The sequence below is a fragment of the Callorhinus ursinus genome, unplaced genomic scaffold (genome assembly GCF_003265705.2).
Source record: "Callorhinus ursinus isolate GAN/ISIS: 27379988/994484 unplaced genomic scaffold, GSC_fseal_2.0 scaffold6, whole genome shotgun sequence".
NCBI lineage: Eukaryota > Metazoa > Chordata > Mammalia > Carnivora > Otariidae > Callorhinus > Callorhinus ursinus.
This window is the reverse complement of record NW_027397068.1, coordinates 46813011-46885099: the sequence shown is the minus strand read 5'-3', so window position 1 is coordinate 46885099 and position 72089 is coordinate 46813011. Positions and strand designations below refer to the sequence as shown.

The 72089-nt window shown below is 37.7% G+C and overlaps 1 protein-coding gene across 1 annotated transcript; it reads left to right on the top strand.

The window, feature by feature from the left end:
- The first annotated feature begins 35249 nt into the window (after positions 1–35249).
- On the top strand, positions 35250–64767 carry TMEM244 (transmembrane protein 244). Its single transcript, XM_025859551.1, is given in 5 exon segments — positions 35250–35405; positions 57632–57717; positions 59249–59322; positions 62803–62928; positions 64709–64767. Coding segments are annotated over 5 exon segments (501 nt in total).
- The last annotated feature ends 7322 nt before the right edge of the window (positions 64768–72089 follow it).

Below are 72089 nucleotides of genomic sequence, written 5' to 3'. Positions count from 1 at the left end.
TCTACTATTTCTCTTTTGAAGGTAACCTAACTGTATTGGGTTGAATGGTGGCTCTCAAAATCTGTCTATCCAGAGCCTCAGAATGTGACCTTATTTGGAAGTATGGTCTTTGCAGATGTAATAAATTCAGAATCTCAAGAGGAAATCATCCTGGATTTAGGGTAGACCCAAAACTGAATGTCTTTTGTCCTTAGAAAAAGAGGAGAGGACACATGGAGACACAGACAGGAGCATGTCATGTGAAGTAGGAGGCTTGCAAGGATAGGAGTGATGCAGCTGCAAGCCAAGGAATGCCAAGGACTGCCAGCAACCACCAGCAGCTGGGAGAGAGGTAGGGGACAGACTCTCCAGTGGCGCTCCCAGGAGGAATCAATCCTGCCAACACATTGGTTTCAGACTTCTGGTCTCCAAAATATGAGAGATTAAATTTCTATTGCTTTAAGCCACCCATTTTGTGGCAATTTGTTATGGCAACCCTAAGAAAACTAGTATGTGTTAATTTTTCTGATTGCTTTAAGAATTGTTTTTCCTTGTTTTTTGGTGCTCTACAGCTTCACCAGGATATATCTAACGAGGGGCTTCTTTTAATTTATCCCACTTGGAATTCATTGGGTTCCTTGAACATTCAGGATTCCCATTTTTTTATTTGGTTTTGGCCTGGAGGTTCTTTACCCCTTTATTGTCTTTGTAGTGTTTTAAAGACATTTTTAAAAATAATTTTTTCCAGAAGTTTTGACTGTTTTTAGTGGGAGAGTTGTATAATTAGCCCAGCTTGGCTTTTTACCAGGAAAAGATGTATGGCAGAGTAATCTTCTAATAACCAAATCAGATCATGTCAATATTCTGCTTATTATTCTCTAATGTCTATTTATTATCCTTAGGCTCAAATCCCAAATCTCATATCTGACCCTGGGGATCATGGGTGTGTCCAGCTCTTTGTTCTCCTAGAACATTCTCTCTCCACGATGTTGCTGAGATTGTTCCCACTGTAGGGAGTAATTTCTCTCTTCTCTGGTATTATTTTCCCAGCTAAATCTTTGTCATATTTCATTTTTTAGCATTAGGATTCCAGGAGATGCAAAAGGCTTTATCAAAGGAATTACGAATAACTGGTAGAGTTACTATTTCAGGGCAGAAAAGTTTTATCTGTATCTCTCACATCATACTATGCAAATATAATTATTTCTACCTCATTCAGTGAAGTTCTTTTCAATATATATTTATTGAAAACCTCTATATAACAAGTACTGTGCAGGAATTGGGGGTTCAAAAATGAATATGACATCCTTTCACCTCAAGGACTTCACAATTTGGTGGGGAAAACAGATAATGAGAAAATGATTTTAATATCTTTTTGTTAGATAAAGGTCTGAAGAGAGAGTTACGGATACCCAGAACAGGGGAACTTAGTCAAGCCTGAGATTTCAGAGAAGGCTTTCTCAATATCTTGCCACCTGGTTTTGTGTGGTTCAGTGTCCCTACAATCTAGAGAAGAGTTTGCTCTGATTAAACAGCATTGCAGGAAAGGTCATTTTAGAACTAAAGATGGCTTTCTCCTTTGGCAAGACCATGACCATGATCATTTAGCCAAGAACTTTCTTTTTACACACAGTAACTAATGAGTTGTCCATTCTGTCTCAAAAGAGCAACTTGTAAAATAATGATATTAAGTCTATTGGCTCGGAAGTGGACTTTGATAAACTTATAAAGCAAAGCCCCCTTCATCTATCTCAGGAAAGAAGACTCTCTTGACAAAAAAAGCAGTAATCTTCAAATTGGGGTTGTGTACACCAGGGAGCACCTGGAAACTTTCGAAGGCCTATACAAACTCCTGTGATTTTAAGGAAATCAATTTCCAGATCTTCAACTTTATACATATGCTCCCTTAAAACTGCTAAAATGTTTTTCCGTGCTTTCCCATTTTCCAAGCTCCTTTTATAATCCCCCATGACCCACCTATCCTGAACTGAATTGGACTGTATTATACTTTCGTTGGTTGAAAAAAACTTCAACCATAAAAAAGAAAGAGGACAATTTCAAATATTGGTGGTGGTGCTGAGAAGGTGAATAATTCAAATGATTGGTTAGCAAATCCTTCTAAATGAGAGGTTCGCTTTTAGTTTTTTAAAAATCAGATTTCAATGAGAATCTGAGTCTTTTTTTTTTTTTAAAGATTTTATTCATTTGACACAGAGAGAGAGCACAAGCAGGCGGAATGGCAGGCAGAGGCAGAGGGAGAAGCAGGCTCCCCGCAGAGCAGGGGGAGCCCGATGTGGGACTCGATCCCAGGACCCTGGGATCATGACCTGAGCCGAAGGCAGTCGCTTAACCGACTGAGCCACCCAGGAGCCCGAGAATCTGAGTTCTTAACCAATAGATCATTATAAACTATTTTTTGATGAAAGATCACTATGGATTTTTGTTATGTAACTCAAAAGGCATTCAAAGAACTGAATAACAGGGCCATAACAAATTCTTTTCCAGTTCCATCTGCTTATTCAGGCAAACTGTGTTTCTCAGTGCTTACATCTATAACAATGAAAACTGGAAATATATTTTTTATTTTAATAATAAGTAATATTCATACATAGATACCGTCTCATTTATCTCATTAAAAGATGTATTTCCAAAAACTTTATGTTTAATGCATATTTATCAAGGTTTATAATAAATGCTGTTTGGATCAATTGTACACTAAAAATCATAATAACGGCTCATTCCAGGTGGAATTTTTAACAAAGCTTCTGGTCACAGAATTTTAAAATTTAAGTTATAGGCATAAAGTGTTAGAGAATAATACAAGATTTTCAAGCACAAATAATGCATCATAAATATATATGTTGAAATCCTCAAGAATTAGAAATACGTTTTGAAAGAGAAAAAAGAAAGATATAAATGTGCCTGACTGGCTCCATCAGTAGAGTATGTGACTCTTTTGTTTTAAGAACTGAATGATTTTGTTTATTTATTTATTTATTTATTTATTTATTTATTTATGGATTTATGGTTTCAAGTTTTTATTTAAATTCCAGTTGGTTAACATATAGTGTAAAATTTGTTTTGGGAGCAGAATTTTGTGACTCATCACTTACATACAACACCCAGTGCTCATCACAGGGGTCTTCCTTAATACCCATCCTCCATTTAGCCCATCCCCCACCTACCCTCTTTCCAGCAACCCTCAGTTTGTTCCCTATAGTTAAGTGTTATGGTTCCCCTCTCTCTCTTTTTTTCCCATATGTTCATCTGTTTTATTTCTTAAATTCCACTTATAAGTGAAATCATATGGTATTTGTCTTTCTCTGCCTGACTTAGTTTGTTTAGCATAATACACTCTAGCTACAACCCTGTTGTTGCAAATGGTAATATTTCATTCTTTTTTATGGTTGAGTAATATTCTGTTATATATATATCTTTGTTTAAATATAAACATAAAATATTCTGTTATATACATATATGCATATAGATAGTATATAAATTCCACTTTATATATATATGTAAATATATATGCATTATATATATATAAATATATATAAATATATACACACATGCACACACCCCACATATTCCTTATCCATTCATTATGGTGGACATTTGGGCTCTTTCCATAATTTGGCTATTGCTAATAATGCTGCTATAAACATTGGGGTGCATGTGTCCCTTCAAGTCAGTGTTTTTGTATCCTTTGGTAAATACTTGGTAGTGCAATTGTTGAATTGTAGGGTAGTCCTATTTTTAACTTTTTGAGGAACCTCCATACTGTTTTCCAGAGTGGCGAGCATGTGACTCTTGATTGCCAGGTTGTGAGTTTGAACCCCATGTCTGGTGTGGAGTCTACTTTAAAAAAAAAAAGAAAAGAAATAAAGTAATTTAAGAAAAATAAAATAAAATGTCTTATATTTTAAGAAAGAGCTTGTTTATATTTTTTTACATTTATATGGGTAGATGAAATTGCTTTGATAAAAAATTATATTGAATAAAATTAAAAGAACAAAGTAACTGTTTTATTTTAAAATGCCAATGTTCTCAATATATGGATATTCTTTGCATTTTTTAAAAAACTTATAATATCCAATATAATAAAACAATTTTAAAATATTTGAAAGGATAATGTACAGTATGGTGATTATAGTTAATAATACTGTATTGTATATTTTAAAGTTACTAGGAGAGTAGATCTTAGAAGTTCTCATCACAAAGAATTGTAACTATGTATGGCAATGGATGTTACCTAGACTTATTGTGGTGATCATTTCATCATATATACAAATATCAAATCATTATGCACTATACATGAAACTAATAAAATGCTGTCTATTATATCTCAATTTTTAAAAATGAAATAAAAACACAAATAGAATGAAAATTTTTAAAAAGATAGGAGAAAACATTTGAGGGTGATCAATATGCTCAGTCTCTTTTTTATTTGTTGGTTTGGTTTTTTTATAAAGCTTTTATTTTAACTCCAGTATGGTTAACATAATATGCTCAGTTTCTTAAGAGTGTTGCTGAATCTTGTGAAGAAAGTACAGAACAGTTTAGTTCTTGAAGTCACATGATGAATCTTACATGGATTCACACTACATCAACTCAAAGATGCCTACTCATTGTGCACAGGAGGACCTGGTTATGACATAGTAATTTCAGATTAGTTTGTCAACTGCAATCCATAAGTGTTAAACGTAGAATTTTTTTTATTTCATCAAAAAATAGTTTAAATTCAACTCTATCATAGTCCCACCCTTATTTGTAGGGGAGAGGTTTCAAGACCCCCAGCAGATGCCTGAAACCACAGATAGTACTGAACTCTATATATAGTATGTTTATTCTCATACATATACCTATCTATGATAAAACTAATTTGTAAAGTAGGCACAGTAAGAGATTAACAATAATAACTAATAATAAAGTAGAACAATCACAACAACATACTGTAATATAAGTTATGTGAATGTGGTCTCTTTCACTGTCTCTCGAAATACCGTAGTGGACAGTCCTCACCCTTCTTTTGATGACGCGAGATGATAAAAGGCCCACGTGAGGACCTGGAGGGAGATGAATGACATAGATATAGTGAGGTAGTGTTGGGCATCTATTGACCTTCCAGCGGTTCATCAGAATGATGTAGGCATTGTGACACAGCATTAGGCTTCTATTGACCTTCTGACGATTCGTCAGATGGGAGATCATCTGGTCCTGGACAGCGGTTGACCGGGTGACTGAATCTGCTGGAAGCAAACTGTAGATAAGGGGCAGAGGAACTACCATAACTCTACAGGATAAATTGTTGGATTTGGCTTCTGACGAAACACAAATTCTAAATATACTGCATCATTTGCTTCATTTTTGATTGAAGTTAAAAATAAATATCCTGAAATTGCCTCAATATCTCTTCTTCCATTCCCATCCACACAGGTCTGTGAGACTTGGGACTCTACTTTGAGTGTTATTAAAACAAAAGTAGGTTAGATGAGCTAACAAATAAGGAGCAAGCTTATTTGTTATATTAGAAACTGTGTGTAGTCTAAAGTATGTATATAAGTGTTTAATTTGGGAAATTGCTTTTCATTCATCTTTGTTAATTTACAAGTATGGAATGATAAGAATCAGGAGTAAAATAATGATTTTCCATATTAGCCATTGATATGCATATTTTCACTGAGCAATGTGGCTAGTTTTTGTAATTTATAAAAATGTTCCATTTGTTTTAATGATATTAATTAAAATGTAATTTTATATTTATTGAATCTATTAGTAAAAGTTGGAATTCTATTTTGTATGACTTTTTAAATTTGCTAATTTCATTACATTTTCTAATAACTCATTTTTATTATACTTTCTAAAAATATAATTCTGTGACTGGGGAAAAACACACCCAAAAATTAGTCCTTAGCCACAAATGAATGGATAATCACTGGATTAAGAGGTCTTTCTGAGTCTCAGTTTCCTCTTCTATAAAATAAGAATGTCAATACTTTAGGGGTACCTGGGTGGCTCAGCCAGTTAAGCATCCAACTCTTGGTTTCGCCTCGGGTCATGATCTTAGGGTCGTGAGATTGAGCCCCACATCAGGCTCCATGCTCAGCACAGAGTCTGGGCTTGTCTCTCTCCCTCTGCCTCTGCTCAACCCCTTCTGCCTCTACCCCCAAACCCCCCACTCACATGTGCTCTGTCTTTCTAAAATAAATAAATAAAATCTTAAAAAAAAGGAATGTCAAAACTTTAGAAAGATATTGTATGATTAAATAAAATCATGAGTAAAACATTCCTAGAGTATGTCATTCAATAAATGAGAGCTCTTATTGCATATACATTTAGACTATTTTAATAAAGATATCTATTCACTCTGATGCAATGTATTATTTTCTATTCTTTATATGTATTGGCTCATTCAATCCCCCACAAGGCCTATGAGATGAAAAATATTATCAGCTCCCTTTTATAGGTGAAGAAACTGAAGCCCAAAATCATTGTAATAGACAGTTTTCAGTAGGTAATTCTGCGATTAAAAAAAAACAAAAAACAAAAAACAAAGTAACCTCAAAATTCCAATAGCTTATAACAATGCATACTTATTTTTTGCACATATTATATTTTGGTCCTTGCATGTCATTTTCTCTAGCTCTTCTTTACGACTCTTCTCATTCCAGACCCTAGGCTGAAGAAGTAGCTAACTCTTAGTAGGTACACACCATTTTCTTGGTAGAGGGAAAGAGCAAGAAAGATGATGGGAACCTATAACAATTCTTAAAGCCGGCTGCTTGCTAGGTATGGTATACACTGTGTTTCCTCACATACCACTGACCAGAGCACACACATGGTCATGCCTAACAGCAATAGGATAAGAAACATATCATCCTCTCATAAGAAGAGAAAATTATTATTTGAGAAGAATAATGCAATCCACCATAGTTATACAACTTGTCAGTAGTTTCAAACATGGCAATCTAGCACCAGAGTCTGCCTTCTTCACCATAACATCCTATTTTCCCCATTTCCAAGATGGTTGAATCAAATGGTGAAAGGAAAATCCCAATAGTACTCTTCTCCTACATGCAACATGGTATAAAAACTGAAAACTATATAGAATCCCTGAAACCAAACAAGAGGCCCTAGGACAAGTTCAAGGTCACTCAGGGCTATAGTGTTTCATCATCAATGTATCTTCAACCACAGGGAGAGGACTTACTTGGAAAGCATAGATGAGATAAATAATAAATGTCCATGTACCAGTTCTACATTAAGGACAAATGTTAGATGTAAGGCTAAATGTCTGCTATTCTCATTCTCTTAAGAAAAAATTGTTCTCACTTAATTTTTCACCAAGAATATTTGTTACTCTTTGCACCATATGCTTGTTTCCAGTGATGATATTATTAACAATACATAAAAGATACTGTATTAACTATATAAATATTCACTGTCTAGCATAATATGCATATATGATAGTGTATTTATAATTTTCTCTTTTGTATAATTCTATGTGTAGATTGTTTGCCACCTAGTGGCAGTTGTTTTCAACTCAAACATTAATATTCATGACCAATTTTAATTAGTTTGATAATGTGTTTTTTTTTTAAGGAAAGATTCCAAAGTCATAAAATGTTTAAAAATGTTGACAATCACATTATTCTGCTCTAGCAAACTTAAAAAAAATACCTTGCAAATTTGGTTCATATTTAATCCTTGACAATGACAGATGAGGCAGTATATTCAGAAGTCATTTCCTGTTACGAGAAGAATGTAGAGAATGATAAAACGAACATTTCAATTTTTAGCAAATAATACTAGGATGTGCTTTGGATATGGTGGCTTTCTGTTTTTCATTCAGTATTGCTTAGCAAAATATACACACACAGTTGCAACCTTCATTGATTTATCATATGCACATTTGGGCCTGTGTGACTCAAAGAATTTCATGGTTGTTCCTATTTGACTATTTAATACAGTCAAAAATCTCATCAAGTCCTGGGCAGCAGGGTTGGAGTAATTCTCACAAAATTGCAAATAAAGGTGAGGTATTAATTAGACTTGCAAAAATTAGAATCTGGCTAATGAAAAATTTTGGCTAGAATGTGGTATCAGAGGCGCCTGGGTGGCTCAGTCAGAAGTGCATGCGACTCTAGATCTCTGGGCCATTAGTTAGGGCCCCATGTTGGGGGGAGAGATTACTAAAAAAATAAATAAGTAAAAACTTAAATAAAAGAGAATGTGGTATCATATAAAACCTCATGCATTACTGGTAGGAATGTAGACAAGTGCAGTCATTCAGGCTCCAGCAATATGACAACACTTAAGAATATGCTTATCCTATGACCCAGTATATACCTCCTCCTTGGTATACACTCCAAAATCTCACACGGGTCCTTTAAGGGACATACAAGATGATCATCACAGTCCTGTTTGCAGAGGTAGGAAGCTGGAAGATTTTGAGATGTCTATCACTGGGGAAGTGAATAGAGCAAAATGAATGAATTTTCCCCGTGAACTACTATGCAGCAGTTAAAAATAACAGCTATGTGTATTCAGCAACATAGCGAATCTTAAAAACATAGTGCACAGTGGAAAAGTTAAAACAGAAAGAAATTATGTGACATAATGCCATTCTGTAAATTAAAATACTGAATATAGGGGTACCTGGTGGTTCAGTCAGTTAAGCATCTGCCTTGGGCTCAGGTCATGATCCCAGGGTCCTGGGATCAAGCCCCACGTCGGGCTCCCTGCTCCGTGGGAAGCCTGCTTCTCCCTCTCCTGCTCCCCCTGCTTGTGTTCCCTCTCTCCCTGTCTCTCTCTCTCTGTTAAAATAAATAAACAAAATCTTTAAAAAAATAAAATACTGAATATAAAACAATCCACATTTTACACAAATGTAAAATCCCCCAATTTGTATTTAATGTATTTAAATACATCAGAATGGTTGGATGAGGGAGATGGAATTGGGGGATGGATATAAAAAGGAACAAGTGAAAGAACAAATTAATAACCAACCTCATGAGAAAGGGCCTTGTGAGGACCCATGATGATGATGTCCTTTAAACTGAGGACTCACTGCTGATGAAGGTCAGCTCAGTCTCTGAACACAAGGCCCAAATAATAATGATGATTGTGCCAAATTTAAGAATCGAATGTAAAAGTGATTTTTTAAAAAAGCAAAAATTTCTCTCCAAGCAAAAGAAATATTTCTCCCAGCGAGAGGAGGTAACTTATGTTAGCTGGATGAGTTTTGTTTGGAGCTCATTGTAAACGTCCTGAAGTTATTTATATTTCAGTTTCACTGGGCATTGAGATTTTTAATATAGTTATTAAATGGACAAAGTTTTGAGCTTAAGTGTAACAGCCTGATACAAATACTTGGTGGAGTGTAAGTGGGAAGAGAATAAAAGAGAACAATGATAAAAACAGATATTTAAGGAGAGAAGTAGTTTAGATCAGCATTTCTCAAATTTGGGAAGTTCCTTCTCCCATGGAACACCAATGCTGGGCTTGTTCCCTAGAAAAAGATGGTACTGTCAAGACCCATCAACTCTTCAGTTTGCAGACACAGGAAACACAAACACGTTATAGCCTCAGAGATTTCCTGCGCTAAGCAAATGAACCTGTTGACTTCACCTAACTTCGTGTTTCTCTGACTTACTTGACTAGGGTCATCTTTGTATCTGTAAAAGAAAGCCATTAACATCTGCCAAGTTTGCCTTCCACAAGCATTTGGGAAAACACCAGTTCAGGCGACTCCCTATCACCATTACTCTATTTTAATCTGCATTTTCTATCTCACCAGAGTCTTTGCAATGCCTATAACCTATCCTGATTTCTTTAAAAATACCCATACACATGGTAAAAGTAGTAGATGCTTATTAAAGTATTTTAAACAATAAAGAAGTAGATTTTATTTCAAAAATGAAATATCATGCATCCTGAACTGTACCTCACTTTTTCCATTCAGTAATAGATCTCAGACCCCTCTCCCTCATCAGTATATTCACATTACATATCTTGTTTTTTTTTTTTTAAAGCCATGTAGTATTCCAGAGTAGGGATATACATAAGGCCTGAGAACAGGTTTTCTTACTAGGATGGGGGAACAGGGCAAACCCAGCCCACAAAGCTAGCTTATTAGGGTAGGGACCAAAGCTGTACCAGGCTAAGAGACATGTGGATCTGGCCAGTGTGAGGAAGTCAAGAGGCAGTTTAAAACACAAGTGGGGTAATGCTATGGAAAAGGAAAGAAAATGAGAAGCCATGGATATTAGGAAAAGATCAGGGAGGAAAATCATATGTGTGTGGAAGCAAAACAATATTAAATACAATTTTGACCATTTGCCATATGCCAGACACTAGGCTAAATGCTTTACATATATTTTTTCTTTAATTTTCACCACACACACACACACACACACACACACACACACACACACACATCCTGTGAGATAAGTATTAATATCTCCATTACAGCGATGCAAAAGGCAAAGATTAGACAATTCAAGCAAACCAGCAGAGGCCACAGCTCTAGCAAATGGCAGGCAGAGTTGACTGCCCCCTCCATCTGACTGGAACAACAGGCCCCCCGCTGATCACCACGTAGCTCAGGGCCCAGGGCACATATGAGGTGAAAAAGGCTATGTGATAATTCTTCCTTGGGGGGGTCTGGCTACATGGCTTGGGATAAGCTATTCTTCCATGTTGACATATTTTCAGTAGCATGGCAATGGGGTTGGGAGGGGCGTCAATATCAAGATGGGAAAGATGCCTCCATGCCCTGGTTTCTCTCCCTGCAGGTGAGGCTTGTTTTCTAATCTCTGTCCTGCTAAAGCCCACCAAAGAAAGCCACAAAGCCATGTGGCCTGAAACCCTTTTAAAACTTACATTCTTTTAGTATCTTCTCTATACTTCCTGAACAGCCTTCTCATCCTTTCTCAAAAAATAATCACTAACCCTGCCCACTGATACCATTTTCAGAAAGGACTTTCTGTTCTTCACTTTCCCACCATTGCAGTTCTCTCTGCGGCACCATCACCCCACCCCAAACGTGTTTCATCTCATTAAACTGTGAGTGCCTGGAGCAGAAAGTGACTTCATGTCCGCATGGGTGGTGCTTCCCCTTGCCCTGGCTGGCACAGCACCTGGCATGGGAAAGGAGCTCAGAAATGTTTGTTGAATGGATGCTAAGACATTTGACCACATTCAAGGGGGAAGAGGAGACAGGTGTGTAAGATGTGCTTCCTTGGTTTCCATGGTGATAACATGAACGGGAAGGCAAAATAATGTGAACGGATATAATGCCAAGATGATTCTCCAGGAAAGCAGCTGGAAGATATACAGCTTACTTGACAAAAATCTTAGCTATAAAGTAAAAGTCCAACCATATGTATATGTATATAAATATATGTAAATATATGTGTATATATGTATAACATATAATGCATATACATATAATCCTATATATGTAATATCCATATATAAATACCTATATAAAATACACTTTATACACTTCTAAGAAAGTTAATCATCTGTGTCGAAAAATCCAGCTGTTGCTGGCACATGCAGTTATAGTCATTGACATATCATGATTTTATTTTATGAAACACTTCATCATAAATTAGTCCTTTCCATATTGAGGGAGGATTTCCAGAACAAAAAGTTCTCACAATAGAGATGTTGGTGAGTCACCCCGTTTGGGTGACTCATGCTCTTTTGGTTTTATAACCTTTTTAGTAATATGATAATAGTAATACTTAATTTGTATGAGCCTCTACAGACCTCTGAAGATCACATAGGCAGCACGAAGCAAATAGAAGCTTTAGAATTTTAATTCCAGCTATGCTACTCCTGAGGTGTGTGCATTTGGGCAAGCTCTAAACTTTTATCTTTCTATGTGTAAAGTATCTAACTTAAACAGCTATTTTGCAGATTAAAGGGAGTAATCAACCAAAGAACCTAACTCATATTATGTTCTCAAAAATGTCAGATATATTTTTATCTTTCTGCCTCTCTTCCTGATGATGATAAAAGTGTCAGGCAGTAGGCACAATAGGTATTAACATTCAATGAAGTTAAACCATAAATTTATATATTTTAGCCTATTTATATGGATTAGCAAAGCAAAGTTAAGTTGCCCACCTAGGTGGTATGTGTTAAAAGCAAGACTTGAATTCATGTTCATTGTCAAGGGTTTGAAGTGCTGTCTCTGCTGACATCCAAGCTTCCCTGTGAGTCGAGGGTAGGAGAGGATGAGAGCAAGAGACATAGAATTGCATTGTGAGAAAGAGCTTCTCACGGTACCTTTGTCGGGTAGATCATTGTGTGTAGGTAAAAGTGAGGCACAGGGAAGTTGAGTAAACTTGCCCAAGGTTATAACAAAGCTAGAAAGCATGAGTGGACAAAATTGGAAAACTAGTATTTTATACCCCAGAAGTCTGCTGTTTCCTGTTATTGTTGTGACTTGTTTGACTTCCTATGGTTTGTATGCTGTAGTGATTTGCAACAATAAAGGGAAGACATATTGAAGGTCTGTTTGAACCAACCTCCAAATATTCCAATTCAACCAACATTTACTGAGTCCAAACTGCAAATGGCAGCTCTAAATATTCCTCCATTCCACTCAATCCTTCCCTTACTCTTCTTGCTGATTACTGAAAATCTACCACTGAAATTAAATCTTCAGATTAATGGTTGGTTCCTTGTTAAAATGCAGAGTTGTGGTTTTTTTTTCCTACCAGTATCAGTTTTTTTTCCCACCATACTAGTAATTTGTGCCTTAAAGTGAATGAGCTTGTCTGATCCTTGCTGCCATTTTATAATGATGAGGAAGGAAATGTCACAGGACAGTAAAAAAATGAAAAAAGAAGGCTGTGTGGACACATGGTGCAGGTCACAGGACACCCTGACTTGATTCTCTGCTCAACGAGGCTCATTTAGTCCCTTAAAACTTTTCAGGATAGGATGTGGTACACATAAGTGGTAGAACATTGTGCAGTTGCTAAAATCCTATTTTTGAAGAAAATTTAATATCATTAATTAAAAATGGGAACAAAAATTGTATTTATTTCATGATCCTAATTTTGTAACACATGTGCACATGTGTGCTTTTGTGTGAGTTTACACACGTGAGTGTGTGTGAATGTGTGTGTGTGAGAGAGAAAGAGATAATATTTTGGCCAAGTCTCTGTGTGTGTGTGCATGTGTGTGCACGCGGCATGTGTGTGAGAGAGAGACAGAGACAGAGACAGAGACAGAGAGACAGTATTTTGGCTGAGTCAGAGGCAAGATGATATGAGCCTGGCAGGTGGCATTCAACCTAACCCCCTGCAGAGGTCCTTTGTGAGCTTGGGGCAAACCAACCTGCTGCCTCTCAAAATCTTCCAGGAGTTGTTGCTGCTGTCTCTTTTATTTCCTGACAAAATAGAAATAGAAGCTCTTCAAAGTATACAGGGGTTGAAAATAAAAGGGCTCTGAGATCATCTACTTCCCGTTCATATCACAGGAGTAAACGCAACATTTCTCACTGTGGTTTCCAGAAATGCTGCATTCTGATGCGAACATGTAACCCACCCCCATCATTTTTTTTAGGTATATGGAATTATACTGTTCTGTGTCATTTCACTTTCTACTTCATGTACTTTAAACAACTTTCCATATCAGTATTTATTTTATTTCAAAAAAATGATATAATGCTCTCTACTCTCTAAGGGCCAAGCCCTCCTCCAAGCTCTTTGCAAACACTGCATTGTTTAATCCTCATTACAACCTGTGAGATGGGGATTGTTCTTGTGTCTGCTTTGTGGATAAGCAAAGTGAGTCATACAGAGATCACAATACTTGTTATAGAAAATCCCAGCTCTAAGTGGTGGGGCCAGAATTCAAACCCAGTATGGTTCCATAATCTGCACTAAGGTTCTGGAAGCTACTCCTGATCACTAAGCTAAGCTGCTGCTTGGCATGAATAGTGTATATAAAACTTGGTTTTATAGATAGATAGATAGATAGATAGATAGATAGATAGATAGATAGATAGATCAATCGATCTCATCCTTCTTAACAATTGAGCAATATTTAATTGTATAAATGAACACAATCTATAAATCTAATCTACATATAAGTAGTTAGGTTGTTTTCGGATTTTTATTATACAAATTGTTACAAAAATAATTTATCATCTATCTCTGTGTAAATGTGCAATATAGTCTCAGCATAAGTGCTTAGCAGTGATGTTGCAAGATCAAAAGGCAAATCCTTTAAATATTTAATAAGCAATGCCAAATTATTTCACAAAAGTTTGCACCAATGTTTCTCTTATTACCAGTTTATGAATTTCCCTTACACCATTTTGCTTGCCAATTTATCAATAGGGGAGGGAGGAAGCTGAGCTTGGTTTCTCACTATTTAAAAAATCAAAGTGAGACTGGGCATATTTTTATATGCTTATTGAACAGTAGTATTTTCTTTTTTTTTTTTTAAGATTTTATTTATTTATTTGAGGGAGAGAGAGAGAGAGAGAGAAACAGCATGAGAGGGGAGAAAGTCAGAGGGAGAAGCAGGCTCCCCGCTGAGCCGGGAGCCCGATGTGGGACTCGATCCCGGGACTCCAGGATCATGACCTGAGCCGAAGGCAGTCGCTTAACCAACTGAGCCACCCAGGCGCCCTGAACAGTAGTATTTTCTAAAAACTACCTTTTATTTTATGACTTTTATCCTTTATCAATTTTTCTAGTGAAGTTTTTTTTTTTTCTTATTGATTACCAAGTGCTTTTTGTTTTTTAAAGTTATTAACCCTTGTCTGTCATATGAAGTGAATATATATTTCCCCAGACTGGAAGAAGTCAGTGTCAGCTAAGTGAGCACTATAGAATCAGTGGTCCAGAAACTTCTAGCAACTGGGCATCAATATAAGCAGTAATACATAATGAGGGAGTAAGTCCTGGTAACCTTAGAGTATAGAGCAAAGCTGACGGCAGGGACTCTGAGTATGCGCAATAACGCATCATGCTGAATCTTCCAGGGAGGGACCTCCAGGTCCCTCCCTGGAAGAGGGACCATGTCATAATGTTCATCTCGGGAAAAACTGAGCTTGCAACTAATCAAGTGCATCGAAGGAGGCTCAGTACACTGAACTTAGAAGGATTTTCTTTTTTTTTTTTTAAGTAGGCTTCACACCCACCATGGAGCTCAATGCAGGGCTTGAATGCACAACCCTGAGATCCAGGCCTGAGCTGAAATCAAGAGTTTGATGCTTAACTGACTGCATCATCCAAGTGCCCCTGAACTTAGAAAGATTTTTAATAAAAATGACACCTGTTCTCAATGACAACACAGAGCAGTGGTGAGGCACACACTTCCAGGTTAGTCTGCTTGGACCCAAACTGGAATGTTAATATAATTAACTCTGAGCCAATTATATAGTCTCTCTGTGTCTCAGTTTCTTCACTCATGGTTGGTGGGAGGAAGGTAGTACCTGCCCCCAAGATGTGAGGATGATGTGATGTTGTATGTGAACTGCCTAGGTCGAGAGCTTGCCCAGAGTGAGTGCTCATCTGCTGCGTATCCTGTGTGGAGACCAAATACTGAGGAGAACTACACCAAAATGTTAGCAGCAGATGTCTCTAGCAGGTGACATGGTGGGAATTTTATTTTCGTTTTTAACTTGTCTGCATTTTCACTGACAAATGTATACTTTTGCCATCTGCATAAAATAATACTTTTAATAACCCATTCCCTCCTTATTTATAAACCTCAGCCAACTAGGATTCCTCTCATGTTCCTCAGATCTATCAATCATAGCTAGCTAGCTAGCTATCCAGCCATGACCTTTTTCCTCAAAGAATTTAAAGCAGCATACAGCAAATATTTAGAGGAAATTAGGAATTATAAATACTAAAGTAAAAAACGGGTCCAGGAGATGAAAAAAAGAACATGATGTGAAAACACACGTAAGCATGTCCTAAAATCCAACAGAGCTGTTCTATTTTGAAAACAACTTTGGCTCTGAGCTTCCAGGAAGACAAAGCAAAAAAAGAAATAAAGATCTCATTTTCTTGAGAGGGGGAGAAATAGGTGCCTGAGGGAGAATAGCTTTCCCTGTGTGAAGAGGCAGTAGGAGAGAAGGCCAGCAATACTTTCAGAAATGGCCTTTCATACTAGTATTTCTTGAAATGGCTCTCAGCAAAAAGAAAGGTAATAATGTGCGTCAGTAAAATAACATGGCCCAAGCACCTGGTTTTAGGATGGTCAGACATGATTAAGAATTAGAATATATAATGAAATGGAGACATCGCTCGTTCTTCAGACAAACCCCTTTATTGCGGGAAGTTCAGAAACGCTTTACTATAAAAAATTGGGATTGAAAGTTAATTTATGGCTTCCAGTCACTTTGCATATTTAGAAAACACTTCAAATTGATGAGGTGCTATCCTCATCAGACTGTTTGATGTTAAAATTTAGTTATTGCTCTGATTTTCCTTACATTGTGTGTTTTAAATCTGAAATTTAAAATAATCCCCAAGTATGTTAGGTATGTTAAAAAGGGAGCTAAAATACACAAAGTCACCCCTTTTTACATTTGGATTGAAGCAAATAACCATAAATTGCAACCAGTTCAATAACTCATCTTAAAAACTGAGCATCATAATATTTTGAAGAAAAAAATCTCTTCTCTAAAAAGTGGGGGCAAGGAGGATTGATTTTTTCAAGAATTGTTTTGTTTGTTTATCTTGTTGATAGAAATCCAAGAAAAACTGCAACTTCCTAAAATATCACAAATTTGGGATAGTGATTGATTTATCTTTGTGTCTCTGGTATGATAGATAGATGATAGATAGATTTCTTTTGCATCTATTTTATTACTTGTCACCCTTTCATGAACTGAAATAATGGAGCTTTTTAATATGCTTTAACATATTTCCTCTTGATATGGAAGACACTTCCACCATTAAAATACTATAGCCTGTGCAAGGCCATATCTGAATTTATGTTGATCGCTTATTTAATTTTGATTTTATCACATGAGAACTAAAGTAATTGAATATGTGGTATTAAATTTTGGATACTAATAAAAATTCTTTTTACAGTAATAAAAATTCTCTTTACATGAAAGCCTTGCTTGTTAGTCCAATTGACCTCTGGGAACAGCTGAAGGTCCTCTCCAGGGTAAATCACGTTGTAATGAGGTTTATCTGCCTCTCTAATAACTAAGCTCCCTAAAAGGAGGACCAAATGGAGACACACAATGATAAATTTCAACACGGTAGTAGATTGCCTCATCTGAATTTTTATTCAACAGAATGACTGATGTGACTCAAAATAACTTTGAAAAACCAAGGTACAAATTTGAGGCTCTCATGACGTTTGCAGCATATTTTAAGAGCTAACTGAATATAATTAAATCATCAATACAAACAGCTCTTTTCGTGTTTTTCTGAAAGCAGGCCCCAAACGAGAAGATAAAGAGGAAATGAAGGCCTTTGTAAGTAGAAAAAAAAGTTATTCAGAAAATGAAGGAGATCGAGCCATGAGACATGAAACAAAATCATTACTGCTAGAAAGACACTGAACTACACTAGGGCTCAAATAGATGCAATAAAAAGATTAATCTCCAGGGCGCCTGGGTGGCTCAGTTGGTTAAGCGACTGCCTTCGGCTCAGGTCATGATCCTGGAGTCCCGGGATCGAGTCCCACATCGGGCTCCCTGCTCGGCGGGGAGTCTGCTTCTCCCTCTGACACTCTTCCCTCTCGTGCTATCTCTCATTCTTTCTCTCTCGAATAAATAAATAAAATCTTTAAAAAAAGAATTAATCTCCAAAGGATTCCTAAACCAAGTGAATGGAAAGTCTTATGTAATAAATTCCTGCCCCATTATGATGAGTATGTATTATTGAGAGCAGACAGGTAGTGGGTGCTTACCAGAGGACAGGCAAGAACTCTGTTATTGAATTCTCAGGTGAACTGTCATGGGCAGGTGCTATTATTATTCATGTTTTACAGACAAGGACACTCACACACAGAGGGGTTAAGCAAATTTCCCCGTTCTGTGGTTGTTAAGTGGCATGCAGCCAGGATTTGAACCTGTAATCAGGCTTCATAGTCAAATACCTTAATCACCACATAGGCTAAGCTGGCTCATATCTACATTCATTAGTGGTCTTTGCTCATTATAAATATAAGTTACTACATGACAATGAAGGAACTGTAGACCAGAAATGGCAAGGGAATTATCCCAAGGCTTTGGGTTAGTTAATAGCCAAGCCAAGAATCCTGGTTTCCCTGTCCAGTGTGCTCCTCAAAACGGTGCTGCCTCCCAGTTATATAGTATATGAAAAAAGCCCAGAAAATAAATTTAGAAAGATAATCTGTGGCAAAATGACTACAGAATAATTAAACATGACCAAATTGATTTAATCATTTCAATTGACATTGCCTGTGTGAGTGCTTCCGCCCTGCCACAGTGCCCCCCACCCCCTGTCTTCTATTCATCAGGGCATTTTAAAAAGTCTTAAGATACTGACCTAAGTTTCTTAGACACATATAATTCTGCCATAGTTCCGAGTTATGGCCATGGAGAGGACACAGTTTTACCTCACTTGTGAATGATGTTATTAGAAGCAAGCTATTGTTTGAATCATAGATTAAGAAGGTAGGAATCTTCTGAGCTATTCATCTGACATCTTTTTATTAATTTTAAATTAACCTAGAAATTAAACTGAGTTATTTTTATTAGAAAAAAATTGGTTTGATAATTATCTGAATAGTCACTAGTCTGTGTTTTATTCTTAGGTCATGTCTTGAGGTGCTTGTATAACCTTCAGAAAGTCCATAAATCTCTCCCAGTCTTAAGATAAAAATTATGAAGCTTAATTTTATCCTGCTTTCTGCTCCTTAGCACTGCCCAACAGTGCTCCTATGTGTAATGTGTTCTCCTAAGATAAAAAGCTTTTGCACGGCAAAGGAAACAGTCGACAAAACCAAGACAACCGACAGAATGGGAGAAGATATTTGCAAATGTCTTATCGGATAAAGGGCTAGTATTCAAAACCTATAAAGAACTTATCAAACTCAACACCCAAAAAACAAATAATCCATTGATAAATGGGCAGAAGACGTGAACAGACATTTCTCCAAAGAAGACATCCAAATGGCCGATAGACACATGAAAAAATATTCCAAATCACTCGGCATCAGGAAAATACAAATCAAAAGCACAATGAGATACCACCTCACACTGGTCAGAATGGCTAAAATTAACAAGTTAGGAAATGACAGATGTTGGTGAGGATGCAGAGAAAGGGGAACCCTCTTACACATTTGGTGGGAATGCGAACTTGTGCAGCCACTCTGGAAAACAGGATGGAGGTGCCTCAAAAAGTTGAAAATAGAGCTACCCTATGACCCAGCAATTGCACCATTAGGTATTTACCCCAAAGATACAAGGGGCACCGGCACCCCAATGTTTATAGCAGCAATGTCCACAATAGCCAAATTATGGAAAGAGCCCAGATGTCCATCAACAGATGAATGGATAAAGCAGATGTGGTATATGTATATACAATGGAATACTATTCAGCCATCAGAAAATGAGATCTTGCCATTTGCAATGATGTGGATGGAGGTAGAGGATATTATGCTAAGCAAAATAAGTCAATCAGAGAAAGACAATTATCATATGATCTCAGTCATATGTGGTACTTAAGAAACAAAACAGAGGACCATAAAAGAAGGAAGGCAAAAATAAAACAAGGCGAAATCAGAGAGGGAGACAAACCATAAGAGACTCTTTTTTTTTTTTTTTGAAGATAAAGCATTTTATTTTATTTTTTTCCTTTAAATTTTTTATTGTTATGTTAATCACCATACATCACATCATTAGTTTTTGATATAGTGTTCCATGATTCACTGTTTGTGCATAACACCCAGTGCTCCATGCAGAACGTGCCCTCTTTAATACCCATCACCAGGCTAACCCACTCCCCCCAGAACCCTCAGTTTGTTTTTCAGAGTCCATCGTCTCTCATGGTTCGTCTCCCCATCCAGTTTCCCCCCGCCTTTATTCTTCCCCTCCTGCTATCTTCTTTTTTTTTCTTAACATATATTGCATTATTTGTTTCAGAGGTACAGATCTGTGATTCAACAGTCTTGCACAATTCACAGGGCTCACCATACCACATACCCTCCCCAACGTCCATCACCCAGCCACCCCATCCCTCCCACCCCCACTCCAGCAACCCTCAGTTTGTTTCCTGAGATTAAGAATTCCTCATATCAGTGAGGTCATATGATACATGTCTTTCTCTGATTGACTTATTTCACTCAGCATAACACCCTCCAGTTCCATCCACGTCGTTGCAAATGGCAAGATCTCATTCCTTTTGATGGCTGCATAATATTCCATTGCATATATATACCACATCTTCTTTATCCATTCATCTGTCGTTGGACATCTTGGCTCTTTCCACAGTTTGGCTATTGTGGACATTGTGCTATAAACATCGGGGTGCACGTACCCCTTCAGATCCCTACATTTGTATCTTTGGGGTAAATACCTGGTAGTGCAATTGCTGGGTAGCTCTATTTTCAACTGTTTGAGGAACCTCCATACTGCTTTCCAGAGTGGCTGCACCAGCTTGCATTCCCACCAACAGTGTAGGAGGGTTCCCCTTTCTCCACATCCCCGCCAACATCTGTCGTTTCCTGACTTGTTAATTTTAGCCATTCTGACTGGCGTGAAGTGGTATCTTAATCATAGGAAACAAACTGAGGGTTGCTGGAGGGGAGGGCTGTGTGTGGATGGTGTAACCAGGTGATGGGCATTAAGGAGGGCACAGGTTATAATGAGCACTGGGTGTTATATACAACTGATGAACCCCTGAACTCTACCTCTGAAACTAATAATACACTATATGTTAATTAATTGAATTTAAATTTTAAAAAGACAAGATGGTATGAAATAAGCAGAGAAAGCTGACAAAGCCTGGTTGCACCCAAGTTGAACTGGACTTTCCCCTCTCCCTCGCAAATTCTAGACCCCAGGTATTGTCCCTGTAAGACCCACTGAGGCACACTTTCAAGAACTGGGTCTGAAGGCTTGAAAAGAGCCTCACCTTGCCTATACTGCTGATTATCAGTTTTATAGTCTTTCTAGAGGAGCACTCAATATTCTGCAGATGTCTGGAAAAAGTGGAAGCTCATGGGCCCAGAAGTTCCACTTTTAGTTACCTACCATATGCAAAGATTTATTCATAAACACAAAAGAATCCATATCACAGCATCATTTAAAATAGTACAAGAGCAACAATTCCAACCACATCCGTATATGGTCAATCCAGTAGTAAGGGATTTGTTAAGGAGAACGAGACTTCCATACTGTGTGGTAATTCATAGACGTCTAAACACAGATTAGTTACTGGAACATGGAAATGTCAATAAAAAGTTTACAGAACTTAGGTTCAGGTACAAACTTCAGTTATGAAATAAATAACTCGTGGGGATGTAATGCACATTCATGATGACTACATGTTAATAGTATTGCATTGCAAATTGGAAAGTTGTTAAGACAGTAGATCTTAAAAGTCCTCATCCAAAGAAAAAATATTTTTTTGTAGCTGTGTGTGTGATGAATGTTAATTAGACTTACTGTAATGATCATTTCACAGTATATACAAATATGTTGTACACCTGAAACTAATATAATATGTCAATTATACCTTAGTAGAAGAAAAGTTACAAAATATGATCTCTGTTGTTAAAAAACAACAACAAAAATGACTATATTAAAACTCTGAAATTTAACCAAGATTACATCTGAGGGGTGAAATTTTGTGTAGATTTTATATTCTTCTTTGTGAATTTCCAAATTCCCCTAATTTTCTAAATGAATTTCTAAATGAATTTGACACATTTCCTTATTTTTTTCCAAGTACTGACTCTGGGTTACCATTGCATTTGGCTTCGATGTCATCTGGATTCCCACCCCAGCCAGGTAATGCTGGCTGGGCAATGTCACCTATCTCTTTCTTTCCTGCTCTCAGTGTGACCTGTTTTGTTTGGATTTGGTTTTGGTTTCTGTTTTTTCATCACTTTTCTGTTGGTAAGGTCAAGGGGAAGTCCTGAGAGAAGACTTTTTTCTTTTCAGTAGTCCCTGAGCATCTTACTCATCTCTGTGAGTTAAGTTATTAATAATTTATTCAAAGCAAAACTTTGGAACAACTGAAAAATAGGAGCAATCTTTCTCAAATTATTTTTACTAACACTATGTATGTCAGGTACATTAAGTCATGGGCCTGACCAGGTCCGTGAATGAACATTTACATAAACATTGACTAAGAAACTGGTGTGTATAATAGTAAGACTTTCTCCAAAATCTCTTTCTTACATAATAAACATGTTCCCCCAAATGAGCAGGCATAAAGAACAAACTGACCTTACAATTGAAAGGAGAAGGGACAAAAAGCTTCTTGTAAAGCAAGTATTTATTTTTAAATTACCTAATAGGTAAATTTAAATCTCATATGTAGTATTAAACACTTAATGTCTTGGAGAAGGGCACTGTAGAGCTTTCTTGGAGGAAATTTTGTTTATCTGAATACCTTCAGTTTTGCGTGGGTTCAGTTTCATGCAATCAGGTTTCACTTCCTGTAATAGATCATTATTTTTTTACCCCATGGTTAAGAAACTATGTGAATTTATACCATAGCAATTCATTCAAGCTAGCCTAGTTTAATTAGTATATCAAGTGTTATCTCACCTGAGATTTTTATGCAAAACTTTATATTTTCCAGGAATGTCATTGTTATCTTCAAACATAAATATCCTGTGTTGGCACAAAACGTTCTATGTAAATTTGTATATATTCAACTATGCTCTGCTGTGTTGTTGGATTCAAGAGCCATTATGGTTGAATTTCACAAGAACACCAGGCTAGAGATATAAATACAGAGCTTGTGGACTTATTTATGGAACACCTGTCTGCAACATGGCAGTCTCTAATGGTGTTTTTGAATGGTTCTTTTCATGAATTTTGAATAGGCCCAACTCTATAACATAGTATCTATTATAAATCCAGGGGTAGTTTGGGCTCATTTATTTCGGGGTAGCTTTCAAATGCTTTGGGTTTGGTAAAACTCCTCCCACCTATCTGGAACTATTCATACGTTAAAGGTAAATGAACCTTCGCTATCTGCATGCTAAGTCAACAATCAAGTTGTCAGGGTATTGTTTTATCATCACAGTTCAATTTCTAAGAAGCTGCAGGACTTATTTCAGGAACCACTGCTGTTGTTTCTTCTCTCCTTTTAAGTTACTGGAAAGACCCACTCCCTAGTGCTAGGCAAAGCAAAACCAGAGAGATTTGGAAAACTTGATTTATTTAAACGTGGATTCCATGAGGCTTTGAGTGGTTCTAAATTTGGTAAAACCTGTTCTCTCATTCTTACTGTTAGCTTTTGTTAGAGTCATCTGGACTTGATTTTCAGAAGGAAGAATGTGAAGTTCAAAATTCAGCTGCATGACTTAATGTCAGCCCAATACTTTGTGGGTATGTGCATGTGCGTGTGGTGTGTGTGTGTGCGTCTGTGTGCATGTATGTGCGTACATGCAAGTATGTGTCTTTAAACAAAAACCAAACTATATGTTAAACCTAGTGATTATTCAAATCTAGTCTTCAGGCTCCAATCCCACCTCCCCACACTGATTGTGGATTTGCACTGGAAGGAATAGTGGAAAACTATTAGGAAATGGATCTAAATGTTCCAAAACTTTTTTTTGGAATTATTTTTTAAGACAGCGATCTATGCAGAGAACCATTCCTTTCTGAAATTTCTTGGTCAAAGCACCAATACCTTTGTTGGCCTAAGTTGCTTTAAAAAAAATCCTTCTTTCATTGCTGCATTTACGGGACTATGTATATAGCAGTTATTCAATAAATTTTAGTAAAATGAATACTTGGTTGAATGAATGGATTAATAATGATTTTGTCTACAAAGATATTTGGAATTTTCTATGATTAGTACAATTTTGTATTCTCATACACAATTTTATGTTTTCATTTTAAAAATAAAATCCTACTTTTTTATTTTAAAATTTAAAAGTATACAAAATAGTTAAAAATTATATTACTAATTGCTACAATTAATTAATTTTTCTTAACTTTAGTCATGGAAAAATCCTTTTTTGTCCTTGGGCATTTTGCAGTCATATTATTTACCCCAAATGTTAATGTTCCATGATATGTGCATTAGCTAGCTTCCAAAATGGCCCCAAATGATCCACACCCCTGGTATTCACAACCTGGTGTCATCCCCTCCCCTAGTGAATCCACGCTGCCTGGGTGTGACCAATAGAGTACAGAAGTGACAGTGGTGAGAGTCAAGGTCGTGAAAGGCATTGTACTTTCCACCCTGATCTCTTGGATTACTCACTCTGGAGGAAGCAAACCACCACACTGTAGGAACACTCAAGCATACCCTTGGACAGGTCTTCATGGAGAAGAGCTGTGGCACCTGATCAGTTTGCCACTCCTGCAGGGTATACCCCTTGGAAGTGGATTCTCAAGCCCCAGTCAAGCCTTCAGATGACCATCACCCCAACCAAAATTTGACTGTAATTACAAGAGAGTCCTAAGTGAGAACTAACCAACAGTGCCCTTCTTGAATTACTGGCCTAGAATTTGTAAGCATAATAATTTGTTATTTTATGGCATGAATTTTTGGGAGTTCTTCATACATGGTCACAGTAAGTAAAGTGGTATCTAACTGTTGATGTATTGGGCAAATTTATAGATTTAACTCTCACTTTTTTAGGACATAAAAGTCCATAGTGATTCTAAGATCAAGTACACACTCAGATCCTCCAACAATCTTCTATCAAATTTATCTTCTTAGGAAAATTTTCTCTGTTGAGTGTATTCAGTTCCGGGCTGTTAACTTCCTTGCCACCTTTGATATTACCTAATACTGAAAGAGGCAAAGCAGCCAGTTCCAAGCCCAACTTCCCGACCTTTTAACTGCATTAGTGGGTTTACTTCTTATTCCTGTCTGAAGACATGCCCCTTTTACAATCAATCCCTGCTGGTGCCCCCTGGGTGTGGTGAACCGCATCTAGCAAGTGAATAAATAAAGGGATTAGTGAATAATAGGTGAAAAATATATGAACCAATGAATATTTGGTGCCTAACATGCATCAGGTACCATGTCGAATGTTTTCAGGTTATGTTCCATGCCTCCACTCTGATCACCCCATTGTGTGTGTGCAGCACTTTTGATAATACTTCACATGATCTTCCCAAGAACCCATTGTACTCCGGAAGAAAGTCATCTCAGGGACAAAGGGAGTTTGTTAGCATTTAGAATCTTCCTGACATGATTTTCTTTTTAAAGATGTAATCAGCTTTTGGTGTGGGGAAAGAAAATCTGAGAACTACCCATTAACCAAGAGCTTCACCTTCCCCCGGAGACACAGGCTTCTGCTCTCAAAGAGCTTCAGTCTTGAGAGGAAATTGATAATCACCAAAAAAGAAAACAAAAGAAAGAAAATTACCACAGAGCAGTGACTTCTACACAGAGATGCAAATAAGATGAGATGCCAGAGCCGTCAGATGGCTGCTTTAAAGGACAGATAGCCCGAGATGTGAAAAAAAAAAAAGGGAGGGGCGGCACACATGAAAGGAAACACAGGCAGAAGGAGCAGAGTATAAAGGCCACAAGGTGGGGAAGAGCTTGGTGTATTGAAGATGAAATGAAGGCCAGTGGGCAGGGAAGAGTCCACAGGGTGGTACAAGATGGGGTCAGAGAGATAGACCAGCCCAGTCGGGGCGGCCTTTGTGCAGTAGAATAAGAAATCAGAATCTTTTTCTAAAAGCGATGAGAAGCCAAGGAGGATTTTAAACCAGTTATTTGACTTCTATTTCTAAAGGATCCTTCCTGCTGCTCTGTGAAAACTGGGGTACTGTTTGGGGCAAAAGTAAGAGCAGGGAGTTGTTAGGAGATTGGTACAGTAGGAGAGGGCTGGGTACGGCCGTGGTCACAGGGAGGGAGGGAAGTTGATATATGCAAGGCTTGCTCTTGCTGATGCACTGCAGGTGGGGGGGCGGCTCATGCTGCCTGCCAAACCTCAGCTGTTCTGGCACTGGAACATTTCTGGCCTGTCCAGCACTGTTGGAATAGTCATTTTAATCATCACTGGCCTACCCCTTATTATTTTATAAAACAATACAAATGGCGAAAGTGAAAATGTTGCTATCAGTGATAAAAAGGATGGGTCTCTTGGATGGGATGCCTTCAGACAAAGATGGATATCATTAGGAATGCGGAAAGCAACAAGTTTTAGTGTCCATCGGTTTGTCAATGAAATCTAAAGAGGCCAACAGGGTACTCGATGTTGGGGAACAGAAGACAATGGAAGATTGTGCAAAATAGGTTATTGTATTGTTGAAAATTGTTTCTAAAAGAAAAGGTACACTTTAAAGTTTTTTTAAAATATCTTTAGTCTGGAAACCTTTGTATCATGTGTAAGTCTATTGTTCAACTTTTGCACATTCTTGATATTATTCATGCTTTCAAATGTACATAGTCCTTTAGCAAATATCACATTTTATTGAAGGACTGTACAAATCTGAATGGAGTTCAATATGTCCATAATACATATTATGTCCTGGGAATTTTTCTATGTGCCTTGGTTATAGAAATAAACAAACTAGGTCAAACACAGTACTTGCCTTCCTAGGGCTTACAATCTAATGTGTATAAAAATAAGTAACCAGGTCCTGGGGCGCCTGGGTGGCTCAGTTGGTTAAGCGACTGCCTTCGGCTCAGGTCATGATCCTGGAGTCCCGGGATCGAGTCCCGCGTCGGGCTCCCTGCTCGGCAGAGAGTCTGCTTCTCCCTCTGACCCTCTTCCCTCTCGTGCTCTCTATCTCTCATTCTCTCTCTCTCAAATAAATAAATAAAATCTTTAAAAAAAAAATAAAAAAAAAATAAGTAACCAGGTCCTCACAATGGAAAGTGACAAGAGTTATCATGGGCAATGTTCAGGGTACCATAGAAACACATACATAGAAGTAGTAACTAAGAAGCTGGGTAACTTGGGGTAGGACTTGGAAACCTCCCTGGAGGAGGTGACCTCCAGGCTGAGGGCCCAATTTAAGTTGCAGATGCTCTGGAGGTTATTTGTAAGCATGGGCTGCCTTGCTAAGGTGTCAGCCAACCATTCATGCAGCACCCACACCTCAATGTTGCATCTTTTTTTTCTCTAACATGGCACATGGAGGAAGACTGGTAAAAAGACAAAAGTTGTGTCTATTTCTTTAAAAAGGCCCTGGGAGTAGTGTGTGGGGGGGAGTCAATTGTGAAGGCCAATGATGGAAGTGAAAATGAAGTAAGCTGGTGTGAGAAATTAATGACTTTGAGCCAGAAAAGTAGAAATTTCTGATATATTGAAAAGTGGTATTTTGGGGTTCACAATGGCTTAGCTCTGTGAGGCAGCTGAGTTTCCCTGCGGGTTCTATATGGAAACAAGTAAAAGCAAATTGTAAAACTGATTCAAAAGTACCAGAAATAGTAAAACTGTGCTCATTAAGTGACAAAGGTAAGTCGTGTGTCTGAAGAGGTACATAGATGTTCACCTGTGTTTTTATTTTGTTTTGTGGGAAAATAGTGTATTATGGTGGAATTCACAAATGTGGACATTCACGAAGGGTTCAGGATCTCCTCTCTGGAAACAGAAAGGTCTCTATCCCCTTTGGATGGATATGACATTTTCTGTAGAGAAAGACTTCTACAAACCCAACATTTGCATCTTGGGTCTCTCTTAACATCTCCTGAGTAAATCCACCCATTTTTGCATTGCCATTGGCCCTTTCAAAGTCCCCTTTCCCTGAGCACCTGGGTGGCTCAGTCGTTAGGTGTCTGCCTTCAGCTCAGGTCATGATCCCAGGGTCCTGGGATCGAGCCCCACATCGGGCTTCCTGCTCCACGGGAAGCCTGCTTCTCCCTCTCCCACTCCCCCTGCTTGTGTTCCCTCTCTCGCTGTGTCTCTCTCTGTCAAATAAATAAATAAAATCTTTAAAAAAAAAGTTCCCTTTTTTGGGAACTTTGCATAGTTCCAGTATATGATATTGCCCAAGTTAAGATGCCAGAAGAATGAACTCTCGCCTATTTCAAATATTATTTATACAACCAGTGTAGTTTACTCAAGTAATAATGTACATACCCAGCAAGATCTGCTCTGTGATTGACTCCCCAGTTCTTCTTGGGTTTCACTTAAAAAGTGCCCTTATTACTAGTTTATTCGTCAGAAAGTGAAGTGCTTGTGATAGATCTTATGATCATAGAAACCTTCATTCTAGGGAGCTCAAGCCCATCTGCAAAGTAAGGAAATCGTGAACCCACTTACCCGGGATCAAGAGCAAATCTGGAATAAGTCTATGTTTCAAATATCCTTGCCTGTGTCTGTGGTAGAAGTTAGAATTTTAGGTCCATGGATTAAATACTACAAGGATGATCATACTTTCTGCTCTCTATCTCTACAAAAGGCTCTCACTGTGCATTGTGTTCCTCTTCTTTACCTCTTTTTTCAGCTAAACACTGAATACTTGGAAAGTGTCTGTTTTTATCTACATAGCCACTTTCTAAGCTATTACATGAAAGTAGTTAATGAATGGGATCTTATATGTCTGTTATGTTATTATTTGATCCACCAGAGAAAGGCACGGGGAAAAAAAATCTTACCCTGAGAACTCTTCTACGGCTGAAAAGTATTTAGCACAATGAAGACAAGAGGACTGAGGGGTTTTTTTAAACATATTTTTCTCATAAATCATTTGTAAATGACTTCATAAATGCTTATAAAGCAACTTGAAGCTTATTTTGACTTGCTAAAGTGCCAAAGTTTGTATAAATCTGGCTGTCTTACCTGATATTAGATGTACCAGAAGGACTTTACAGCAGTCTGAGCCCAAGAGTGTCAGCTTATTGACATGCTGTGTACTAAAAAAAACCCAAAAACCAAAAACCAAAAAAAAAAAAAGCCAGTAATGCATACAGATAAGCACTACCATGTGTTTTTCTTAAAATCATGCTTTAGTTATTGTCGTCGTTGATTTTAATTTCACGTAGGTGAGGGGGATAAATGGCCAGCCAATAAAACATTCTCAGCAGCATCAGGTGTACTACCCTGGTATCTGTGGGCAGGAGCATTTGTAGTTGGCAGAACTACTGTCCCCATTGGATTGTGATTTGCTCTTGAACACCCTGCGCCTAATCCCTCGGAAAGCTGGTGCTTATCTGTAGAACTTGCTCGCCGCTTTACAGTCTTCCATGTCTTCATTAAATTACAATTAGGTCATTTTTATTCCTTTTTTTATGGTAGTGCAGTTTATAAAAATGAAAGAATTTGGCAGAGTTTTGCGTCCACCAAAGCACCTCACATTATTTCCCAAATGTTTTTGGTTGGGTAAAATCTCAAACGCATCTTGCTAAGTGCCCTTTCCTCCATGACTTCCAAATCCATGCAAATTCAGGGAAAATTTAATCCGTATGTTTCTGATTCATTCACTCTTAACTCATCATAATGTTGTTTTCAAAAAACAATTTTATATCCAAGAAACCCTAGGGGCATTTTTTAAATATAATCTGTATTTAGTCCAATTTTTCCCCAGTTGGAGGATGGAAGTTGTGCATTTGCAAGTATGAAGCATTGAATTTGAACTTCCTCCCACCCCCATTTTAACTTCAAATTATTCCTGTAAGAGGTGAGTTCCAGTCAGAAGATGGAGCATGTGAAATGCCTGCACATTTCTGCCAGCAGCCTCCTTGCCAGGACCGAGGCTGAGTCAGCCTGAGCCTGCTGAACAAAGCCAAGGGCGCCCCTTAATCACCCTCAGCGCTCTCAGGTCTCAGGCGAACTTCCCTCCGCTGAGTCACTGTGAAAAAAAAGTTGCACTTGTGGATCCCAATCTGCCATTTTGCAAACAGTGCAAGCTGATGCACATCTGAACTCTTTTGGAACAATGGAGTATCACACTTTGTAATCATTACCTCTGAAATGGCGCGGGGAGGGGAGGGGCGGGCGGTGCTCTCTATAGTCCCCTGCATCTGCCATAATATTGTTTGTTTAGTTCTTTATACATCATTTTAGGGTCATCAAATCACATTACAGAGGACTTCAGATTTCTGCAAAAAGACCAAAATACGTAAAGATGCCGAACACATTAACAAGTAAATAACAAATACATGTTTATGCATTGGCTTCTAGTTGAAGCAATCTGGTTGGCATTTTCTCAAGGGAGTTATTTAAATTTTAAATGGAACAACATCTCATTTAGATTTCTGCAAATATGCTAGGGCACAGAAGTAATTTATATGTACATGAAACTTCACTGGAGCACCTGGGTACTTGACGATAATTAAAATACAAAGTAGACTTATTAACTTTCCTTTCAAACTTTCTGCCTTTTTGCTTCTTCACAGAGAGTGAGAGGACATTTCTCCAGTAGATTGTCAAGCACCTAGAGGTCCTTTTTCCTACTTCCACAAAATGCCTGATTGCAATTTGCTGCCGAATCTCTTTCTGTTGCATCCTTCGAAAGCTATGCTCAGATCTTTCCTTCTGCGCTCCTTGTCTATTTTCAGAACAAGGGTTTTTATTTCTTAAACTTTCAGTCCCTTTTATAACAGCTGCCAGAGACCAACACTTATTTCACTTTAGTGCTCGCAATATAATTAAGGAAACAGATGATAGCGAGTATAAAAATGATGGAAGGTGCTGTAAATCAGGAAGTCCCCACAACATAGTTTCACCAGTGACCTGGGTGTGGATAATTCCCACATTTGCACCCTTGGCCCCGGCTCTCCATCCTCGCCTCCACCATCACTGCCTTTGAGTACATGATTGATTGATTGGTTGACTGGTTGATTTTTTTTTAAGATTTATCTATTTATTTTAGAGCGTGGGAGAGCACACAGCAGGGGGAGGAGCAGAAAGAGAGGGAGGGAATCTCCAGCAGACTCCCCGCGGAGTTCCATCTCAGGACACTGAGATCACGACCTGAGTCAGAATCAAGAGTCCACTGCTAACCCACTGAGCCACCCAGGTGCCCCTGAGTACATGATTTAAAGTAATGGTTCTCAAAACATGGTACCCAGAAATGCAAGCACTGGGCCCATCCCAGACCTACTGAATGGGAAACTCTGAGAGCGGCGTCCTGCATCTGTACTTCAACAAGCCCTTCAGGTGACTCTGACACCCCCTGGAGTGAGCCCGGGCCCTGAAACTTCACGTCTTGACTCCACCAGGTTGCTTCTAATTTCCTATTTCCTTAACCTCACTGTTCTTTTTATTATTATTATTATGTTCAGTTAGCCAGCATATAGTACATCATAAGTTTTTGTTGTAGTGTTCAACGATTCCTTAGTTGCATATAACACCCAGTGCTCATCCCCACACCTGGTCACTCCAGCCTCCCACCCCCTCCCTCCCCTCTGTAACCCTCAGTTTGGTTCCGAGAGTCCACAGTCTCTCATGGTTTGTCTCCCTCTCTGATTTCTTCCCGTTCGGTTTTCCCTCCCTTCCCCTGTGGTCCTCCGAGCTATTCCTTACGTTCCACATATGAGCAACACCTTATGATAATTGTCTTTCTCTGCTTGACTTATTTCACTCAGCATCCTTATCAACAGCATCGCAACCACTTTCGTTTGTTGTCAAAACTGTGAAGCCGTTTTTCCTCTTCTTCGTTTTGCCTTCTTCTTCAGCCCCTCTCACCAAGATGGCCCATTTTGCCACCAAGGTGTGTTTAGAAATCGAATCCTTCTCATGTATTGTAGGTCCACACAAACTCAAATCCCAGGCCTTTTCCTATAAACCAACCATTATCCTCTCCGTAAGTCTCTGATTCCACACGGCTATTAGAATAATTTTCCTTCTGTGCCGACTTTATCTGCCCTAGTGCTACTCCAGAACAGTGCTATTTCATTTTGAACCAAAATACAATAAACTGGCTTGTCCTTTGAGGCCTCCAGCAATCCGCATTCCTCGGTGACCTCGGGCTCAGACCTTTCGAGCAAAGCCGCTCTCATTGGCTTGTTTCACTTCCTCTGTATTTTCCGTTTCTCTTGTTTGGAATGCCTACCCTCTCTTTCTCTCTGCTCCAGAGCCTCTTCCTGCTGTAAATCCAATTCACATTCCTTGACTCAGGACCCTAAGTTTATCATTCAACATTTATTTTAACCCTGTGATCACTGTATTGAATTTGCCCTAAGTTGTAGGTGTCTTTCGCAGGCATTATTCCGAGTTGATACAATGTATCTTCCCTCCAGATGTTTTCCCCACATCCTCCCCATGTTCTTTCAATCTATACTGTCCTTTTAGGCCTAGATCTGCGGTCAACCGCTTAAAAGTAGGGGAAGTGAGAGAGTGAAACTCACGTGTCCACGTTTACAGTTACTAGTAGCCCTGACTTAGGTCTATGGGAGGGGGTATGGACGTAATTGTCCAAACCCACAACTGCGTGGCCAAGCCAACTGTTTTTGGATTCTGTGCTGTAACTGTTTAGAGGCGCTGTCCCTTATTGTGACTTTACCTTTCAAGGTACGGTTTATTACCTAGTAAATCTGAAACAATGAAATCAGTGTGTACTTATGTGTGTACCCATGTATTTTCTCTTTACCATGGGCCCAAACTTAAGGAAACTCCATGAAGGCTATAAACAGAAAGAAATTTACCTCAACTCTGATTGGTATTTCCACGGCTCCCTGAAATAAAATAGAGCCTGTTTGTTCTGAATATGTTTTTACAATTTAGTGATATCCTGTAGAGTACTTTATTTTAATTTCAAGAAACGCACTGAACAACAGATGTGGTAGAAGGCCATGAAAGGGAGAAATGGGTTAGAGAAAATCAGTCAAACTAAAAATATACAACACCAGGCTTCCAAAGCCAAGCTGGCTATAATAGAAGGAGCAGGAAGCATTAATAGGAACCGGTTTCATTTAATTCTGGCACTGGGAGCAAAGGAATTGCACTTTTTTACTTCTTATGGGTAATGTGACGGTGTTAAAGCAACATCTTCAGCTTCATCATTCGTATTTGGAGTTCTGTCATCAACAGCAGTCTTTGGATTTTTTGTTTTTTGAAGATTTTATTTTTAAGTAATCTCTACACCCAATGTGGGGCATGACCCTGAAATCAAGAGTCATATAGTCTACTGACTGAGCCAGACAGGCGCCCCTCAGTCTTCAGATTCTTATGGTTAAATTGGTACTTGTCCACAATTTGTTATCTATGAACCCTAAATCTAAAAGCTCTGAAAACTGTTTTTAGAACTCTTAGGGTGGTAGAATATTACCTGACCTGAACTAATTAGGTGTCAAAACCTGACGTAAGCCGATGTAAAATTATTTAGTTTTTGTTTATCCCACGTGGGGTGAATATTCATACATCGAGCTTCTCAAACAATGTGTTTGAACACAGAATGAAGTTCCAGACTGCCTGGGCATATGATGTAATATATTATATGGATCCTATTATCTGTTTAAAATTTAAAATTTTCTGAATTTGGAAACATATCTGGCCTGGAAGATATAGGATCGTGGGCCTGAACGCATTTTCTCCTCTAACTTTATCAGAAAGCAGTTCTCAATTATGTACTATTGTCTCTAAAATATCTACCTAATACCTTGACGTTTCTGAATGTCTCCACTATGAAGGAAATCGCTAAGTCGGGTTTCAACAAAGAACTCGGAATACAAGTTACACAAAGGGACTGAAAATACTTTAAAACATGGTGCCAAGGGGCACAAGTCAGAATACAAGAATGTGAAGAGATTTCCACATTTTATTCCTTAACTTCCGTGTGGATGTGCCGAATGAAAAGGAATGCACATACACATGTACTTATAATATGTACACATGGGTATACCTTATCCATGTAATGGCAAACTTGGAACTATTGACTGTGTGTGTATGTTTCTATATCATACTCTCCACTCACAAGAGATCATAGTAGTCATTCAAATAAAAGATATTTATTGTTGTAGATGTAACTACACACACACACACCATCTCCACACAAGATCTTTCATCAGCCACCTACTTTTCCTAGTGTCATTATAGAAGATTTGTACTTTTCAATATTTTATCCGGTGGAGTGGTTATTACTGAAATGAGTGTTGGCTCCCAATGCATGATGCCAACTTTGTGGGAGGATAGGTTTGGTGTGATTACTACAGAACTGAATAATTCTGATAGAATAGGAGTTGTACACAAAACACTCTGAAAGTGTTGGGGGCACAGGTCCTTTGCTCGGCACTGGGCTGTGACTCCCAGGAAGCTCTCCCTGGGCTTTTCTTGGGAGAAAGGCTGGCTCATTGCTGGCACAAATAGGGCAAAGCACAGGACTGGCATAGTCAAACACTGACTGAGGGTTCCCCATGTGCCAAAATCTGAAAGCAGCCCCTGGGAACTAGTACAAAGCTACTGGCAGACAAAAGGGCCTTTCCTCTGCAAGAACTCACGATGCAAACAGACATGCAGGGCAACCACAGACTAAAGGAATTATCTAAGGTCTATTAGTACAAGAGCATTGATAACATTAGTAATATGCATTATGAAAGTCAAATTTAAAAACATTTCCAGAAGAAAGATACCAAACCCTGGGCTTGCTAAGACAATCTTTTCCCTTTTACCAGAGCCCATGCTCTTCTGTATGGGGGTATATATTGCAGAATGTGATTGATCGAGAAGAGGTGAAGAAGGTGCTATAATTGGAAAAGGTGGACCCCCAAAACAAGTAAGTTTCCATCCACAAGTTGCAAGCTGGTGCCAGTCAAAAGATGCGGTGATGGTTAAATGTGTAAGTGAAGGACTGGTTCTGGAGCCTCGGGGCACAGAGAGAGACAGAGCGCCTGGCAGTTCTTAAAAACATTTCACTGACTATATGCAGGCCTTTATCTTAGAGCATGAGGACCACTCTCCTTCCCATCCCCAAGCCAGAACTCGTATATTGCTTTGCCCCGGTGGGAACGGGCTAATGATTTCTTTCCTCAGCAGGCCGAGGCCGCCGCGAGTAAACGAGGGAACAGGCCACGCTTCAACACGAATGCCAGTAGCATCCTTTGGAGACCATCTCGGGACGTCCTAACTGAAAATCCATGTTTCTAATTTAAGTAGGAGACAGTAATTACTCATACAGCCAGGGAGAATTTCAAATCCCTGCCTATTTGCAGTGCTGTCTAAAAACAATCAAGTCATCCTTCAAACTTGACCAAACTACGAATGGAATGAGAACTCGGTCGTCTCCGAAGGGTACTCGTCCTGGCACTCAGCAGCTTACGTGTGGTTCACAGATGGCTTCTGTCTCGTTCTGTGTAATCCAATCATCCTGCACGCCTGTGTCTCACACTTCGTCTTCGGGAGTAATTGAAAAGCTCACCACGGCAAGTGTCTCTTCTTCCAGATGTCGTCAGTAGAAAGAGCATGTCTTTCGCCACCTCTCTGACAGAGGATGCGGCCATGGTTCTCCAGACCAGAGTCGCTCCGAGCAAGGTAAAGAGGAATGACTTCTTTGCATTGGCTTTCAGTTACTGCCTCGCACTTGTGTAAGCAAATCTGTTCTATAAATGGCCTCTTGGTCAGTAGGCAACTTGTTTCACTTTTGGCTGGGAGCTAATGCAGAAAACGTTCTGCAGCACTCCTTGCGTCCTGGGGTGAGGGTGGCAATCTAGAGACACCCGTGCCCAAGAAAAGATTCTAAAGCATTCAGATAATGGTCATTTAGGAGAGACGCTCTCACTCACAGGCAAACCTTCTGGTATTAACACCTGCACCTCTGCTCTCGGGTTCCGAATTCATGACAGTTTGTCTTTCCTCTTTTTGGGGCAGGGGATGGCTTTAATTTTTCCAACTTCTAAAAGATGTGCAAGATTTTAAAGGAAAAGTATTGAAACATTTTAAGCTGATCGTTTGTTAGTTTCTTTTTCCCTTGAGGCTAGTGTTAATAGTTGTGTTTTATTTCAGTATAAAAATACCCCTTTAAAAAAAAAATCAAAGCACCTAAAACAAGGAAGTATGCAAAGCCTCAAAGCAGCTGTGTAAATTCACACGGGCTTTGGGCCTATAAAGATCTAGCCTTAAGGGAATGACACTCTGGAAAGTCAGATTTTTACTTAAAAATTAAATTATGTTTTATGAATTAGTGCTCCATTCATTTTAGTAAAATATCAGCACTGTGTGTGTATCCTCAAGCTTTTTCTGCTCACTGCCATCATCACAACATACATCATCAGTTAGAAATGTTAAGTATGGCAACAGCTAAGAAAAATTTTCTAGGTCAGTGAAAACATTATTTCAGGGAAAATATTTTTCTAAAAACTTATTTTTAAGTGCATTTTAAACTATTCATAATTTATATATAGTTTGGGGATTGAATGAGCAATAATAACTTACTGGAGAGAAAAAAATTAAAAGGTAATATCCTTTTCCTTAAGTAGCTTACATAAAGAATGGGGACTCTATATTTAGTTTGGGCTTACACACACACTCTCTCTCTCTCTCTCTCTCTCTCTCTCTCTCTCTCTCCTCCTCTCCTTCTCCTTCTAGTGTAAATATTCAGGTAATTGCTGTAGGTCTTCACTTTTTTAGAATCCCAGAGCTTTTTGTGTAGAATCACAACTGTAGAACATTAGGCCAGTAGTGAATACGTTCAACATAGGTGAGCTGCTGAAAATCTGGTCTCATGATACATCCCTGTAAGTTATGAGTTAACTTTCCTTAAGTCCTTGTTCACTGTCAATATCATCATCACAGGAACTGTTCAGATGCTCATAAATTAATAGTACTAGCAAAAGTGACCTTTATCCAAAGAGAATTCCAAGACTTAACAAACATTTATTGAGTGTATGCAATGTGCCAGGCATTGGGCTAATTAAATACCCCCTGTCTCTATACTTTAAATGAGAGAAAAGCTGACTCAAGGGAAAGAGCCATGGCCAAAGGCTATTTAATTAATTTGCTGTCTGGGGAAATAGCACAGGAACTGGGAAGAAAGCCCAGGTATGAGGACTGCTAAATTGTTGTTCAGAATACAATGTATTGTTGTTCAGAACTCCAGTAGGATACACATTTCATAACTACATTGAACTAATGCAAAGTTACAATTGTAAAACAAATGTTGAATTTAAAAATCACAAAGACACACTGTGGTTGTTGACATGAACTAGAGAATTTCATCCATACAGACACTTTTGGAGGGAACCACTATCAGAAGGCTGGATTGTGCACTCTGGTCCTACAGGTGAGAGAGCCATATTTCATGATTTCTCTGGAGTTGCCCAAAGAACTACAAAGTAAGCGTTCACATGGGGAGTAATAGGGCAAGGTATTACCTGTTGAGTACATAAAGTACCTAATGTTAGGGGCTTTACACACGTTCTAAATACAAAACCCCCATGAGATTTTACCTATATTTTTATAGATGAGTAAAACAAAACACAGGGTAATTGACCAAGGTCATAGGCTTGCCAGTGAGAAACTGGGAAAGAAACCCTAGTGTATCTGACCCTGGAGTCTACCTGTTTTACAAATAGACTATGGTTCATACTGAAGTGAAATTTTATTATTATTTTTACTTCACTCATCATTATTCAAAATATATTTATTGCCTGCTTATCAAGAACTAAGCAATCATTTCGAGGCTGGAGAATTAAATACGATTAAATCCATGTCTCTCTCTTTGAAAGGGAAACCTCTATAGATAGATACGCTACAAACAATGTGATCGGACCTGTAAGAAATATGCACAATGCTATGGGTGCTGAAGAAATAAGAAAGGGTTGATTCTGTCCTACAGTAGGAGATGGAGTGTGATATGATATATGAGCTAGACCTTGAAGAATGTACATATATTTGCTCTGTAGTGAAAGGTAATGGGAGCATTCTGCTCTGCAAAATCACATAAGGGTTTCCAGTTTTTGTAGAATAAATAGAGAAAGTTATTATAAAAGGACTAGACCCAGAATTCCCATAGAGGAATCCTACAACTCCAAAGATCATATACTCCTAATGCTACTTAATTTATTTCTGAGTATAGAAAAAAAAGAAAGGCACAGATATTTTTATGAAACAACAATGTTGTCATCTAAACCTTATGAATATACTACAAAAAATAAACTACAGCTCAATGTTACTTAGGACTATAAAAGTAAAAATCTAAAATAACATACATTATGAACAAATAATGTTTATTCCAAAAATGTAAGGGTGGTTCAATATCAGATAATCCACTCACATAATTTACCATGTTTGTAAATCTAAGAAAATTGTAAAATCATCTTCATAGATGCTGAAATGGCCTTTGACAAAGGTTAACAACCATTCCTGATTAAAACACTGAATATAATAGGAAATGATTATTTCTTCTTTGGTAATAATATGTATCTATAACAACATACACACGAACACACACATTGCAGTCCTAAGGCCAGTATATTTCTTGATGGAGGATGTTAGAAGCATTCACAGGAAAGGCCAAGAACGAGGCAAAGATACTAACTCCACTACAAAATAGATTATTATTTTTAAACATTTTTTATTTAAATTCAATTAATTAACATATAATGTGTTATTGGTTTCAGAGGTAATGACAGGTGCTCATTATATCACATGCTTTCCTTAATGTCCATCACCCAGTTACCCCCTCCCCTCCAGGAACCCTCAGTTTGTTTTGTATGATTCAGGCTCTTACGGTTTAGGGGTGCTAGCCAATGCAATCAGATTACAGTAAACAATGGAGCCATAAGAATTGGAATAGAAGGCGCCTGGGTGGCTCAGTCGGTTAAGCGACTGCCTTCGGCTCAGGTCATGATCCTGGAGTCCCGGGATCGAGTCCCGCGGCGGGCTCCCTGCTCAGCGGGGAGTCTGCTTCTCCCTCTGACCCTCCCCCCTCTCATGCTCTCTCTCTCTCTCATTCTCTCTCTCAAATAAATAAAATCTTAAAAAAAAAGAATTGGAATAGAAGAAGTGAAACTATATTTACAGATGATATTGTAGCATATTTGGGCAATCCAAGAGAATCAATAAAAACACTAACATAATGAAAAAAGATTCTGTAAAGCGATGGAATGTTAAATTAAAAACAAAAACCAGAAGTCTTTCTGTACATAAACAATATAGCTAATAGCTAGTTATATTAAATAGCTAGTTAGATGATAGCACAAGATAAATCTTCTGTTACACTAGTAGCGAAAGCAGGATTTATTTAAGAATAAACTTAGCAGGAAGTGTGTTAAAGGTGTGTGAGGAAAAATTAAAATACCTTTGAAAGATACAAAAGTAATTTGAATAAATTTGGAGATCTTGTTTATTTTGTTTTTTGGATAGCAGGAGTAAACATTATAAAGCTATCATTTATTCTCATCTTAATAATAAATTTAATATTATCCCAATAAAAATAGCATAAAGTTGTTTTACAGAGCTATTCAAGTAGATTTTGAAGTTTATTTGGAAGCAAACATAAACATAAAACATAGCTACAATATCCTGGGGCGCCTGGGTGGCTCAGTTGGTTGGGCGACTGCCATCGGCTCAGGTCATGATCCCAGGGTCCTGGGATCGAGCCCCACATCGGGCTCCTTGCTCCTCGGGGAGCCTGTGTCTCCCTCTGCCTGCTGCTCCCCCTGCTTGTGCTCTCTTTCTCTCTGTCATATAAATAAATAAAATCTTTTAAAAAAATAGCTATAATATCCCTAACAAAGAATAATGAGGGGTGCCTATATTAAAACATACTACAAAGCTTCTATAATTAAAACAGTGTGATATTGATCTGTGAATAGACAGAAAGAGAAATCAATGGAAGAGAATAGAAAGCTCACAAATAGACAAAAATGCATATAGAAATATAGTCATTAAAAAAGCGGTATCTCATTGAAATGTCAAGTTGTGACAGAGGACATACAAAGGCAGGGGCATAAAAAGAAAATGATGGGGATGTCTGAAAAGAACACAGGAGGTATATTGTAGGTGCTCAAGTTGGTCAAATTTGGAACAATTTTAGCATCATCAATAAGAAGCATGACATTAGTGTGTGATAACACATGGAAACACCACATTACCAAAAATAAATAAATAATAAATACACAAGTTCAGGGTAAGAAGGGAAATCTCTCTATGAAAGAATGTATACTAATATGTGGAAGAAAAAATAATTTGAGAAAATTACCATTTTATAACACCAGTGTAAATAATTGATTTAGACAAAGTATATCAATGGATGTTAAAGCCAGTAAGTAGAAAAGTTTTGGGAGAACAGAACATTCACATAATCTCGTGTCACCCCACAGATTACTTATTAATCACAAAGGATAAAGACTACAATTAAAATAGATCAGCAGACATCACCTTTACCCAGTGATCAAACTGACCATCACCAATAATGAGACAAAATGATACTATATGTCTCCTCATGAGATACAATGGGAAATACACAAGATTACCAATTAGAATTCTTTCCCAAAGATTCTAATCATGAGGAAACCATCAGACAAATCTGTGTATGGCACTAAAGAGATATGACAATTAAACATAACATGAAAATTTAGTTGATTCTGGATTTTGAGGACAATTGGGAAAATTTGAATATGAACTCTGTGTAAATAATATTGTGTATCCATGTAAAATTTCTTGTGTATGATAATAGTTTTATAATTATATAGGAAATGTCTTTGTTTTGTTTTGAGGGTTTGGGAAAAAATATACCTAAGGTCACTGAAAATTTTGTTTTCACTTTCTGCCCTTGAGAAATAAATGTTACAATTTCACATTACCTTTTCAGAGTATACCTACTCATCTTTTTTGCAGAGACTGTAGTTAAATTTTAAGCCATTTAAAGGGACAAAAATGTGGATAGTAACATAAAAAGATCTATTTTGAAAATATATATTTTATACAAAATACTTCGGTATACTGTGGTGTGAGAGATTTGTGCATAGATTAATGCCAATCTACAATCCAGTAGCTGTTGGTTAGTCTCTGAAATATCCCTATCTGGAACCCACACTTGAAGAGCTTCTGGGGCAGTTGAAAAGTCATTAGTGAAACCCATACCAGAGACTTTGCCAATGAGCATAAGAAAGAAGTTATTTTTTTACTGATGAAATGAGCATTGTTCAAATTATACAAAATTGAACAGGCCTCACTATCTTTACATGGATGAGATATCAGAATCCGGGAAGCTCACCACCTAAATACCATCACAGGAGCACCCCAGATCTAGAGCCCATATTCTTGTGCTGTCCCCTTCCTCACCACTCCACCCCAACCACCACCGTTGCCCCCAACACACACCCACTTCATGAAGAAATCTGTTGGCCAACATGGCTGATCCTGGCTTCAGGATATCATTGTGAGAGCCTCCGAGTAAACCTGACAAAGTATTTTTCAAAGTGCTGAGAGACAGAGTAAGAACTCCCTAAGTTTTCAAAAACAGGTTGTATAAGTACCCTGGGGTTTATCTGCTAAGAAATTGTTGTATATTTGGCACAATTTTAAGAATGACTTGCTTTTATTTTCTTTTCTATAATTTCTTAAGTTAAAATATCTCTTATGATTTATAAACAATAAACATAAATGAGTCTTAAAAAAAAGAATGACTTGCTATGATTGTAGCATACAATGTAGATCCCTGGTTTTTCTTTTTCATTAGAAATTTATAAAATACAAAAGAGAAAAAAATTTATAAAATTCAGAAAATGAAAAGGAAATATCCATGATTTCAGCATCTAAAGACAAACGCTCTTAAGACATTTATATTTCTTATTAGATTTATAGTTTTTAGAACTGAACCGAGGGTATGGGAGGGAAGTGTAAAAGCCTCCACTTCCTTCTAATCTCTGGAAGCTACAGATGTTGACAAAAAGAAACTGACAGCTCTGAATAGCAATTTAACATAGATTTGTTTGAATAATGGATTATGGGTGATTTTTCACTTTTTTTGTCCTTCATGTTTTTATGTTTTCCAAAATTTCCACAATGATTATTAGGTTCAAAGTCAGATTTGTTTATATTTTTATCTTTTGTACTGAATACTTTGGGGACTGAATTGATGAATGTATATTATTTTAATAATAGCTGGAATTTAGAAAATCAAAAAGGCAACTGGGGTCCTAGAGTATTTTAGATCCTTTTGAACTTTAGAGATTGGAGAAGTATTGAAGACCTGAACTGACTGAAAACTGTTAACCAGTACCTGAAAACAAGAGAATATTTTTCATCTTCCCCACCCCCCCCAATCCTCATAACCAATGCTATGGTATTAGTTTTAGTAGTGCCTATATCTGAACTTGTTTGCCACATGTTTATCTTATTAATAGTTTAATAGCAGGAAATAAGCCAGCAACCTTCTCTTTCTGAGAAGTTTTTTTGGGTACTGACCCTTACCTCAACCCTATTTGTGGGATGCCTTTTGCATAGGTCACCATGCTTTGTGTGAGGTGAATTCTCTAATTGGATATCCCCGGTGCTTTAGAGAAGTTCATTTGACTCAAAGACAAGCCACGCACGATCCAGTCAGTGGTCTATTAGCCCCTGTTATTTGGGCTCTATCCAACCTGGGTGCCATATATCAGATAGTGATTGGTTTATCTAATCAGGTTCTCTTTTTGTGTATTTGCATATGAGAGGGAGTTAATTAGGAGAAGAGTTGAAAGAAGAAACAAAGAGAGAAACACAGACGGGAAGAGGTTAGTCCTAATATGGAAGATTGGTGCAGTGGTGCTTGGTCTCCTGTACCATTGTGTGCCTAACTACTGAGTTGTTGTGGCTCCTGAATGGGGGGTGGCAAAGTACAGCTGAACAGCTGCTGAGACCGTTTCCTTAATTGATTCCGACATTGTTTCAATTATCACCATCAAGAGAGTGAGTTTTGGGGCTCCTGGGTGGCTCAGTTGTTGAGCGTCTGCCTTGGGCTCAGGTCATGATCCCGGGGTCCTGGGATCAAGCCCCATCTCAGGCTCCCTGCTCTGCGGGGAGCCTGCTTCTCCCTCTCCCGCTCCCCCTGCTTGTGTTCCCTCTCTCGCTGTGTTTCTCTCTGTCAAATAAATAAATAAAATCTTAAAAAAAAAAAAAAAGAGTGAGCTTTTCTGTTCCCTTCAACTAGAAAAGGAGCCTAATGAACATATTGAAATTCGAAATACAATTTAGAGTACTAATCCTACAAATAAGATTTTTATAGTTTGCAGCATCTGCCATAGCTGTAGATACGATGACTAGACTGATGGTCTCTTTAGTTCTTCTAATGGGGGTGGGGAGACTCTGTCCCCCGTAGGATTTGAAGTGCACTTAGTTAGACTTGGAATTATCCTTTAAGATAACCTGGGATCCATGCATGGGCTTCAGAGGTTCTGTGAAAACATTGAAATTGCACACAATGTCCTGTGTATTTGTAAGCATATCTATTTTTCTGCATAGTCCATAGTTTACATTAGACATTCCACAAAATAATGAGCCCCTAAGGGTTAAAAACACCCTTGCCTTATTTTACAGATAAAAGCATTACTCAGAGTTACTTGCCTACAATCATACAAGTTGTGATTGCTAGAAACTAGGTCTCTTTCTTTCATTAAAAATTTCTAAAATACAGGAAAAAGGGGGAGAAATCCCCAATGATTTCACCATGTAAAGACAGGCAACTTTAGGACTTTTCTACTTCCTACCAGAAATATGTATTTAGGCTCAGAATCACACTTTTGAAAACTACATATTGATATATTTCTTCCTATTAGACTTGTACTAAATTCTACTCACACCAGCAGTCTAGAATATCTATTATATTCACCAGACCAAGTGATTCTTTAAAAAAAAAAAAATCTTGCCTACAGAAGAACAATAGTCTCTTATTGTTGTTTCAGTGTGCATTTTCTTATTATCAGTGAAGTAAAAGATTATATTTGTTCATTCCGGTTGGAAATCTGTCTCTCATCCATCTTGCCCATTTTACTCAGGAATCCAGTTCTCCCAGCTGTTCACCCAATTCTCATTTAGAAATTCTACCCCAGGAGGAAACTATAGGAGAAACCTATGTTCTGTTTATCACCTGGACTTGTTCCTACGTCCTCAGTAGGCTCTACTCAATATCTACAGAACCCTAATATCCAGATATGGAGTGTGAGGAATTTGCACTTTTCACATGCAAACACTTGGTATTTCTTAAGAATAATAAAATTTGAGAACCACTTACATGCAGGTCATGTGAGCTGATTTAAATATGAAGAGTGTGGACCATTATGATTCTTACTAACAGCTCTATGTCATTGTGAAACCGAGGTTCTCTCTCTTCTGTGAAGTAGTTTTGCCCTCATAATCCAAACCACAAAATTTACTTTCTGACTTAGAGTTTATAAACTTGATATAAAATTGCAACTTTTCCATTGATCAGCTTTTGTGAATATCACTTCATTTCTCTGAACCTCTGTTTCTTCATCTGAAAAGAAGTGATTATTATCCTAGCTCAATCTTACTGTTTATTTTGAAGGGTGAGCTAATCTGTAGAGGTATACTTTAGACAGTCATGTAAATATTGGATATATTGATCTGCTCTAATTGTTTACTGTGTGATAACTTTGGGCACGATGACAACACTTGATAACTATCTGGTGATTGATTACTATCTTATTGTTCAGCAAAGATTGCTCTTATATGAGGTGGTATTCCGTGTGGCCTGGGCTCTGATCTGTCATAATGGATACTCCCTAACTCATGTGCAGGCTGAAAATCAGCCATGCTTCTCTCAATCCTTAAAACTGTAATGAGTCAGTCAATTCATATTCACTGAGAACCTACTGTGTGCCAGGAACCAGGCTAGACACTGTGATACATTAGTGAGCATAAAGGACATGCCCCATTCCTCCTCTAGATAAAATGGGGTAAGTATCATAGAATAATTAGACCCCATATCTTTTAGTCAATTGCTTGAAGAAATACCGTAAAATCCGTAGAAGACATCCCTCTGGGGTGTTATGAAATGATACAATAAGAAAAATTCAAAAGATAAATGAAGAGAAGGATCAAAGGTAGCTATTGACTCCAGAAGAATGGAATGAATGTGAGCTTTTCTTTTCTTTTCGTTTTCTTAAAGATTTTATTTATTTATTTATTTATTTATTTGAGAGAGAGTGAGTGAGAGCGAGAAAGAATCTGAAGCAGACTCTGCACTGAGCACAGAGCCGGACATTGGGCTAGATCCTATAGCCGCGAGATCATGACCTAAGCCGAAACCAAGAGTCGAACACTTAACTGACTTTGCCACCCAGGTGCCCCAAGCTTTTCCTTTTTTGAATTAAGCCCAGAGTTAGAAAGTGGAGGAGGGACAGTAAAGTCTTTTCCAACCAAGAAGGCACGTTGAGACCAACAAACGAAGCAAGCTACTCTATACCATTTACACAGAGTTTTATTCAGGGTAACTTACTGACAGTGGGGACCAGGTAGATAACGATGCAGGTGCCACACTGCTATTCTCCACCACGTCCAGATCTTAACACATGGATTTTATAGAGCAAAGGGTAGTTATCTAAAGTGGTGCCATTTGTGCACCATCCGGGAGATCCGAACAAGCCTTCCCGCATTCTGGCCAGAGCATAGGTCAACCTCCATGGGGCCGGGAACACACAGCCCGAGGGAGGTCCTTGTGTGGGCATGAACAAGATGGAGAGCCAAAGATCTCCTACACCAGGCAAACCAGTTCGGAAACGGGCAGGAGAGTTGAATGAGTTATGCAGCTGGGGTGCTCAGGCTCCCCGAAAGCTCTGAAACCTGGGAGACACCACCTGCCGATAGTAGTTCTGGTATGGGCGATTCTGAGACCCCAAACTAAAAGAATTTTATTCTTTTTTAGTAGGTGTAGTCCTTTCTTAATTTCAACTCATTAAAAAAAATGCTTTGTGTTTAGGGCAGTGAAAGGAGAGCTGACATCACAATATTTTGCATCAAAAAAGATGACAGTGTAAAACAACTTTTAGCAGACAGTGTTTTTGAAAGCAACTTGTAAAGTATTTACCAGATCCTAAATTTGCACATTTTGCAGACTTGGGTATATATATTCTACTCTCAAAATAGTTTTGTTATTATGCACAAATAAAACAACATGGGAGCTTTTTAATAAAGAAATTGCATTTCTAATGATCTGTTTTTGCATATGATAAATCTCCAATCATTATCACACTCTAAAATATTAACATCATCAAATATCCAGTTGGGTTCAAATAGCCAAATGTCATTTTTTTTTTTTACACTTTATTGGTTCAGGACCCAAATATGTTTTTTGAAGGAGTAATAAAATTTTTGGCAGTTGCTAAATATCTAGACTTCTACAAATTCTGATTCTTATATATTAATTTTTCCTAAAGTACAATAATAATTGTATCATAAAGAAGTTATATATTCAGTCGTTTGGGTAGCATTATTAAGTATCTTTCTTTTGGTAATTGAATACAATTTTTTTTTCTGTCTCTGCCACTAAATAAAGGTATGACCTTGGGCCATTCACTCAACCTAGTCAAGAAATCAGTTTCCATCGTTGGTTTCCACCATTCCATTCATTTCCATGAATTGACTAGTCAACATTCTTCTATGGAGAGCCTAGCAGGTGCGAGGCAGGGCAGCACATGACAAAGAAGAGCTTTGACATCCTGCAGCTCTGGACCGGAACCCTGCCACATACAGGCCATTGAGCTAAGTTTAACCTCTCTTGCCTCAGTTTCCAAATCTGTGAAACGCAGAGAATAGTTACCCATACCCAGAAAGTTTTTCATGTGTGCACATAATGGTGAGGTATGGGGGGAAGGTGGATAAATTGAGAAATTATGGTTATAGTGCTTGACACATAGTAATCCAACAATAAATAGTAAATAGAGTTAGACTATCAACCGTTTGGGACAGGATTGAGGGATGAGGCCAGAAGGAAAGGCAATGGCAATGGTTTGAACTACCTCGTTTAATAAAGTGGCTCTTAGCCACACATGGCTACTGAGCACTTGAAAGGTGGCTAGTCCAAATTGAGATGTATTGTAAGTAAGTACTCTGGGTTTCTAAGATGGAGTATGAACAAAACCCATAAAATATCTCATTAATAATTTTTGATCTTTACTATGCATTGAAATTATAATATGTTGGATATACTGGGCTAAATAAAATATGTTATTAAAACAGCACTATGTACACTGCCCAACCAGAGCTCCCTGTATTGTAGCTATCTGTTTATTCATCATTCTTGCCTTTAGCTCAGTGGTCCTCAGAGTGTGGTCATAGAAACAGAAGACCCAGCATCCCCCTGGGATCTTGTCAGAAACACAAATTTCTGGGTCCCACCTCAGACCTACTGAATCAGAAACTCTGGGACTGGGCCCCAGAAATCTGTGTTTTAACAGGTCCTCAAGGGGAGTCTGATACTTATCCATTTGAGAAACACTGCTACACTGAGTTTCTGGGCTTGGGACCACATCCAATTCACTCTGCATTGCCACTCAGCCCAGTGATTATTTGTCAAATGAAAAAAATGGATGAATGAATCCTGATGACTGTGGGGCCATCGGAGGATATCCAGCAGGGGAATGTCATGGTCTGATTGCCTTTTAGAAAGCTACTTTTGCAAGCTGTGTAGAGTATAGATTATAGGAAGAAGTTACTAGAGGCAACTGAATTTTCTTATAGGAAAATTATTATTTGAAAAATCTAAATATGGGGGGAAGTAAGACGGCGGAGGAGTAGGAGACCTGGATTTCGTCTGCTCTCAGGAATTCAGCTGAATAGAATCAAACCATTCTGAACACCTACGAACTCAACAGGAGATCGAAGAGGAGAGTAGCAACAACTCTCTGAACAGAGAAGCGACCACTTACTGGAAGGTAGGACGTGCGGAGAAGTGAATCCGAGGCGATATTCGGGAGGATAGACGGCGGGGAAGGGGGCCTCCGTCGGCCACTTCTGGCAAGTGATAGAGCCGCGGAGCACAAAATCAGAACTTTTAGAAGTCGGCTCCGCTGAGGGACGTCGCTCCAGTGGCTAAGTGGGGGGTGGAACCCTCGCGGGACAGTGTGGTCTCAGGACCCTCGGGGTCACAGAAAGACCGGGGGTGCCTGAGGGCGGCAGAGCTCCCAGGTATCGGAGCGGGGAAGCCGGCTGCAGAGACGGAGCCGAGGCGCGGGCTCTCAGCTCGGGGTTGCCATAAACTGTGATCCGCGGCCCAGTCGGGCCACTGCTCCTCCAGCAGGGACCCAACAAGCGGCAGAGCGGGGGAGACTCCCCTTCCTCCCCTGGAAGGAGCGGCGAAGGAGCGCACCGCAGGGATCTGCTGGGTTTGGAGACTCCACACGGGGTCTGGTGCCAGAGATAGAAACGCTCGGTCACAGGCCAGGTGAGCATGGAGTGCGGCCAGAGACCGGGGAGACGGGAGCAGGAGTGACTGCTTTTCTCTGGGGGCGCACTGAGGAGCGGGGCCCCAAGTTCTCAGCTCCTCCGGGTGGAGATTGGGAGGCCACCATTTTCACCCTGGTCCTCCAAAGCTGTACCGAGAGCTTGCAGGAAACAAAAGCTCCTGAGAGCAAACCCGAGCAGCTTGCATAGCCCTGACCGACAAGGGCGGGGCAATTCCGCCTCCGGCAAAGACTTTTGGGAACCACGGCAACAGGCCCCTCCCCCAGAAGATCAGCACGAACAGCCTGCAAGCCAAGACCAAGTTTACCGATTAAGGAGAACGGGAGAACTCCAGCGCTAGGGGAATACTGCACATAGAATTCATGGCTTTTTTTACTATGATTCATTAGTTTTTCAAAGTTAATTTTTTAACTGTTTTTTTTTTTTATTTTTCTTTTTCCCTTTTTCAACCAACAACTTATCAATCCCTTTTTTAAAAAAAACATTTTTTATTTTTCATTTTTAGAGTCATATTTTATCCCTTCATAGTAGTTACCCTTATTTTTGGCATATATATATATAAGTTGATCTCTCTTTAAAATTTTAAGATATAGTTTCTTCTAACAGATCAAAATATACCCTAAATCAGTCGTGTATGGCTTAGTTCTAGTCTCCTGCCTGATCAAATTCTCCCTTTTTTTTTCTTTTTTTTAATCTTCCTCTTTCTTTTTTCAAACAACTTCTTATCTTATCAATTCCTTTTATAAAATCATTTATAATTTTTATCTTTACAGTCATCTTCCATCCCTCCATTGTATCAACCCTTATTTTGTACATATATGTCTTTCTTCCTTTAAAATTATAAGAGGCACTTTTTTCTAACAGACCAAAATATGCGCAAAATCTAGTGTGTGGCACTGATCTGTGCACTAGCCTGATCATATTTGATCATATTCTGGTTTTTTTGTATTGTTCTGTTTTTGTTTTTATCTTTTTCTTTTTGTGTTTTTTTTTCTCTTTCTTTTTTCTTTCTTTCCCTTTCTTTTCCCCTGGTTTCAGGTCTTTTCTGATTTGTATAGAGTATATTTGCTGGGGACGTTGTTAACCTGTTAGCATTTTGTTCTCTCATTCATCTATTCTCCTCTGGACAAAATGACAAGACGAAAAAAATCACCTCAGCAAAAAGAACAAGAGGTAGTACCGTCAGCCAGGGACCTACTCAATACGGCCATTAGTATGATGTCAGACCTAGAGTTCAGAATCATGATTTTAAAGATACTAGCTGGGCTTGAAAAAAGCGTGGAAGTTATAAGAGAAACCCTTTCTGGAGAAATAAAAGAACTAAAATCTAACCAAGTCTAAATCAAAAAGGCTATTAATGAGGTGCAATCAAAAATGGGTGCACTAACTGCTAGGATAAATGAGGCAGAAGAGAGAATCAGAGATATAGAAGACCAAATGATGGAAAATAAAGAGGCTGAGAAAAAGAGAGAGAAACAACTACAGGATCACGAGGGCAGAATTCGAGAGATAAGTGATACGATAAGATGAAACAACATTAGAAATTGGGATCCCAGAAGAAGAAGAGAGAGAGAGGGGGGCAGAAGGTATATTGGAGCAAATAATAGCAGAGAACTTCCCTAATGTGAGGAAGGAAACAGGTATCAAAATCCAGGAGGCACAGAGAACCCCTCTCAAAATCAATAAAAATAGGTCAACACCCCAACATCTAATAGTAAAACTTACGAGTCTCAGAGACAAAGAGAAAATCCAGAAAGCAGCTCAGGAGAAGAGATATGTAACCTATAATGGTAGAAACATTAGATTGGCAACACACCTATCCACAGAGACCTGGCAGGCCAGAGAGGACTGGCATGAGATCTTCAGAGCACTAAACGAGAAAAATATGCAGCCAAGAATACTATATCCAGCTAGGCTGTCATTGAAAATTGAAGGAGAGATAAAAAGCTTCCAGGACAAACAAAAACTAAAGGAATTTGCAAACATGAAACCAGCCCTCCAAGAAATATTGAAAGGGGTCCTCTAAGCAAAGAGAGAGCCTAAAAGCAGCATAGATCAGAAAGGAACAGAAACAATATACAGTAACAGTCACCTTACAGGCAATACAATGGCACTAAATTCATACATTTCAATAGTTACCCTGAATGTAAATGGGCTAAATGGCCCAATCAAAAGACACAGGCTAATCAGATTGGATTAAAAAATAAGACCCATCAATATGCTGTCTGCAAGAGACTCATTTTAGACCCAAAGACACCCCCAGATTGAAAGTGAGGGGGTGGAAAACAATTTGCCATGCTAATGGACACCAAAAGAAAGCTGGGGTGGCAATCCTTATATCAGACAAATTAGATTTTAAAACAAAGACTGTAATAACAGATGAAGAAGAACACTATATCCTACTTAAAGGGTCTATCCAACAAGAAGATCTAACAATTGTAAATATCTATGCCCCTAACATGGGAGCAGCCAGTTATATAAGGCAATTAATAACCAAAGTGAAGAAACACATTGACAACAATACAATAATAGTAGGGGACTTTAACACACCCCTGACTGAAATGGACAGATCATCTAAGCAAAAGATCAACAAGGAAATAAAAACTTTAAATGACACACTGGACCAAATGGACTTAACAGACATATTCAGAATATTCCATCCCAAAGCAACGAAATACACATTCTTCTCTAGTGCCCATGGAACATTCTCCAGAATAGATCACATCCTAGGTCACAAATCAGGTCTCAACTGGTACCAAAAGATTGGGATCATTCCCTGCATATTTTCAGACCACAATGCTTTGAAACTAGAACTCAATCACAAGAGGAAAGTCAGAAAGAACTCAACTACATGGAGGCTAATGAGCATCCTACTAAGGAATGAATGGGTCAACCAGGAAATTAAAGAAGAATTTAAAAAATTCATGGAAACCAATGAAAATGAAAACACAACTGTTCAAAATCTTTGGGATACAGCAAAGGCGGTCCTAAGAGGAAAGTATATAGCAATACAAGCCTTTGTCAAGAAACAAGAAAGGTCTCCAATACACAACCTAACCCTACACCTAAAGGAGCTGGAGAAAGAATAGCAAATAAAGCCTAAACCCAGCAGGAGAAGAGAAATAATAAAGATCAGAGCAGAAATCAGTGAAATAGAAACCAAAAGAACAGTAGAACAGATCAACGAAACTAGGAGCTGGTTCTTTGAAAGAATTCACAAGGTTGATAACCCCTGGCCAGACTTATCAAAAAGAAAAGAGAAATGACCCACATCAACAAAATCATGAATGAAAGAGGAGAGATCACAACCAACACCAAAGAAATACAAACAATTATAAGAACATATTAGGAGCAAGTCTATGCCAGCAAATTAGATAACCTGGAAGAAATGGATGCATTCCTAGAGATGTATCAACTACCAAAATTGAACCAGGAAGAAATAGAAGACCTGAACAAACCTATAACCACTAGGGAAATTGAAGCAGTCATCAAAAATCTCCCAACAAACAAAAGCCCAGGGCCAGATGGCTTCCCAGGGGAATTCTACCAAACATTTAAAGAAGAATTAATACCTATTCTCCTGAAACTTTTCCAAAAAATAGAAATGGAAGGAAAACTTCCAAACTCATTTTATGAGGCCACCATTACCTTGACCCCAAAACCAGACAAAGACCCCACCAAAAAGGAGAATTACAGACCAATATCCTTGCTGAACATGGATGCAAAAATTCTCACCAAAATACTAGCCAATAGGACCCAACCGTACATTAAAAGGATTATTCACCATGACCAAGTGGGATTTATCCCTGGGCTGCAAGGTGGGTTCAACATCCGCAAATCAATCAACGTGATACGATACATTAACAAAAGAAAGAACAAGAATCGTATGATCCTCTCAATAGATGCAGAAAAAGCATTTGACAAAGTACAGCATCCTTTCTTGATCAACACTCTTCAGAGTATAGGGATAGAGGGTACATACCTCAATATCATAAAAGCCATCTATGAAAAACTTACAGCGAATATCATTCTCAATGGGGAAAAGCTGAGAGCCTTTCCCCTAAGGTCAGGAACGCGGCAGGGATGTCCACTCTCACCACTGCTATTCAACATAGTATTAGAAGTCCTAGCCACAGCAATCAGACAACAAGAAGAAATCAAAGGCATCCAAATCGGCAAAGAGGAAGTCAAACTCTCACTCTTTGCAGATGATATGATACTGTACATGGAAAACCCAAAAGACTCCACCCCAAAACTACTAGAACTCATACAGGAATTCAGTAAAGTGGCAGGATATAAAATCAATGCACAGAAATCAGTGGCATTCCTGTACACCAACAACAAGACAGAAGAGAGACAAATCAAGGAGTCGATCCCATTACAATTGCACCCAAAACCATAAGCTACCTAGGAATAAATTTAACCAAAGAGGCAAAGGATCTGTACTCAGAAAACTATAAAATACTCATGAAAGAAATTGAGGAAGACACAAAGAAATGGAAAAGCGTTCCATGCTCATGGATTGGAAGAACAAACATTGTGAAGATGTCAATGCTACCTAGAGCAATCTACACATTCAATGCAATCCCCATCAAAATACCATCCACTTTTTTCAAAGAAATGGAACAAATAATCCTGAAATTTGTATGGAACCAGAAGAGACCCCGAATAGCCAGAGGAATGTTGAAAAAGAAAAGCAAAGCTGGCGGCATCACAATCCCGGGCTTTCAGCTCTATTACAAAGCTCTCATCATCAAGACAGTATGGTACTGGCACAAAAACAGACACATCGATCAATGGAACAGAATAGAGAGCCCAGAAATGGACCCTCAACTCTATTGTCAACGAATCTTCGACAAAGCAGGAAAGAATGTCCAATGGAAAAAAGACAGTCTCTTCAACAAATGGTGTTGGGACAATTGGACAGTCACATGCAGAAGAATGAATCTGGACCATTTCCTTACACCACACACAAAAATAGACTCCAAATGGTTGAAAGACCTAAACGTGAGACAGGAGTCCATCAAAATCCTAAAGGAGAACACAGGCAGCAACCTCTTCGACCTCAGCCGCAGCAACTTCTTCCTAGAAACATCGCCAAAGGCAAGGGAAGCAAGGGCAAAAATGAACTATTGGGATTTCATCAAGATAAAAAGCTTTTGCACAGCAAAAGAAACAGTCCACAAAACCAAAAGACAACCGACAGAATGGGAGAAAATATTTGCCAATGACATATCAGATAAAGGGCTAGTATCCAAAATCTATAAAGAACTTATCAAACTGAACACCCAAAGAACAAATAATCCAATCAAGAAATGGGCAGAAGACATGAACAGACATTTTTCCAAAGAAGACATCCAAATGGCCAACAGACACATGAAAAATTGCTCAACATCGCTCAACATCAGGGAAATCCAAATCCAAACCTCAATGAGATACCACCTCACACCCGTCAGAATGGCTAAAATTAACAAGTCAGGAAACGACAGATGTTGGCGGGGATGTGGAGAAAGGGGTACCCTCCTACACTTTTGATGGAATGCAAGCTGGTGCAACCACTCTGGAAAACAGTATGGAGGTCCCGCAAACAGTTGAAAATAGAGCTATCATACGATCCAGCAATTGCACTACTGGGTATTTACCCCAAAGATACAAATGTAGGGACCCGAAGGGGTACGTGTACCCCAATGTTTATAGCAGCAATGTCCACAATAGCCAAACTGTGGAAAGAGCCAAGATGTCCATCGACAGATGAATGGATAAAGAAGTTGTGGTATATATACACAATGGAATATTATGCAGCCATCAAAAAGAATGAGATCTTGCCATTTGCAACGACGTGGATGGAACTGGAGGGTGTTATGCGGAGTGAAATAAGTCAATCAGAGAAAGACATGTATCATATGACCTCACTGATATGAGGAATTCTTAATCTCAGGAAACAAACTGAGGGTTGCTGGAGTGGTGGGGGGTGGGAGGGATGGGGTGGCTGGGTGATAGACAGTGGGTAGGGTATGTGCTATGGTGAGCGCTGTGAATTGTGCAAGACTGTTGAATCATAGATCTGTACTTCTGAAACAAATAATGCAACATATGTTAAGAAAAAAGATAAGAAGATAGCAGGAGGGTAAGAATGAAGGGGAGTAAGTCAGAGGGGGGGACGAACCATGAGAGATGATGGACTCTGAAAAACAAACTGTGGGTTCTAGAGGGGAGGGGGGTGGGGGGATGGGTTAGTCTGGTGATGGGTATTAAAGGGGGCACGTTCTGCGTGGAGCACTGGGTGTTATGCACAAACAATGAATCATGGAACACTACATCAAAAACTAATAATGTGATGTATGGTGATTAACATAACAATAAAAAAATTTAAAAAAAGAAAAATCTAAATCTATTATTCAGGTGGAAAAATAGGTAATTATTTTCAAAAATTATGCCTTGCTTTTTAAAATATTTCTTTTAAAATAACTTTAAAATGTGTAATTCTATTTATATATAGTGTTTTGTAAATTTGGGGGAAAAGTAGACATACCAAATGTAAAATTTTCGATAAATATGTTCTCCCACAAATCATGATTTCATTTTTTTAAAGAATAGCTACAAGTGTCTTACACATATTAGTATTTGTGTGTTTTCTAAGGATGTATCACAATCCTGTTTAGATTATAAAAGTAAAATTTTATAGCAAGTGAATATATTTAAAATTATTTAAATTTTAATATTAACATAGAAATAAAAATAATTTCATGTATGTATATTAGTATAGAGACTATATATTATTTATCTTATTTTGGATTGCATTGAAATGAAGCAATCATCTAGAAATATTTCAACTAAAGACTATTAATGCTCAAATTAAAAGAAAAACAAATTGATATTGATATATAGAATAAAGAGTAAAGCAATCCCAAAGACACATGACCCTTAGGAAAATTTTAAGGCTGCAGAAGCACCAATGTTGTTGCCTATCACATACCCATCTTCCATCAGCAGATTATTATCCCCACAGTTGGGAAGAAATTCTACCAACTTAAACGTGGGCACAATAGTTGGACCTTCAACTCAGGTAAAACTTGCACATGTTCTCTTGACCTCTAAATAATCTTCTCTACAAATCAATGTTTCCATATTGATTCCACCACTTGGAAGACACTGTGAGTTGTCTACCTTGTAGTAGACCCTGCTCCCCTTTTTCCTTCCTTGCTAATAATTGCTAATAATTCTTATTTTATAGCAGTAGGTGCCAAGCCCTGGGAGCAGAGTCCCAATGTTCTAAACCCATCAGGGTAGACCCCTTTACTCTTTGCAGTTTTTCAGGAAGTGACGACATGACCCCAATTGATGGTCAGTGAGACATATTGGGACATCTGATGAGGGTTTCTAGGAAAGTTTTTTATGCTCTAATAAGAGAAAGAGAGCTGTGAGAAGGTCTCATCCTTTTACTTATTCCCTTAAAAAGGATTGTGTTAGCCATCATGAAACGACAAGGCTATCCAGGTCTTAAAGAAAGCTTGAGGTGTTAAGGGTACAAACTTGCAGCTAGTAGTAAGTCCTAGATATCGAAGGCACAGGAGAGAGAATATAGACAACAATGTTGTATTATAATCATCAAACTTGCTAACAGACTAGATCTTAATTGTTCCAACCACAAAAAAGAAATAATTATGAGACAGGATGAGGTGCTAACCATCACTACAATGGCACTCATATTACAGTATATAAATGTATCAAATCAACATGTTGTACAGCTTAAACTTACACAATATTATATGTCAAATATACTTCAACTTAAACTAATAAAATAAAATAAGTGAATAAATGAAAGAATGAAGCTAGGAAGAGACTAAGGGTCCTGAGGGAGGGGCGGTCAGGCAGCCTGGTGTGGGAGATACTGAAGGGCAAAGGGGGAATGAGAATGATGGGCAGAGGGAGAAGAGACTTGGCAAAGGGGAGACTACAGACAAAGAGTAGGAGGGGCTAGGGATGGGATGAGTGTGGGCAGGGTGGGGGGCTGGGATTCCAAAGGTGCTAGAACCCCTTAGTCCTGATTTCCTCCGGTTCTCTTAGGCCAGACAATCCACCCATTTTTAGATAGTTGAAAGGAGTAAGTTCTTGGTAAGTCTGTAAACATGGTCCATTCAGCCAAATGGTTGTGGTGTGCTCTTTGCTAACACTCTTCTCTTCCTGCATCTAGTGGGAGGCTCTTCTGTACCCAGGCCAATTAAAAGATTTGGTAAATTTGGTGAATTGGTCATTCAGAGAAAATGAATAATGCTAAAGTGTTAAAGTGTTGACCAAACAAGAAGACTTTTAAAAAGATAAAAAGGGAAAAGAATAAACTGGGAAATTTCCATGTGAAATGCTGACATTTTTATTATATTCATAAGAATATATTTCAAAAGATGAATAGCGAGGTTCAGACATTTTCAATTGTTTATTGGCTTTTTAAATGTTTATTCATGTGAACCGCCTATTTATATACTTTGTCCATTTTTCTCTTGGTTTGTTTGTCTTTTTTTATTTGTATGTGCTTATGTACTGTGGATATCAATCCTTGGCTCATAATATATATTGCAACTATTTTCTCCCATTTTACTTCTTGGCATTTAAGCCTTTAATCCATTTCAAGTTTATTTTGGTGTCTGGTATAAGACTGGAATCTAATGGGATTTTTCTGTCTAGAAGTTAGACAATTTTCACAACACTGTTTGTTGAGTAATCCATCTGGTCCCCATTAATCTGCAGTGCTTCCTTCAAAAGTCTCATTTGTGTCAGAGGCCATTTTAGGACCGTCTATTGTGTTTCAGTCAATTGCTCTGTAAATTCTTGCACACAGGTTTAATTATTACTGTGTTATTACGTACTTTTTTGTTCACACTTTTCAAAATTTCTCAGTTGTTCTTCTATTTTGACTACTATAATAGCTGCGATTTAAGATCATTTTGTCAAATTAAATTGTAAACGTTAGCGTGTAGGGAGTGTGTTGTGGCAGATGAAAGGTAAGTGATAGGGATTTTTGTACTGCATTAATCCTCGGTGCAAATGTGGACCATGCCAGGCTTTCCAGTCAGAAAAACTTTCATTGTGAACTTGGAAGTCCTTCCCACCCCGTGGGTCTCCAAGCAAAACAAAGCGAGCCGACGCTATTGAGGGCTCATCCATCGTCTTTTGTTTGTCAGGCTTGTTACCAACAACCATGTGAAAAAGCCCAGGCTCTTGGTGCTCACGCCTGTGTTCTCCGCAGCTTGTTTTGCAGAATCTTCTTATGTGTGTCATCCTCTTTTACACCATGTAATATGCAGTTCTGGGCATCTGCTGCATGATGCTCAAGTAAGTTGCCTTCAAGCAAAATTAAAAAGCTAAGAGTGAATATGAAAGGAGTTTCTATTTGATATTTGACATGCCCTTTGTGGAATAGAGGATGCAATGTTTTAAAAATGGTATATTTTCGTACCTTTTTAAAGAAAGATAGCAAATGTGCCATCTTTGAAAATTATCGAAGTAACAATCATGAAATGATGTGGATAGATAGGACCAGACAGGACTGTTCTCTTACTTCTTCGGAAGATGGTGATGGAAAGAAAATGAAGCTCTTACTCCCTGGGCTGGTATTGAAGCAGAGCAAATTTGAATTATAAGGGAGTTTAGAGACAATCTATATCAAATTTAAATATTTTCTGATATGTACTTGGAAATATCTCTTGGACCCAAGTCAGGAGACCTAACTTCTGGCCCAGGTTCTTACTAACTTTCTGGGAACATCTTAACCAAGCCATAGAGCTTCTCTTATTTGTCCTCATTTGTCAAATGGAAGTAATTGATCAAAAGAGGATTATTATGAGGACAAAGTAAAATGTGTATTTTCAGTGATATTTCTATGTAAGTGTGAGGCATTTTTTTTCCAGGTAATTTTTTTTGTCTGGCTATGGTTGAATTTTGCCTCTACAAATTTAGGTCACCAATACATTGATTGCCTTGAAATACATCATGAAGATTTACAAATAATTTCTAAGAAGTCGAGTGTTTATATAATTTAATTTTATTATGCAAGTGAGGAGTTAGGACCCTTTGATTTCAATATGCAAATTAGTAACCAAAAATAATTATCCCAACTTTTGCAATGGGAAGAATGTTATTCAGCATGCTTGCAGGCAAACCCACTGAGGAAGCATCTGCTGCTCACACACAATCTCAGCTGTTCCTGGGACTGGAGATGGTGAGGCCATGCCTGGAGCAGGGAAGAGCTAAGAATCTTCAGGGCTGATTTCAGGGATTTGTAGTTAATGTGAGTCAGAGGAGAGGAATTTTAAGTTCTTGGGCCTTAAAGCTCCAGGAGGCAGCTAACTGATTGACCAGCGGCACACAACTACAAACAGGCACAGTAGAGGGTGTGTATTTATAGACTCAGATTTTACAACAGGAAGAGAGCTGAGAGATTAACCTTTTCAATTTACAGAAAAGACACTGAAGTTCAGCTCCAAATGGAACTGACTTGCCCAAATTCACAGTTTCCCAACACCATCAGGTTTGGAATCTGGGTCTGGTTTATTTCTGTGCCAATGCTCTTGCCACAGGATTAGGTTGCCTTCTCCTCCCACATTTGATGGAAAGCACTTTCAAGATGAGAGCTAAGGGCTAAAACACAATGATGAAGTCCACTTGGGGGACTTAACTGGACAAATAAGACAATGTGGATAAAAAGATTATTTGGCTGCCATGCAAGTCAGCCAGCTTCTAAATGTGCCACAATGTGGGAAAAGCTAATGACTTACCATGTGAAAAGCGATATTCAAAGCCTTGATGTGCGAAGTTATGAACTGCCTCCCCCGGAGTAAACTATTTTCATTTGCAACATCTTCAGGGTGTATGAGTTGGATGTCCTGGCACCATTTGATTTCAAAACAAACCCCTGATGGCTCAACACAAATTCTAAAGGTAATTGGTTTTAATTTCCAATTTTTGTCAATTAGCGAGTTAAATGCCTCAAAAAACAAAATAGTTTTTGTTTTATAAAAATTTACAACATATCAGGCCTTCCTCTCAGCCATCTGTATCTTATATCAGACTTCAAAAATTAATGTGGAAAAATGCCATCACAAATTTTAAAGCGGCTATTCATGAAAGATGGGATAGGATGGAACAGTGGAATAGAATTATTATATATTATATATATATATGTTTATTTGGTGATCTTGTAGGTAAATTTTTTGCACATTAAATATTTTTCAAAGATGAGGAAGAAGACTGATTTAATATATTAATGTAAAGAAATTCTCATGAGATATGGCATGGAAAATGAAGACGACAATTGTGTTTGTGTAGTGTAATTATTCATTTTTGTAGAAGAGAGTAAAATACATGGTGTCAGTGGTAAGAAATCTGGAGAATTATGCAACAAACTGTTATCTCCCAGCTGGGATGACAGAGGACTTTCATTTTCTGCTTTGTACATTTCTGCTTAGTTTGATTTTTCTTTCCAAAATGGGGGGAAAAAAAAAAACATGTTCCAAAGGAAAAGTAATATGTGAGAGTATACTAAGAAAAAATTTATCTCTTTTAAATTCATAATTTTGGTTGAAAAAATAATTATTAATTAATAGCTACTACATTCATAAGCCTTATGTATGTTAATAATAACAGCTACTTGTATTGAATATATGTCAAACATACTTGTTTTGGGGGGATTCATGGTGAGTTCATCTCATCTTTAGAAAAATGAGATTTTAATGTTATTTCCATTATAAAATAATACACATATAATTAATGAAAGCTTATAAAATACCTATAAGTAGGGAGGAGAAAAAGAAGAAATTCAATCACACACTTACTTTCTAAACATAATTACTCTTAACAGTCTGTTAAATTTCTTCCTACTCTTTTTTTTTTAATGAATTGTGGATTTTTTAAACGTTACAATTCTTTAGAAAACCACTGGACATGTTTTTTGGAACAAATATGCAAATATACAAAAATTGCCTCCAGCGAGAAAAACCAGATTTTTGAATATGACTTGTACAGGAAACTTGGTCAGTCAAAATTACTGAATTCAAATTAAAAAGTTTTAGAACAACCCCCTCAAATGGGTAACCTTGTTTGGTGCTATTATCGATTCAATTTTGGATAGACAAAGAATATGTTAGGAAAAAGAGACTTTCATTCTAATGAGACACAAGAGGTCCAACATTCTATCTTAACTTTCTCTTTATGTGCTTTCCTATTGAAGATAGAATTAACTTATTTTCTATCAAAACTATCCACAATTGATAAGGAAATAGTCACAATAAAGAATTAAGTAAGGGTTGTATGTGTGTTTTTTGGGAGGGGATTTAAAACTCAACTGTTACTATTTAATTCTTGCCTTTGGGTTAGTCAATGAAAGATAGGAATGACACAGCTTATTGGAAAGGCTGTGTTTTTACATAGCGGAGATTAGTGAAGATCCCCAGGATGTCTGGCACAGTTTATATTGTTCTCTCCTCTCACAAAACACTAACATTTGTACAAAAATATCAATAAAACCTTAGCCTATTAGATCTTTAATTTTGGGCTTGGGGAGATAACTGCCATAACTCTTCAAAGTTGTTACTTTGAGAATTTAGACTTTAATCTTGGAGATAGAGTGTAAGAGTAATCTCAGAGCCTTGGGCATGTAGTTAGGGTCAAGTTTCTTGTCTGTTTCAATGATTTTTGTCACCCAGGAGAGTAGGTTTAGCAAGGACACTGGAAAGTTTAAGTCTAGTTAAAACATTTTGATTACTAATATCTTTCTTTTGCATTGCAGAAAATAGGTTACAAATTGCTTTCATTTTAAATTAAAATCCTCCCAACAATTTCTTGAGGTAGATAAGATAGCACTCCATTTCCCAATTACAGAGAAAAAAGCAAGACTGACCCAGAGGTTAAAATTGTACTCGAGGTTTTATAACTCCTAAGCTCTAAGGCAAAACTCTAACACTGGTATCCTGACTTTAAATTTTGTACTACTTCTTTTAAATCATGCTTTCTTTCATATTATAAACAAAGCATAAGCCTTTTTTATCAATATAGGCAAATACAACTTGTTCAAGACTAAAATCAATGTCTCCAAGCATCTGCAAGTTAACCTATAAAATCTGTCAGTACTGATAAAAGAGGCATCTTTTATTTCACTAGAATAATTGGGAGGCTCTGTGAGCCACTGATGGAAGTAGAGGTGGCCATGTGGTGAGAAGAGGTGGGGTCAATGTGATACAGCAGTTCCTTCCACAGCCTCGATTTTAGGGAACAGGACATGCTGAACTGAACTTTGTTCCCATGTGATAAAAAAAGGAGTGGTATGAATTCTCCCTTCAACTTTTTGAAACTGGTAAGTGAAATTAAACCAAATTGAGGAGGAGAAAGTATAAGGCCTTTCAAAAGAATGGCACTTGGGACTTGCTCACTTAGTTAGTGCCTTGTTCAGCATGAGACAATCACTGGCTTGCTGGTTAATAAATTACCTCCAGCATGATATGATATAATGTGATTATTTTACATTTTGCTTTGAAAAATGGAGAGTTTGCCTGTCTAGATTCATTGACTCCTGAATTTTAAGAACATACTAATCATTTGCTGAGTTTTTGTTTAAAAAGAAAAGAAAGGTAATGTTTACAGAAAGTGATATCTTTACAAAGGGACCTTGATGGTATGTCACATGTATTTGTCACATATGTTTGACGGATCTCTCCTTCGAAACCACTATAGTCTTAAAGATCCACATCAAAGACAAGAGGCAAAAGGTTGACCCTTCACACGTTCAAGGCTTTTAGAGATTTGTGGTCCTGACCTATAAGTAACTAGCTCTTTATACATGTTTGGGGAGACCACTCTGAGACAACGGGGTGGGTTTAGAAGAGTGCCTCCATCCACAGAAGTCACTTATGAGACTTCCTTTCATCCATTGTTACCAGTTATGTATCCCAGATGACTATCTGAACATGCCATTTTATTATAAAGTCACGAAGGAACTCATTTCCAAGTAAGGCAATAATTGGGACCAAAGAAATATTATAAGTCATTGAACCTTTACATTTCTTTTTTTCATTTCTGAAAGCTCAGAACTGAATTTTTCATTAGTTTTTAATTTATCTTAAACGGAGAGTTGCAATCCAATTACAGATCAGCATGTATGGTTACATGGTAACTTTTCTTTATTGTATTTTACCTTTAAAGTGATGAGTACAAAGAATGTGAAACAAATTATATACTGTTATTAGAGACAGAATATGTTAAAAAGTTCTCATCCAAATTTGGGAATTGTTAAGAGATGGGATATTTTTGAAAATTCTTACCAAAATTTCTTCGCAGAGTAAGTTGTAATGGTCCTGTTACTAATTGTGTTTCAAAATTGTTAGTTTCTCTAGTTCCAAAGAATTATATTCTTCATTCTATTTGCAGTTCTTCTAGTCTCAACACAGGTCACCTACTTTGTTTGCGGATTGCTTTTCGTTCTGGTTGTAGAAGAATGGGTCTGGGATTATGCTATTTCAGTCACTATTCTTCATGTTGTCATCACTTCCACTGGTAAGCAAAATAAAATAAAGGAAACAAAGAAAATATATTAAATCTGAGTTTGTACCTAAATTGCTTCACAAGAGTAAAACTTTGTTACATGCATACTGTCCTCTGATGGCTTAAGCATAAAAACTGATGATGCTAGTGCTCCTTCCCGCCCCTCACTTCTCCTCCCCCACTAAGTTCTTCTACCACTTCCTGGGAGAGGTTTTTGATTGGCTACATCTTCCGATTCAAAACTGTACTGAATGTAGATGTTTCCTATTCTCCTGTCATGTTCAACTTGTCATCAGCTTGTAAAGGGTTTGCCTCCATTCAGAATACTCTTCTTCCAAAACCGTTTCTTGAGGTGGAAATTGATCAAAGGCTGGGAAGAGGGCCCTGAGGAAACCCATCCTGGAAGGCTTGTAAACTTCCCCATAATAGTTATTCTACCAAGAATACCACATTCTTAAACTAAGGGGTTCCGTTTCTACCTGTGATCTTTGGAGTCAAAAGAAAATGTATTCAAATTCCAGTTCTACCTTTTTATGAGGTGTGTAGTCTTAAGGGAAGTCACAACATCATACACATTAGTTGCCTCCTCTATGGAGCAGGGAGACCTAGGGACCTTTCGATGAGAATGAGAAATTGTCTGACACAGTGGCTAAGCATATAATAATTACTCAGTAAATGACAGTTTCATCCGTTCCTTCATTCATCCATTCAAAATTTACTCTTCTATTATAACTTTTCGCCCTTCCCATCTTCCATTATTAAAATAAAATACTAGTCAAAGAATGGGTGGGAATCAACCACAAGTTATAATACAAAGTTATTATTATTTATTAGCAGCTTAAATTACTCATTCTTTTCAGTGCTGTGATCTACTAATGGCTTTGTCAGTCTCCAATTTAAGAATACACAATTTCCAAATGAATTGTTACATCCTAGCGTCACTGTTACTAGAGAATGCTAGTATGCCAATCCCCTTGTCCCCAGACACATGCCTTCCCTTAGTAACTTTCAGAACCACTAAACCCCATATCTCAAATTCTCAATTTTACTTTGGGGCTAAGTTTACATGGAAGACAGCCATGGGATAGTTGCAAAAGGGCTCTGGGGCATAGGGTGGCTGAATCTTCAAGGTTGAAATAAGCAATATGTACCAGACCCAGAAAAGTTACAAGGTAATGGTCTAACACATGGCACATAGAAAATACTTAAGAAAATACTTTTAAGTTGAATAGAATTGAGTTCAGGGTGCAGTGGCTCAGAACTCCAGAGAAAGTCTGGTATCAAGGATTCGGGATGGCCTTAGGACCATCTCTGTTACATAACACTCAAATCAATTCTGTGTGCTGACCCAGGAACCCGACAGTTCATAACATCTTTTTCTTTTTTTAAAGATTTTATTTATTTATTTGAGAGAGAGAATGAGAGAGAGAGAGCACATGGGGGGAGGTCAGAGGGAGAAGCAGACTCCCCACTGAGCAGGGAGCCCGATGCTGGACTCGATCCCAGGACTCCAGGATCATGACCTGAGCCGAAGGCAGTTGCTTAACTAACTGAGCCACCCAGTCACCCCATAACGTCTTTTCTAAAAGAGGAATTTCAGGTATCTGACTTAATAAATGACTTTGTAAACTATGATCTAAGTACAGCTTTGGGGCTACCTGATTTCATGAATGTGAATAAAATTTCTCTTTGTCATGTGGATATGATCTGACTAAACAGAAGTATTTCTTCATGTGGAAAAAATAATGCATATTTTTAAAATGAACAACACCGCTTTTTTTTTCTTTTTCAGTTATGTTGGAATTCCCCTTGACATCACATTGGTGGGCTGCTTTAGGTATATATGCATGATACCCAAATATGTTATAACATATGTGTATGTATTATGTTCAACATAAATACTTATATATAAAGTGGGGGCATCAAAATATTTTTTATGTGGGTCAGGTAATTGGACTAGAAGACTGCTCAAAGTGTTCATCATTCTAAAATTGCATGGAATAAAACACTAGATATATATTTGTGACATATTCTTTTGGTTCTCTTTCAACATGAATGGCATTACTATTTTTATAGTAGCACTATTTCATTTCACTTACTTTTTTCTTCCCACAAATGGAACAACTGAATTCATCAATTTTTCATCTAGTAAGAAAACTAACCCAGTTAAGGTGGACTTTTCTAAAGCTTTTTCTCTAGCTTAAGCTAGGTATTGACTACAAATATTTTTACATTTCTGCTTTTCAGTAATTTGGCAATAATTTTTATTTAAGTATTGTCATGCTTAATGATGAGAAGTGGAAATGCAGCATTTCACCATATTGTTTTCCCCAAAGCCAATTATCTGTTTATAGTATCAGTATTATTTATATTACCATTAGCTCCCTTTATTACAGGTTAATTTTCCACTTCCCTTACATATCCGTAAGTCTTAGTGTTTACTCTTTTCTAATATTGTTTAGTTCATACAGAAAACACATGTAGAAAGTACTGATATTTTATTTTGAATGACATTTTTCAAAAATGCACATTTTTAATGAATCAGAAAGAAGATACCTGAAAGACGTGCTATCAGTATAAGTAGAAATGATCTTTTCTCTCTATGAAAAACAACAACAACTTATCCCTTGGATTTTCTTCACAATACCACAAAATTTACTAAGCCCTAGGCAATTCAGTCACATAGCCCATGCCACATCAATGACAAGGAGAGTCAGGGTTGGCATACTGGAATGGCCAAAAGAATTTGCTAAAATAGTTGGGTCACTATTTCAATTTTAAGAACTAGGGTTGGATTACGCAGAGAACGGTTGCCAAATGATGTTTGAGGTAACCTTCTTTGATTTTTCTTTGAGTTAAAAAATTTAGATACAAAATAATAGTGGCTAAACATCTTGGAAATTCTATCTCATGGTTTTGCACTGGTTGTGCGTCTTTGTGTGAAGAAATTGTGTGGTCCTGCCAGGCCTCTGATCCACTAAGGGCTCTTACCTCAGGGACTTTTACCTTTCATGGGAGTTATACTGTTATTGCCATACAAGGAATAACAAATTTGTGAAAGCCCTGTTAGGCTAGATTAACATTTTAAAACAAACAAGAATCTTGGGCCAATGAAAGAGCTAAAGGCATTTTCATATAACCAAATAGCTCAGGTAGGTAGACTTCTGTTTTCAAAATCTTTTCTACACTAAAAAATATTTTCCAAGTTAGAGGAGAGCACATCTTCCTTTTATAATTAGAGAGAAAATACCTTATAAAATATTTTTAAATAGCAACAACACAAAACAAATGGCAGGTCTGAACAGCTAAAAGAATTGAGAATTGTAAAATCCTTGGCATGTGCTTTGACTCCATTGCCTTTGAATTTCTGAGTTTTAAGAGCTCCTTACTATTAATTTGACAGAACCATGTATCTATTCCCTGAAGGAAGTTTTGAATTTCAACAATTTATCAGCACAGAATATATACCTACTTGTCTCTTAGCTGAATCTATAAACTATCCTATTTCAAATGCTGTGTCAGTTTCAGGAACATTATTTTAGTCATGACGATTGTTCTTATTCATAATCTCACCAATGAATTATTCATTATTGGTAGTTAACCAAAACTTCCCTTTCATTACTTGCAGGATCCGGCTTAATTTCAATGATATGTGGAGGCTAGGCTTTCGCATACTGTTTGTTCAAAGACAACTTTATCTATCCAGATCTGGATGAGTTTTAACAGAACAGCTGAATTAATTTGCCTCAGCCTTTCTATATTATTATATACATTGTGTTGCAGCTAAATTGTATTTTTTTGTTCGCACCCATATTCAAGGTTGAATTTATTCTAGATACTTTATAACCATAAAAAGAAAAAGAGATGCTAGTGGAGAGCAGAAGAATCCTAGGAAGGTATTCATGAGCAAAATGTTGCCAACTCATAAAATGCATTGTTTACCAAAGTGTATTCCATAGAATGCAAGTTCTGTAGTATGTGAGTAGAACCACCCAAGGAAAAAACTTGCATGTTTAAGTATAAATATTATACTTAATATTTAAGTGGATTTAAGTGGATTCCTGGGTTTATGTAAAACAGACGTTTATTTTAGGACTTCTCAAAACCTTTAACGTACTGTTGCGAACAGGGCATCTCAAAGCAGTAGTATAGATTACGCACCATTTCACAGCTGTATTTGACCCAGGGACACACTTTAGAATATGCTGACGTATCATGTGGAAAGTGTAACATAGGTGAGAGCAGAGTTAAAACTATTACAAATCTCTATAAGCAGAATTAGATTCTATTGCTGTCCCATAGTGTTGTTTCTTGTAAAATTATTGCCTTTTAAAAAATATTAGTGTCTATTTCCTTCCTTAGACTATGTTCTTCTAACATAGTGCTTCTCAAAATTTAGTATGCATTCGATTCACCTGGAAAATTTGTTACAAGGCAGATTTTGGTTTAGAGGGGCTGGGATGAAGCCAAAGATTCTGTATATCTTTTTTTTTTTTTTGAGATTTATTTATTTATTTTAGAAAGAGAGAGAGAGAGAGAGCACAGGCGAGGGGCAGAGGAAAAGGGAGAGAATCCTCAATCCAACTCCTCACTAAGCATGCAGCGCAGTGCGGGGTGAATCCCAGGATGCTGAGATCATGACCTGAGCCAAAACCAAGAGCTGGGCGCGTAACTGACTGAGCCACTCAGGTGCCCCTAAAATTTTGTATATCTAAAAATTCCTGGAAAATACCTGTCTGGTCCATGAACCACAGTTTGAGTAACAAGTCTAAGTGATTGGGACCAGTTATTTTTTAAGGTTATATAGCTCTGTACTGCCAGTCCTATGTTTATTCAATAAATGTTTGTTGAATTAGATTAAAACTGAGGCGAGTTACACCTCCATAATTGTCTTAAATATTTACCACTTTTAAATGTAGTTAAAATACCTTTTGATATAAAAGAAGTGCATACCATGGTTACAACTAAAATATAAATATAGGAAAAAGGATAGGAAAGTAACATACACCACTTCCCCTCCATCCATATATTCCCACACACAAACATTTTTGGGAAACAATTAGAAACTAAATTAAATCAGCTCTGGAATTTTTTCCTAGATGACTCTTTTTACTCTAAAAATCTATTTCTTTTGGGGTGTCTGGCTGGCTCATTCGGTGGAGCATGTGACTCTTGATCTTGGGGTTGTGGGTTCGAGCCCCATGTTGGGTGTAGGAATTACTTAAAAATAAAATCTTAAAAAAAAAATCTATGTTTTCCATAAAGATTTGCATCCAACCACTAAGAAATGTCACGCTAATTATATGTATTTCAGGTAACCTTCCAAAAACTACTTTGTGTTGACCAGTTACTAGTTAGATAATTCCAAACTTCTCATGCACATGTAAGTTTGAAAATAATGATACTTTCTTCCTTGCTTCTTTCTCACATGTACTTATTTCCACAAACTTTTGTCTTCCACCCATTCTTCTCAATTTTCCCATTACTTTCCTCCAAAATACTTAGTCATGGAAGTAGCAAAATATGTAACTCATCTAAATCGAAGGATTGTAAATTCCTATTATTAATAAAGACTTTTAGGCATAAGGCCTAAAGCATAGGATAGGTATGAACAGGTCAGCACTATGATCTTTGATTCTCCAATTAAAACCCCACTGATGGCGTGCAGAAAAGAGTGTCTTGGTAGATATATAACAAAACTCAATCCTGCTGTATGAAAAATACAAATATCAAACAAATCACTGATGAGAAAGTCTGACCCTATAGAAACTCACACATGGAAGAGATTTACAGAAACATTAAAACTGCCTAAATAAATTTGATCATTAAAAAAAGATTTGGTTGATTAAGTACTTTTTAATATACTGAGAATTAAGTTACACTAGTAAATTAGAATAACAATTTCTCCAGACTCAGAAGACCATAATATCTTGTCATTCTGTAGTGTAGCTTAATTAGCATATTTATTTCTAGGATTAGGAATCCATCTGCTCAGGTAATTACTATTGTGTGAACCCTTCTCTTTATTTTTGTTTCTCCTGATCACAAGAATAATCTGTGATTTTCTTCTCTTACTCATTAAAATGATTATCATTATCTATTTGATGACACCACTTGACACACAAAAATTAAAAATACAATTAGAGTACATATTTTAGCTTAAATATATTGTAAATCGGACATAGCAAATAATAATCACTTTAGCTTTTATTGCTTTGAACTGTCATGCCCACTTAACATACTTTTCCAATGTCCCTCACAGAATCATAAGAAGATGAAATTCTACCCAGTATTTTGATGCATATTTTTGAGGCAGGACTGAATTTACTTACATATTTTTCTAAAAGGTAATACTTTTATGTCATGCATAACCTTCCATTGATATCCTTTGCAGTTACTATGCCATTGTGGTATAATGTAGATCAATTTGCATATTCCTTTAATAATGTTATTATTTCCCATATGAATGAACAATATCTTTACCTTTGCTGACAATGATCCCAAAATATGTATACAAGGACTATTTTCATAGCTCTAGTGTAAAGATTAGACTTCTATCTCCATTTTAATGGGCTTTGTTAAGCCAATGTACCCCAGTAGCTGAATTGATAATTTCAAAAGCTGTTTGCTACCACTCTAAAGCAGTAGGGATTATTCTACAGACATGCAAACAGGGGCACCTGGGTGGCTCAAGTTGGTTAAATATCTGACTCTTGATTTCAGCTCAGGTTCATGAGTTCAGGGTCATGATCTCAAGGTCATGAGATTGAGCTCCATGTCAGGCTCTGCACTGACCATGGAGCCTGCTTAAAATTCTCTCTCCCTCTGCCCTTCCCCTCCTCTTTCCCTCTCCCTCTTAAATAAATAAATAAATAAATAAATAAATAAATAATTTTATTTAAAAGAAGTGTTAACATATATACTATGAGATAGAGAATTTTATGACAAACATCCTAAGGAGAAACAAAGGCATTTCCTAAAGTTGTTGCTCCATAAACTTTGTAAACCTGAATTGCTAGGTAAATAAATCTATAACAAGAACATCCATAGATATGTTTGTGGTAAAAATCTCAGAAAAGGGAAGAAACACAATTTGGTTCATATGAAGATAATGTAATTCTTCTACAGAAATTTCCTACTGCAGAAAAAGGCCTAATAAAAGATGTAAAAATTTAAGAATGTTTCACATTTTTAATAGAGGACAATAAAATTACAACTTTTCCAAGTATTATGCTTTACTTACCTTAGCGGTTTCTTTTAGATTTTCTTTTATTCTATCTAAATGTTCTGGTAGTTCAGTAACAAGAGGACCAAAGCATCCTTAAAAACAGAGCTAATTACCAACTGACTCTCTTCTTGATGAAAAGAATATTCACTCTCTCCCATATGACCCATAATTCAAACAGGAAGGAATTAAAAATATTACCCCAAAAATTACCTTAAATTAAACCTGCACAAAGTATCAGTTTGTTAATCTAGCTGATATCATAGTTATTTAAAACTGAACTCATATCTCTTACTATTCCTGTATATCTCTTATATATTAACACTCTTAGAAATTATCACTGTAATATATTATTTATTGTTCAAAATAGGAAAATATAAAAGTTTTGAAGAAGACAATAAAGATAATTCATAATCTCAATTTAGTATTCGGGTGTTTGTGTGTAGGGGTGCAGTATAAGTGAATAAAAATTTATATAGCTATTTCTTTTTATTTTCTTTTATTTATTTGAGTTAGAGAGAGAGCATGAGCAGGTCGGGGGGCAGGGCAGGGAGAGGGAGAGGGAGAAGCCGACTCCCTGCTGAGCAGGGAGCCCGATGACGCAGGGCTAGATTCCAGGACCCTGGGATCATGAGCTGAGCTGAAGGTAGTTGCTTAACTGACTGAGCCACCCAGGTGCCCCAACAGCCATTTCTTTATTATTGATGCTTAAGTTCTTTATAATTCTCTCTTACATTAAGTAAATAGACAGACCTTCACTTGCATTCACAGGTATTTCTTTAAAATGGGTCACTAGGAGTGAAATTATTAGGTCATATGGTATAAATGTCTTTGAATTACTGAAAAATATTTCCAAATTGCCATTCAGAAAGTTTGAACCTCTTTATTCTCCCACCAAAAGCCCTATTTTACTAACTCCTCCAACACAAAAATTGTCGTTTTTACACTATTAATATGTGTCTTTTTTACTATACTCCTCCTACTCAGTCCCTATTTTACTATAGTCTCTATTTTGCTATGCTCCCCCAACTCCAAAGTTTTCATTTTTACACGATTAGTATGTGTCTATTAAAATGACATTTTTACAATGCATATCAATACCTCAGTTATTACAATAGAATGATTTCTGTCACTGAGACCTAAATTAAGATGGTCAGTAAGCCAATTCTAATTTAGAGGAACTTAATTTCATCCTACTTCTGGAGTAGCCTTTAACAACAAACATAGATCAAAAGCCTACCGGGTATACGACACCAGTTACGTGGCCATCTATCCTTTCATCTAACCAGCCCACAGATATTTTTGCTGGGTTCTGGGGCTGTCATGCTTGGCACTAGAAATGATCAAATGCAGCACAGGTAAAGCAACATACTTAGTACTTGCTATGTCTTTAACTGTTGTCGGGTAGATGATAGGACATAATAGAAGAGATTTAATCTATTTGGTGACAGGGATATGGTTTGTTCAAATGTCATATAGCCAGCTCCTAGAACAGGGTTTGGGATGTGTCAGACATATCATGTGCACATAAATATTTGTTAAACGAGAAGAAAAAAACAAGTTTATTTCAAATTAATTGCATGTTGGAAGACTCTGGGAATGTGTCCAACACTGGCACACCTGGGAGGGGATTGATCCTTGTACTGATCCAGCCAAAGTCTTTAGTGTCAAAAGGAAAAGACATGCACAGATTGCCCTTGGAGAAAGAGGATACCCAGTCGCAAGGGAATGACATGTTGAAGCTGAACATAATTGGACACATTACACCTGCACCATACTCATGTTAGAGCAGACTCAGAAAAACAACATTTTCAACTCCCAAGGTATTGGTGAGTAATGTGTATTTTATACAGGATTTTTGGGGGCAGATGGAGAAGAGGGTTATATTTCACTCACCATAGTGCACTTACTCATCTCCTCCTTAGACATCCTGGCTTTCTTCCCGGTC